Genomic DNA, 72,089 nt, shown 5'->3' with positions numbered 1-72,089 from the left:
TAGTATAATGGACCATTAGCAGCTCTAACAGGCATTAGCTCAACCCAGCTTTGCCTGCTGCCATACCAACAGCCACTCTCTAGCAGCAGCCAAGGAGCAGGGATCACATCATATTTTTTCTGAAGAAAGCTTATAGCTCAGCCTTTCACTGTTACTAAAGCAAAGACATATTGAATTTGGCTCCTGAACACCCCATTAGAGTCAGCAGGATTTCCAACACTGTGTTCACCCAGAGCCCTGAGTCAAAGCATCTTCTGTTAGAAATATGGTGGCAATGTATCTGTTTGGAAAAGAATTATTCAGGAGAAAAAGATTGTGAAGCACACATTTAAAAAAGGAGGTAGACTATCAGGATAAGCTTCCCAAAAATCATACAATTGTAACACTGAAAGAAACTTTAAAAAAACTCCACAGCCAAACTCCACAGTCATGCTTTAGGGCAGAACCAAGTATTTTTGTACGACCACGAGAGATGTTTAATCTCTTCTTAAATGTCCAGTGAAGGTCATCTAGAACCTGTCCTCAAAATTCCAGTGCCTTACTGAAAACTGGGAAATGCTTTGTGGTATAGAACATAATTTTGCATTACTGCAAATCTAGCTGTCCTCTTGTTTTCAATGGACAAGAAATACAGTTAAACACTATCCAATTTTTCTTTGGTATTTCAGGACCATTATTATATTCGCTCTAGCTCCCATTTTCTAATGAAAACAATAATATATTTGAGCCTTTCTTTAGAAGTCAAGGTGTCCAAAATGCATTGCTCTCTTTCTGTGCATCCTCTTTTCTCAAAGGACAGTACTAAAGCTAGACAGTATTTCAGCAACACCAGAAATGGCCACATTTTAACTCCTTTTAAATATTAACTCCTACATCTTATCTGACACTTCTGACAATACATCTCATGACATTTTTCCTTTTGAGCAGCAGATTGCTACTTTTGTCTCTTGTTAAAGTGAATTCCTAGATAATTTTCTGCAGAGTAATCACAGATCCTCTCTGTATATATGCTCAAGCTTGTATTTCTGCATTTCATTTTTTTCCTTTCTGAGCACAGTACTCTGTACTTGTCTTTCTGTTCATCTTATTGATTTCAGGCCATTTCTCCAATTTGTCAAGACCATTTCAAATTCTAAACTTGTCCTCCACAGAGTTTGCAACCCCTCCCAGTTTGGTGTCATCAGCAAATTAGTATAGATGCTGTTCCATCCTCTAAACTGCTAATAAAATTAATGAACACAACTGGCCCAAGATAGCCCCCCACAGGAGCCTGAATAAAATGCTTGTCTGGTTTGACAGAGAGCGTTGATAAGAATGTGAATCATTCTGACTATGTTTTTTCAAGTAAAATATCCATTGTACAGTAATTTCAATGAGGCTGTCTCCCACTGTGCTGTGAAATGTTGGAGAACATTGTACAGAGCAGTGTCAAAAGCCCTACTCAAATCACCACAGTGACCTCCTCCTGCAGGCTTGTAAAGAGAGGAAATCAGGTTTAACATGACTTATTTTTCACTAACTCATGCTGCTTCTTATCACCTTGTTATTCTCTAGGTGCCTATATAATACATGTAATAATGTAATCACATAATAATTTGTTCCAGGATCTTTACAGATACTGAAATTATGCTGACTTCTCCAAAATTTTCAAGGGCTTCTTTTATTCCCTTTCTAAAGGCAGAAACCATGTCTGCCATTTTCTGTCCTCTGAAATTTCTTCTGCACTCCATGTGTTTTCAAAGGTACCCTCTTCAGATTGTTTCTGTTGGCTTCTTCTGGCTCAAATTCACCCTGACCTATGTTCTGTGGCTCTGCAGTGGCTCTCCAAGGCTGGCTGTGGTCTTCCCCACCACATCCCTGTCCTGTGCCACAGCTCTTGCAGATGAGGGAGGCACCCCTGGCTTTCCTCCCCCTGGAATTCCCTCTCTCCCACAGCTTTGGGGCTCCCACAGCAATCCAGCCCTCTGCCACCTGTCAGGGGGTACTGCTGGGGTCACTAGGTCCACTACGAGGAAGAATTTAATATTGAGCAAGTGCATTATTACATGCCTTAAATTCTGAGAGAATTTTAGCCTTTTAGCCTTTCAGTAAGGCTTCTGTATAAAGTCTTACTCCATACCATGGTTCTATATATTCAGCCTAGTATGCTAGACCAGAGAGTGTTTCAACATGACATGAAAGATTGCATTTGACTAATTATTGTTCAAAATGCTTTTTCCTTGGCTCAGTTTTGTATCTTTTTTTTTAAATAAATATTTATTGGTTTCTGGAAAAAATTGTATTTGCAAGAACCACAGCAAAAAAGAGAAAAGACATTAATATATCAGCCTTCAAGGTGTCATTTGTTGTATGCACTCCTTCTGTTAAGTATAGCTCTTCTTTCATCTCCATCTGCCTTCTAATGAATTTGGAAGTAAAAAATAATCAAAACCCTAGAAAAAATACAAAAGAGCACAAAATCCAAACTTTTCTATTACTTACTTTTTCAACGTGCTAAAAAATTGAGCTGATTTTCCTGGAAGAGGTGAGAGAGCTTCTTGGGACAATTATATCTGTACTGTGGAAAACATAGTAGGTGTCCTACAGGAGACTGTCTCTGTTGAAAAGGAAAAATTACAATCTAATGTGAGTTCTCCTTCACCCTCCAATCCATATTATCATTTGATCATAAGAAGGAACATTCTGGTAAAATCAGAATTTGGTTAATTAGGTTCTACTTCAGCTAAGGAACTTTATTTTCAGACATAAACATCTTCTTACAGGGTTACTTCTGTTCTGAAATCCTGCCGTGGTGCTTCTCCTGCAGTCAGGGCTGACAAGCATCTGCCCTTGCAGTGTGCCTGCCTGGCTGCATGGTGCTCTGGAAATGGGGGCTGCCTCAGCAGAGAGAGGAGCACAGGGCTCACTGAGAGATGTCTGCAACACCACCAAAGGAAGAGGGAAACTGAAATGATGTGTACCTTCCTCACAGGTGGAGCTGAATTCAGCCAAATCAACAACTTTCATATTGGCTCCGTAGGAGACATGACATTTTCAAGGTTTATTGCCAAGAGCTTTTCCTCTCCATTTCTGTTTTCACACTGAGAAGTGATCAGCATATTGATGCAAAGCACATAGCTCCACTTTTCCTCCAGCTTTGCACTAAATATTTGAAAGCTGGAGTCATAGGGACAGGGAAACATCTCTTCCAGGAAGAGCCATTGCACTTGACAGCCTCGACTGCAGGTGTTTTTCTTTGGGAACTTTTCATTACCAGATTTTATATACACCTACACATGGATCATCAGGTATTAACCAATTCCCCAGGGAGTCTGCACTTGCTGTAGTACATGAGTGTGATGCCTTCAGTTTTGAACATGGCTCTCATTATTGCAGCTGAGCATGGATAGACCTCCACGAAGTCACAGTTCTTCCTCAACCAAGACCCCCAGCACATCTGACACATAAAACTAAAAATAAACACACTTTTCCATTAGAAATACATGGAATTTTTCAAAGTTTATTTTCATCTTACACTGGGACAGAAAATTGAACACTTTCTTTTTTTTTTTTTTTTGATAGAACAAAATATATTGATTATACTGATATCATAATTTGTGATTTAACATATCCTAAAGGTAAACTTCATTATTTTGTTTTCACATATTTTGGAAAACCTTGGTTCATCACCTCAAAGTACTTCAGTGTGAGTGAGAGACTTTTGCACACTTTCGACTTCCAAATACTTCTGACCTTTTTTACCCATCTCAGATACCTCAAGAGCAGATACCACCAGTATCTGGCTCCCTCACATTTTTTAATGAATTCTCTTTCACAGGTTCCATGTTTATTATGGAATTGGTATTACTGCTGCTATACATACAGGGGAAGTAATAACTCAAGGATAGGGAAAAAGGGTGTCTTTGAGGTCCAGTTAAAATGTTCTTTCTGACACATCCTATATACATTTTGAGCTCCAAACATCAGCCTCAGACAACTGCAGACAACCTGCATCCTGCTCCTTCTCCACCCTTTTTCCCTACTGCAAACTCCCAACCTTATTCCTTAGCAACACTTGTGAGGACAGCATAGCTCTGGCACAGAACTTAATTCTCTCCTCTGTCCTTCTTGAATAGATATGTATCTCATGCTGAAACCAGGGACCAGGAGATGTGCAAGCCTGTGACAGGTGTCAGCAGTCCTCAAAGCTCCCACAGCACCTGCAGGTCGGTAGGTGTGAGCTGGCAGCTCATCTGGCCCAGCTGTGCCTCACTGTCACTGACTGGGCAGTGAGGGGATGCTGCTGTAGAATGCCTCAGCTCAGTTGTGCTCAGCACCTTAGGGGTGAAATACCCTGGCACAAATTGCACAACAGAGGTGTGTCACACAGAGAAATGGCCTGCAATCTTTCATTACATATTGCAAAAATGCCATATCTTGAGTACAATGATCTAGGTGCTGTCCCACATTGCTCATGTAGCTGTGCACTGATTGCTCTTCAAACTAGTGACTAAGTGGCACCATTTATGTAATTTATAGAGATTGTGCAGTGATTTAGCACTCTGTAGTAAATATTAGTTGTTGGTGGTGAACTCCAGGTCTCAAGTGTTTGTTTATCATGAAAATAGGAAAGTTTTCATCACTAAATTGTCAAAATTTATAGGTTGTGACTTGTGTGTGTGAATTTCTTCTTCAACAGCTATAGGAAAAAGATATTCAGAAAAGTTCCCTTGCTCTACATAAGCCTTACTTTTCTCCCTAGGAGAATTAATTTCTATTTAACAGGTGGAAACATTTATAAAATCCTACAGTGAAGTAAAAATAACATCATTTCTGCCATAGACACAGAACCCCCCCACAGCTTTCTCAGGAGCATTTGCCCTGAGAAAATACTGCTGCAGCAAGTATAATTACAGCAGACTAATACATACTGGAGAGCCAAGTTCTGCAGCTTTATCACACACTGCTTTATACCACTAAATCAGTTTTACTACATGTTTTACTAAAGATTTTCCTTAGAAACCGAGGAGGTTGTGACAGGGCTTCTATCAACTGATCTCAATCCTATGGACAATTCAATAGATTGATATTGACTGGGAGACTGATATACTGGGAGATTTAAATGGATTCTTTAGTATCAACCAGGCTTCCCTTCTTTTTCTGCCCAGTTTTTGTAAGATTTGAAACAGCCCTTCCATCTCATTATCTATTTGCTTACTCTCATCATCCTTGCTGACACCATGTTGTCTTGTACAGATGCTGGAAATTGAGGGTGCTATTTTGCTGTGACTTTTGGTATCCTCTTTTAGTCTTATCTTTTCCTAGTTACACCTGGGATACTGCAGGGTTATTCATGACCTCTCCCTGTCCAAGTCCTAGGTAATACCTGGGGCTCAGTTTCTGTGTTTGTCCTCCCAAGTACACAGTGGAGCCTAAAAATGGCAACTTGCACCTGCTCTTCACTAAATGCTCTTCCAGTTCCTGGCATCTTCATTTCAACCATGTCCTGAAAGGATGAGCCACCTCTCCTCACCAGCTTAAAGAAAAATTCTACATACTCCACAACTAAGTGGAGCTGCAGTTTCTATCAAGGCTACTGAATTTTATTTATAATCATTTTGAGCAACAGAATGAAAACTCCCTTCTAGGGGAAGGTGGCCAGAGCCATGCTCCACATGCACATAGGTGTGTGTGTGTGTCTGTGTCTGTGTGTGTGTGTAGCTCTGGCTGTGTTCCTTCCCCACTCCCCTCAGCTTCCTGGCAATTCCAGGGCACCTTCCCTAGAAGCCCTGTCCTTTCTTTGTGCCACGAAGGGGCCCAAGCAGACTTTTGCTAGTAAATTCACATTTTCCTGTCCCCAGTTTCTCTGCATTGTGTGTTTTTTGACTGAGGCCATGTATATGCATAGTAAGAGGTTTAACCAAAAGTTTTCCATGGTTGGAAACTGCATCAGGTGGGTTTCAGATGAGCTGGAAGCTTTTGAGGGTTGTTTTGTTACAGGAAAGAATGAGAGGCTGAAGGCAAGTGCCCTGAGCTCCCAGAGGCCCCTGCTCCACACCTTGCTCCTGCTTGCAGCTATAGGAGAAAGCATTTTTAAATGAGGCACATTTCTGTCTAATTCCAAGCTGATGCAATAAGCAGGATTCATGTTTTCCAATCAAAGTGGGAATAATCACCTGTCTGTCACTTTTGTTAGGCACAGAATGAAACTGCAGGTGACAGTCACCTTCCAGGAGCACCCAGCTGGTCCTTAGCTGAGAGCACCAAAGAATCAAAAATTCCCAAGTTACAGTGCTCTAGGGCAATTAGAGGAGATGGGAAAATGTGCATATTGCTGAAGATTACAAGAGAGAGAGGAGAAGTACTGGTTACTATTGAATAACCCCTTGGGAGCTCCTACTCTTTCCCATATCTAACTTTGGTTGGTGCAGTGAAGGATATTTGTGAAATAAGGCTGATTCAGGTGGCAGCTTGTACTGGGATCCTTTTTTTTTTCTATGAAATTTAACAAGCCACAACAGATTAGGAAAAGAGGCTTCTTGTCTTTACTTTCTTCCTACTAATTATGATGGGCTGTGTAAAATCACTGCCCAGTCAAAGATCAGGGTTCAATTGTGCTAAAGCTTTGCAAAAAGATTTTTAAAATATCTTTTCCTTCCAGTGGAGAGGTTATTTTTAACTCCAAGTGCAATGGTTCATTATGATACAAATGATCAAAGAAGGACTGGCTGTCTCAGAAAAGGAAAACAAGTACCATATCCCAAATAATGTAGTTAATGAGCCAAAATAAATGACCAGATAGAGGGATTTTTTCAAGGAGTCTTCCAATTTGAAATCAGCGAGTTAACCCGCTGCAATGAAAATCAAATGGCTGTTCCTGGTGAGATCAAGAGTTCAGCTTACCCAGTATCCTGTCTCAGTTACAAGTGAATCCCAGAGAACGTGGGGACAGGAGAGGAGAACAATCTCCTGTTGAGTAATCTCCTGTGCCACAACTTTTTTCAGCTTAGAGAGTTTTCTGAGCCTGATGTGTTTTCTGTGCTGAGGGATCCAAAGTGGATCTCTCCTTCTCAAGTGTTTGTTCAGCCTCTCCCTAAACCTACACAAACACTTTGCACTTATAGCTTCCACTGGCAGGAGGTGTCCCAAGCCTACCACCACAACTCTTCCTGGTTTTGTTTTGCACCAAGTTCCTGTTAGCTGTATTTGTAAGCTCCTACTTCTTTTGCTGGAAGAAGCAATTGCTGCTTCTTCACTTTCTTTTTGCCATCATGATTTTACACATCTAGATTATTTCTTTTTACTCCTATTTTATCTTTTCAGGGGTATGATCTTTCCTTGCTTGCTCTTTCAGCCAAAGCTTTGGGAGATTTCCCCAGATCTGGCCCTCCATGATAATGTTTCCTGAACATTCCCTCAAAATAGGGGACCAAGAGACACAATAATACAATAATCATTTTAATATCTTCCCCTGTCCATTGATGATATCTCTTTGCAGACAACTGATCTTGTTGTCATGACCTTAAAATAGACAAAGGATGGCTGGTCAGACTAGGGAACAGCTAGGATGCTTAATTAAAAACAGTAAATCTAAGGTTTTAATCGTAGTTGGAGTAAATGAAGTTTTACCAGCTCTTCTCTCCAAACTTTAACCTCATTTTTCATTTGAATTTACAAGTTGAATTATCATTGGATATAATTCTTGTCTGTAATGTGCTTTATTAAACCATGCAGGAAGGTTTATCCCAATGGGATAATCTGCTTGGTAAGAAAAATTGAGCTGATTAAACGATGCCCACTTTATCCTTATTAAAAAGCTCTTTCAGTATAATAAAGTGCAGCCATGCCACAGCTCCTGGCTATTTGCAGCATTCATTATTATCTTTATTACACCTCTTTAGAATTTGTTTCAAGCATTTACTGACATTTATTAATGTATGTGTTCTGATTGCAAAGTGTCCATCTCAGGTTTTACAGCCAGCACAGGATCAAGCAGGGTGTCTAAATCCATCCACCTGGCATCAGACCTACACCTGTATGTCAGGGAAAAGGCATTTACCACCTGACATTTCCACAGTCCCAGAGCTCAAAGCACCTTTCTGCTCCAGGTGTGCTGCAACACTCACCAGCAAAATGCTCCTGGTGTGGGCTTAGCTTCACACTGGTAAAATACCAGCTTGGATATTTTTGCACAAATGATTTTCTATGGTTCTTCAGGCTGATATAAGCTGGTCTAAAACTGCTTCAAACCACTTTTGCCAATTAAATGAGCAACTGCTGGAGTGAGAGTGGATATCCATGGTATTTTCATGTTATTCAGAGTCTGAAAAGCATACAGCTGTGTCTCAGGGGTCCTGAGTAAGCATTTAGCTGATTAGGTCTCATTTCAGGTACTAAGTTTTTCCCTTTTCAAGGGGTGATATGCTTATAGTTAGATATTTAAAAGTTATTATTTATTTATTTCCAAGTATGACTGAAGCTTTTCTTGCCAAGTCATCTGCCTTGTGACAGTCACTGAGCTGATTAGTGTAATCAGCAGGCTTTGTTCCTAGCTCTAGAAGACCTGCTCCTTTCTCATTTCAAGCCCATCCCTCTCCACTGTAGTATTTCTTTCCTTATGGGTTTATTAATTGGCTTTGTAGTTGGTTCACACAATGTAAATCTGAGGCACATCATCCAAAAGAAAGACTGCAATCTGAGTGTACAAGGGAATGGGGAGTTTTCTGATGTCTCACCGGTTTTAGAAAAAGCTACACCCAAATCCTGGAGGGTTGAGTATTAGAAAATTAACCTAGAAATAGCTGCAAACAATTACTGTGCATGCACACATGAACATATTCAGACAAGAGGGCAAATACAGGAATAGTGGTAAAAATGAAAAATCAGACTTTTCAATAGCTTGTAAGAAAAAGAAAACAAACTATGTATGAATCAATGGCCAGGTAAGGTAAGGACACAGGAGAGTCCTTTTCTAAACATAGTCGGAGTAAAAAGAACAGTGATCTTTGTTCATTACTAAATTAGTATGAAATAAGTTTTGTTTAGTAAGGATGTAGTAGGATTCAGGTCCTGCCCTGTTTGACTTAATTTTCTCATCAGTGATCTAGATATGTCCTTATTGCCAAAAGGAATTCAGGTGACAGAAACATTTAATCTTGATACATGACCAAAAAAACCCCCACAAAAGGCCAGTAGTTAGAGATCTAGATTGCTTACAAAGGAGAACAAAAATACCCTCTATGTAACTTGCTGTGGACAAGTAGAAGTAATGTTTCGGCATAAAAAGAATGTAGGAGTGTGAGATTTATATGGGGAACTCACAGGTTCTGAAAAATGGGTTGTGATTGTTTGCAAGTTCAGCGCAGGCCACGGCTTTAGGTGTGGTACCAATACACATCTTGGATGTGGAAAGGAAGGCATGCCAAGCAGAACTTGAGAAAATATATCTGACAGTAATTCAATTTCTTCTAGGCATCTTTACTTCAATAGAAACACTGAGAAATTGGACATAACTCAGAGAAGAAAGCTCTGATAATGATTAAAGGGTTGAAAGATATGCCTTGTAACAAGGCGTTCAAAATGTCAATATATTTGAATTATCAAAGGGTAGGTTAAGGAAAAGTCTGTTTTCACTTCAGAAGTACCTGCAAAAGGAAGAAAATGTTACTAATGGAGGATCTTTTAAAGTTAGTATAAGAAAACGTGGCTGAAATTTGAGTAGAAGAAATTCACAAGAGAAATAAGTTGGAAAACTTAGCAGGCAAGATAATTCAATCTGGAAAACTACACAGAAGTGCTGGAGCAGCTCTAGGTATGTCTTTCTAAAATGTTTGATCTTTACCAACTGATACCAGATGGAGAGAAGCATGAAATAATAACATGTGTTTGGAAGTCCTCTTTATATTGTAGCAAGCGTGATTAGAGGGTCAAAATAATTTTGATGGCTTTTGAAAATCAGTAGAAGAGTTGTGACTTACTGAAATATACCTATATATAAATTTTACATATTTTTAAGGAAAAGGATACATTTTTAGAATTTCATAACAGCTTTTAAAATTCTCAGAAACAGTGGACATTTTATTTTTTCAATATTTCCATCAGAATACCCCAAATTTCTCATTCACTTATTTTGTCATTAAACCCTACAATCTTGATGATTACTTCCTTATTTTTACCATTTCTCCTTCCCTTCTTATTCTAATATTCAATAAATTATTTCAGGGAGAAGAGAGGTGAATTAATACTGACACCACAAATCATTGTGTAAGAAATAAAGAAATCCCTAATTAAAACATATTTTATCTGTGAGGTGTTCCTTTTTTTTTTTCTTTTTCGTATTGAATGTAAATCATTATCCATTATGTCTAGCAATTGCTCATCTGATGAGCCTTGACCTGGAACTCTGATGAAAGCATTAAGGGATTTAAAGACACCACAAAATTGGTTCCAGGAATTAGCCATTACATGGAGGAAGGAAAATGCAGATAGCAGTGCAAGACTTTGTAGTTCTCCATGTTACACTGCAGGAAAGTAATCTGATTTTAGAATGTCAGCTCAGCCATAGGATAATTGTACTCTTTAATACACAGAAAAGCAGTGCACCTTGCCTAGAAAGACAAGATTTCATAACAGCTTAGTCCCAGCTATGTTCAGTGACTCAGAGAGTGCAATGACATCCGTAAAAACTCCTGCAAACTTGGAATCAGCTGTGGGGCTGCTGAAGAGCTGAGCTATGGAGGCTTGAGGTACAAACCTTGCTACCTGTGCCTTGATGTGCCATGAAAATTGCTCCAGACTGTAAGAACACTGATATTCATACTGGGAGCAGAATGACCCACGTAATTATACGTGGGCTGTGCTTGACATGGATCTGACAGCTGTTTGGGACTTACTGGTTAAAGAACTAAGTGTTGACAGTATAATTAATACTGGTAAAGCATAGGAAATAGGCTCAGTCAAACGCACTTTCCTCTTTGATAAGTTTGCAAATTTAGTTATTAAAGATACCACTTACCTGTAATCCATCCAGACTCCTTAGTAAAAGACACTTTTGCAGTAAAAAATATGGAGTGCAGTGTACTGCAAAATACATCTTAGAATGGATTCAAAGTTGTCTAGCAATCCAATTTTAAGCAACTTTCAGTGGAAAATCACTGGCAAATATTCTGCAAGCTTTTCCTGTAGACTAAATACTACCAAAAGTTGTGCAAAGATCTGAAGACAATCCAGAGATCATTCCTGACAGAAACTTTGGATGATCCCAGTAAAGTGGCAAATATTGAGGAAGGCTAAACAGTCTTTTGAGAATGAATCTGAATAACTCAATATGTAAGTCCATTCATAAAGCAAATATTTTCATGCACCTCATACATCCTGATATACAGGAACAGAAACTTTAGCCCATACCAAGAAAATGGGCAAATCATGGACTCCTTAGGGATTAGGAAGAGTGAAAAAGTGAAATGAGGCCACTGCAAAGAAAAAATGCCAATCTTAGTGTTAAGAGAGGACACTGAGTAGTGGCAAAGAGATACTTTTACACCAGGAACAAGTGAGCCTGGTAAGGGGCAATTCCACATGTGTAGCAACACATTCTGGCACAATGCTGAAATATTAGAGAAGGAGCATAAAAGTTTCCCAGTAATGGGAGCTAATGCTTCTTGGTAAGGAGATTTTCAGTATTTTACAGTCTAGTTACTGTGTTGAGCTTTGTGTCACAGTTCCTGTTGTTTGACCTAATTCTTCGAAAGGTCTCTCTGTGTTGTGTATCAAAAGGGAGCTTGAGAGGCAAATTAACTGCAAAGTCTACATCCCTTATTAGGAAAAAATACTGAGGACAGCATCTTTAGCGATTCTGGGAAAGTCATGCCAGGAACCAAGGCAGACAAATTTAAATGGGGAGCAAGACAGACTCTTAATGATGAGTCTGCTTGGCCATTGCTAAAAATTCTCAGTGGTGGTTTTCCCTCTCTCATTATATTCACATCAGGTTTTGAAGGCATTTAGGAAAATCATGATATTAAAAATGAGCTATTTGGCTTACTGTAAAATGCAGTGGGGAGAAAGCCTTCAGCCTGGTCATACAGAAGGCCACACTCTAACAATGTAATGCTCACTCTGGTACAGTACTGCCACTGATTTGAGCTGTTTGAAAAAGGAGTGATCTGGATGCAGTATCAGAGAAATTGTATTTTCTGTGATGAGCTAATGAGGATATAAAATTCCCGTGATCATTCCCTTGTGTTGTCAGACTGTTATGTCTAGCAGTTATTTTTGAACTCTTGCTAATAGACAAGAAAAAATATAGGGGATTAATCAGAGGAATTTCAGGAGGCTCTTATTATTTCCTCTCTTCTTTATTCCCACAGCAATGACAAAGATGAAGCATCCTGTATAAAAATGCCAGAACTGCTCAATCAGGACTCATGTGAACACATTTTTGCTTAGTGCTGCCCTTGTGATTCTCCTGCTGTTTACGTGGCTTTTATAATTGAAATTATATTGCTGAAATCATGTCTAGCACAAGAGATATGTTTATTCTCTCTCCCCAACACTTTGATCTCAGCCTTCTCTGATAAGTGATATAGAGCAGTACATTCTCTTCCAGCTATGCAAACACTGATTCTTTCACACATGCCCAGACACAGCCATTCACACCATCACCAGGCCCTGGTCTGTCTTCATATTTTTGCATCATTAAAAGAAGAGGCAGAAGCAGCACCCATATCAATGGAAGGAGTGCAAATACAAGTGCATCAAATGACAGAATATTTTACAGCAAACTAGAAAGTGCTAATAGAGACTTTATAACCCCTACCACGCTCTTTCTCTTCCATCTGGACCTCTGGCAATCTCTGACTGGTTAGAGGGAATGTTCTCTGCTCTGTAGGATCTCTGCCACCAAGGTATTAATGTGTTCAGTCTCTTTATTCTAGAGTAGAACTTAATAGGTTACCTAGGTTCAAAATTGAACTTGTGCAACACCTTCCTCAAATTCTGTCTCTATATTTCACACACAATTTCTGCCCTTTCATCCACTTAGTGAAGCAAGTGGGAATGCACAGGTAGCATCACTCATCCTTCCCCTGCACCCAACATTTTTGGCAATTTTTACTTGAAGGAAATCAAAGTCTTACTCACGGTCACACAGAGTGTCCATTTCAGGTTCAGTCAGGAGCTCCTGGCTCCCCAAAATGTCTGGCATGACAGACACACAGTCTGCCATTCACTTTTTTTTCTATTCCTAGTTTCCCGCTCAAGTATTGCACAGAACTCAACTCATGAGAAGTTTTGTTTTGAAATTTAAATGAACTCCAGCATGAGTTGGTCCTGTTGCATTTTTGTGATCTTTTTGTGTTTGATTTTGACTCTGAAAGTTTTACTCTGGTCTGAGGTGGCTGGTTTGCTGGTTTGGTCTGGTGACAGGTTTGCTGGGCAAGTATAAACATAAATATGATAGCAAGTATGGAAGGTTCCTATTGAGTGCAAATGCCCTCAATTTCCACTGAAATCAGGGATTCTCAGCATTTTACAAGACTGGGTTCTATATTTCCACACTGCATTCCATGGTCCACTATACAAAATGACAAATTAATCTTGGTGCAGCAAAGAACAACCACTTAGCTCACAATTTGTATTTGATGCAGTACTTGAGACCTGCTTCAGTTTACTAGATAACACAGAAATATAAACATATAAAACTTCTTGTTTTCTGATGTAAATAGATGTACGTAAAAAGACTATAGGAAGGAGATTTTACTACAGTTTTGTTAATACATAAGGTGTTTTGTTTCATTTGTGTCATGCTTGCTTTTTTGTTTGAATCAAATCTTATTAAAGTGGTGCAGAAATAAGAACTGCAGAGGATATCAGCAGACCTGATAAGTGAAGTTACAGTGTTGGAATTATTAACCAGATTAAAAAAAATGTATAGTGCTTTATCAGGACAAAAAGTTGCATTACCCAGGACCAAACTATTTTCCTTTCCAGAACCCCTCTCAGATGCCAGTGTCATGCTGAGCTGACTTTCCTTGGCACATCAATTTCCCTTTTGGTGAAAAGAAATTTAGTGGTTGCACCTTGGATCCATTAGACCACTGAAAATTGATGCTATTTTGAAAAAATCCACCTGACTAGGTCAGGTCTGTAACACAGCAGGAAAAGAAAAATTAACAATTGCAAAAAATATATTTCCATTAGCCTCAGTAACAGAAATGCAACAGCATCTTGAACACTTCTAGTGTATTAAATAGATAATAAATGTGCACGGAGCAGTGCTTGTCACCAGGAAAGCAAAGTACTTGCAAGGAAACACCAGAAAAAGAGATTTTTCCTGATCTTTCCTCAGAAGCCAACTTCTCATCAGTACTCAGTGATTGTGATGGGGATGTGGTGCTTTTGTAAATGTTGTATTTCAGATGACATATGTGAGTCCTGAGCAGCTGTATACAGGACTTGGCAAAGGACTCAGAGAGGAAATTATTAGCCAGAAAACCAGGAGAGATTCCATCCTGGGTAATTTCTCTGTGTTCAGAAGTACCTTCAGGAAATTGATTTGCTTTTCTTCACTTCCTGTTCTAAAATAACAAGCTGCCTTAAAGATTTGTTGGTGTGGAGCTGGATTGTGTTCCCCCAGAAAAAAAATTACTTTCCAAGAACGGGTCCCTTGTATAAAGATATCCTTAAATTTAATGTATTTCCTATTTACCACTGAGTTTGTTACTCCTCTGGCAGGCAGGCTGTGGTGTGTCCAGGATCAATCAGCAATTGCCTGCCTAGTCCTGGGGTTTTGCTTGGCATAAAGCAGCACTGTGCCTTGTCCCCCTGCATTTACACCCTCACTGAGCAAAGCTGACACTGAATGCAGGAATAAATACAGAAAACACACTCTATGAGGAAGAAAATGTCATATTAAATCCATATTATGCCTGGCTTTTGATAGGAAGGGACCATGAAAAATGGCGCGAGAAATAAGTAAAGAATGACAGTGAAGGAAAGGGAAGTGAGTGGGAACTCAGGAGTGGGAAAAGGGTAAAAAAAAAGCCAGTGAAGCTGAAGTAATTGGAAGATGTGAGCTGGAGGGCTTGCACTCAAGGCTAGGCAAAATTACACCAGGTTTTTTGAATGGCCAGTGATTTCCTTTCTGCTCACTGTGGCGATTTTGCAAGTACTATTACTACCTTGTCCAACTGTAAAAAGCTCAAAATGAAACCCTTAAAAAAATACATTTACAAGGTATTATCTAAGACATTTTGGGAGCTTTTAAATTGAAGAATTCTACATTAAAACTAGGTTATTAGCAATAATTACATGTTAAAATCTTGCAAACCTCTTGTTTCTTCATTCTCATTGCCAAAGCTTTTTATATCACAAGGTCTTTTTTAATTTAATTGTAGCCTTATGCCAAACTTGTTCTGCATTTTATCTAGCTTTGGTTTCTGGAACAATAGCTTATCCTTTTAACTACATAGCTTTCACACTGCATTGTAGTGTGAGGGAAAGATGAAGATGCTGAGATGATCCACAATAATTATATTGTTCCATTGTAAAGAATCACAAAGCACTCTCCTTGAGTTCCTAAACAAAGACCTACATGTAATTAAGCATTAGTAAGACCTATTAAAACAGTCAACCTGAAAGCTGGTATCCCCACAAAAATATCTATCTTTGACCTCCACTTTGTTATATTAGATGCCTTCTATGCAAATTAATAAATTTTCTTTCTAAAATATTTCCCTCCTTTAGCTTTCCATGGTCAGCTGGAATGGTGACTTTCCAGCCAAATTCACTTTACCTTTTCCCTCTGCAGCTTGCTGCAATTCAAAACTGCCTCTTCCATTACCCACTTTCACCAGGCTATGAAGTTTGGTCTATATTCAACATCCCCCCTTGGAGATATTTAATCTCAGGCTTAATTGAGAAAAACCAAAACTCCTCTTCTCTGTCAAATCCCCAAACTCTCATTATCTACACCTGCTGCCACTGCCACTGCTCTTGTATTGCTTTGGACACTGCATGCTCTATTTTCCTCATTTCTCCAAACAGGCAGACCACATTCAAATCCAGCAAGAACTCTTTCTAGAGCAATCACTGTTGGTGCTTTGCACATTGCCATTCAGACCCTCCTCACCTCCCATAGCAGCAAAGCCTACAGTAACACATTTGCTTCTCTTGCCTGTACTATTTTCAAATTATGGCAAAGTAAGACAAAAGCCTTGTGTTTCTGAGGCAGCAGCCCAGCTCTCCCATCCTGCTGAAAGTCTTATCAAGTTCCCCTTTCCTGCTGCTGAGCTTGAGATGTTACACTGAGGCTTTGCACAATTTTACCTTGTCCTACTTTACTGATTTATCTTAGAGCCTGTCTCTCTTACAGCTTTCATTATCATGCTACCAGCACTGAAGGCTTCCTTCGCTGGCTCGCCCACAAATTACTGTAATCTTTGCACATCTCTCCTTGTACATGCTGTGCTCAGCCCATGGTGAGATCCTGCTCCTCAAGACATTGGTCATCCATTGGTAGCCAATACACACTGAAGCTGATATTCTTGGGGGTTTCTAATATCACACTTATAGATTCAGACTTAGTGACCCTGAGAGCACACATATGATTGTGTGCTTTATGTAACCACAGCATTGTGATTATTCAACTCACCGCTGTGCTTATCTTTTGTCTGGTTCTTCACCCTTACAACTTGTTCTGAATTCCATTTTAAAATTTTGGATCACAGACAATGTCTTTACACGTATCCATAGTCTTTCCAATTCTAGGGGATCTTGTTTCCAGTTGATGTAAGACTCTGGATGCCCTCACATTTCAAATTATATTTAGAAACAATAGTAACAGTGATTATGTTCCAGAGTAAGAAAATAAATAAAAGGATAAATAGCCAACAGGACAGAAGTCCAAAGTGTGTTTCTGTATAAACAGAAATAAAGTCAAGTCCTAGTTTTCTTATTAATAGTTAGTAAAAATATTCCAGGATAAGTGATATCCCACAGCTGCTTTCCTAGCAGTGGTCAAAGTACCTAGAACAGAGAGACAGACATATGGCTGTACAGTGGTCATAAGGCTAGGCATACTTTAGTAGTGAATTTCCAAGTGAATTGTTCCAGTTATGATTATCTTTTCATACTCATAAGATACTTCAGATAATGTTATGAAGCTGAACTTTAGAAGACCTAATAATACTGAAACTATGTTATCTTATGCTTAAAGGTACAGCATTTTTATGTGTTTTTGAAAACAAACTGCTCTGACTAGTTTCTGTGTATATTTGTTTATGGGAGAAGACAACTTCCATGCAGAGAAATATGCAGCCCTGTGTGGAGCTTGAGAGGGCACATGCTGGGAGCCAGTGGGACATTCTGTAGCACTGAGGGACAGCCTCAAGCAAAGAGCATCTCTTGCAGCTTTCTTGCTGCATATTTCAGGGACTAAATTTGCACTAAAAATATCAAAACTGGGATCTAAAACTGTCATTTGGGCTGAGGCTGTAGCACAGCTGTAGCAGGTTGGAAGGGTAGCCTACAGTCATGCTACCATAACCAGAGGGGCAGACACGTGGTAATACGGGAAAGCCCACACTGGCACAACAGGCAAATGTCAGTAACTGCTTTAAAGGGCAGCAGATAACAAATGTTTTGCTGAATGTGAGATACAAGTCTGCTTTCTTTCAGGAGAGGCAGTGATGTCTGATGGGTTTAGGTTCTGAAGGCTCTGCTTGCTGCTAGAAGCTGGGGCAGAAGTCACATGCATCTTTACACGCAGTCCCCTGAACTGAGAGTTTGTCTGTCCTTAAGTTGAAGTGTTAGATTTACACCTGAAAACAATATTTAATCCTGCTTTTCAATATATTATAAAAGGAAACAAAAGGTTTCAGATGGACTTTTGCCAAGGGGAACTCCATTCAAGTGGCACCAATATCAGAAATTAGTTTTTCCTTTTTGCAGAGCTGCCGTTGTCATTGGATAAGCATTGTGAGCATTTTCCAGACATGATGCCTTATTAGAATATGCTGAGCTGGAAGGGACCCATCTGGATCATGGAGTCCAACTGGCCTTGCCCAGGAGATGCAGGACAGCCCCAAGAGTCACACCCTGTGCCTGAGAGCACTGTCCAAATGCTTCTTGGACTCTGTCAGGCTTGGAGCTGTGACTCCTTCCCTGGGGAGCCTGTTCAGTGCCCAAACACCCTCTGTGTGAAGAACCCAACCAGAACCTCCCCTGACACAACTTTGGGCCATTCTCTTGGGTCCTGTCACTCTCACCACAGAGCAGAGATCAGTGCCTGCCCCTCCTCTTCCCCTGATAAGGAAGTTGTACATGCAGTGAGGTCTCCCCCAGTCTCCTCCAGGTCAAACAAGCCAGGTATTCTCAGTAGTTCCTCATGTGGCTTTCCCTAAAGGCCCTTCACCATCCTCCCTGCCCTCCTTTGGACTGTCTCCAACAGCTCCATGTCTTCTTCATGTTGTGATGCCCAAAACTGCACACAGGACTCAAGGTGAGGCTTCCCCAGTGCAGAGTATTCTCAGTACTAATCCTCATGCTTTTCTCCCAATGACTTTGCATGTAAATCCCTCTGAACAGGGATTTCCAACCACTGTCTGTGACTAAGCAAAGCACAGTTTACAGGGAAATGTCTCTTTCATTATGGAAACATATAGTTAAGAAAAATTAGCTGGAGAAGCTTGCCAGTAAGCTCTTTTCAGGCGATGAAAGGTTGGAGGATTCAGGGAGACCTGAAAGGAGAACTAGCCTAGCAAACAGCTTTGGAGAGGGTTTAGTCAGGCAGGAAAACTCTGGAGGTGCTATGAAAAGGAGCTTCTGTTTGTTCTTCCTGTCCACACAATGAGCTCCTAAACTTCCCCAATCTCTCTAGAATGCAGATGCTGCTTTGTGAGCTTTCTACTTTAGCTATAGCCCAGTGATAATTTCTGATGGTAGTTGCTCAGCTTGCTAAGGTTTGACCTTTTCTTGCAGATAAAAGTAGTAACCAATGTAATTTTAAAATCCTGTGGTCATTTACTTTAATGATACAACATACATCAGAAAATAACATCCTATCTAACCAAATATCTAGGGAATGCAATTATTTAGGACAACTAAAATTATATCTTGAAGGCAGTCCAGCGTAAGTATTCTTTATTTTTAAAAAAAAATTGTCTTGGTGGGCTTTGTTCTGAAATGTGTAATTGATTTAACCATGTCCTATCACTTGCTATTATAGGCAAAATCATTAGCCTAGGGACAATAACCTTTTTACAAAACTGTGCATACTGGGTGGAAATTTATTGTCCAATAATAACGACAGGTAAGAAGCAACTATTTTATAATGTTACCTTTAATAGCCCCTTACTCAATATTTGCTGACACTGTATTATATCCCAAAAATGTATTGCATATATTTGTAATAAAAGCAAAGTTTAAAGAAGATAGTGAATCGCTGGTGTCCATGTTAAGAAGTAACTTTGGCATCATCAGAAAAAGTAGTAGTCATGCCAGTATCCCCTTTTATACAGATGTGTGGGGTAGAATTCATTTCACTCTGATGGCTCAGCTGGAATGCAGTAGTGGCATCCCTTTGGATGCAGGGAATGAAGAGAAGCACAGAGCCCAGTGAGAGAATTCCGCTCTGACTAAGAGCTCCCCCACCTGGGGCACCTCCTCCCACTGTGCCTTCATGGGCAAAGGCACTTGTTTCCCCACACAGGTCTTGCCTAGCAATTCACATCCTCCTCTGCTGAGGGCCATGCACATGCCTTTTCTTCCCAGAAAGTTCCTACAGGTCTCAACACAGATCATGCTACTTATTCCTGGTTGTGATATGATACATAAAGGAAGAGGCCCCAGGTAAAACCTGTCTCTGTCTTGCAAAAATAGCAAATGTGCTTGCCTTCTCTAGACTGAGAATCTCACAGCCTAACTAGCAATGTAGCACACATTTACATCTCCCCAAAGAAATCCCTTTGCTCCTTGTGTCAGAGGCTATTTCACCGCAGCTGTGAAGGATTACAGGCTCAGCTGATTAAGAAACTCTCCCACAAGTTCAAACTACTTGAAGAGCTCACTGTCCTTGCTGCAGAGCAGGACTAGTGACAAACCTCAAGAAGATTGCAGAAGCTGCTCACAGCTCCTCTTGAATATTTCCCAGGAGTTGTACAAAAGTACAGGTTTTACTGCCGTGCAGGTGTAGATATAATTCAGATTGGAAGATTTCTCTCCAGAGATACCCTGGTTCCAGCATAGATTATTTATCTGCATGTTGACTAATCCTGCTGCTCTTGTCTCAGTGAAAGCCCAGTAAAACCTAGAAGAAAGATGATGCTTTCTCATTTCTGTTTCTGGTGGACAATACCAAATTACCCTGTCCAGTATTTAGTTCTGCTGTTTGTTCAGTTGGTTTTAGGATTCTGTAGCTGAAGTGTGCAGATTAACCCTGCAAAATGCATGAGATTTCTCTGAGATCCATAAAGAGGGTGTCTGGCTTGGTTGAGATGTTTTGCTTACCCCACATCTTCCCCATAGAGAAAGCAGCAGAAGCTAATGAAGAGATGTGTGGGTTTGGATCTCTTTGTGTGACTCATGTATAATGGGAAGAAAAAGGGGAAAGAACAAGCCTGTGGAAGCTGCCAATGTTGCTAAATTGTGCAGTGGCCAAGGCAAGGTGAGGCTGCTGAGCTGCAGAGCTGGTGCATGCACCCTGCCCAAATCTGTGCTGGGTGGAGGTAACAGGCATGTTGTCCCATTATTTCTATTATTTCTTTGGATCTGGCAATGTTTCTGGCCCTACCTTTGTGCAGTGCCTCTCTTTGTATGGGGCTCTCTCTTTTTAGCTGTCCCTGGACATATAATATTTTTAATACCTATTAAGGTATTACAACCTATTAAGAACAGAAATGGGGGTGGGGGAAGGGTTTTTACACATAATAGGGGAAAAAAAACCAGCAGACAGTAAATACTCAAAGTAAAGCAGAAAACTGCCTATCATTCTTTCTGTGTACTTTATTTTAGACTAGGAATTGTAATTTATAATAAAGCACTAAATTTTTATGAATTCTGGTGGTTTTGTTTCACTACCTATTCAAACTTTTGAAATGGGTTTAGTAAAAAGAGAAACAGAGAGGACAATAATCTGTACAAGTGCTAGAAATAGGAGCACAGGGGAGCAGTTTGAAGCTCTACTTCCAGCTGTGCAAAAATGTGGTTTCTGCTACCACTTTAAATGGGTTGTGGCTGCAGGGCTCAATTCACAGACTGGACCTGGATGCCAGTCCTCAATCCTGGTTTTTTAAACAATTTTAGTTTAACTCTCTGTTTCCTCTACTCTTTTAACCTTTCTACCACCATAAGTAAGCCTTGCTGTCTCCTGTTGTGGTCTCCTCCTACCCATCTATGATCATCTTTCCTTCTGCCCAAAACTGTTTTGTCAGTGCTTTCAGGTCTTCCAAATTTCTTTGGAAAATCCCTTTCCCTATTTTGCCAAACACTTGTCTCAGCAACAGCTCTCATCCCTTGTGTCTCCTCCACTCTTATCTCATAATCAACATTACTCACTGGATTGTGCCAAATATGGATTTGAACTCTTGGCAGGATCCTCCTTACATGTTTGTTTGAGGAGTGTAGTATTTACTTGACAGCTTAAAAAATAAAGCAGGTGAACCATATTGATCTATTAAGGCATGGTTTTTAGAGAACAGAGGGTTGAAATGTCTCCAAAGCTCTGTGGATTTTACAGGCCACTCTCAACCATAAATCTCTTACAAATCTCACTAGGATCTCACTCTGTGTCTGGGGCAGGGCTGAGGGAATAGCCCACAGGATACCTGCAGTCAGGACAGGAGAACTATGGCTCTGGGTGACAGAAGGCAGCCTGTCCCATTTTAGGGAATTTGTTTCAAAAGAAGAAAATCTTGGAAACTGCTTTTTGGACAGCCAAGGGCGTGGAGTTGCCTCAGGGTGGTGACCCAGCAAGGCAGGGTGCCTCCAGCAACAGGTCTCATTGCTGACAGTCATCCCCAGGTATAATCAAAAAGTTTTAGCAAATCTGGAGTAGAATCCATGCTGCTGACAGATCTACTCTGGCAGAAAAAAAGCACTGGCCTTGTAGAAGAAGTCTTGTTTTTACCATGAGTATGAAGATGGACCTCTGCTGAACACAGGAGCAAAGGAAAGGATGACATGCTGGATGGCAGCAGGGGATGCACCCATGCTGATAAAGTAGCTAAAAAATGTTTTAAACCTTGGCAGCAAAGAGGTGAAGAGTTTCATTAACAAACCCAAACCTATTCTCTTGAGGCAATGGTGAATTTGATATTAAATAGGGAAAAGCTCTCCAGCTTCTGCTGCACTTTCTTGCCATACCAGAGGGTGCTTTGCTATTTCAATTCCCTGTTTTGGCTAGAAGGCCCAAAACCTCAGTGTATGTTCAAGAAAGCTGCAAGAATAAAAGATCAGTTAGAACATCAACATTTTGTCCAAAACCTAATCTTTACCCTGTTTCTCTGCAACATCTCTGTGTCAAGAGCAGAGATATTTACTTATCTCCGCTAACCTTGCTCAAACATTTCAGATTTAATTAAGATCTGGGTTTTAATTTCTGCCAATTTTTGGATAAACTCTGATAAATCCAAACTGATTTCAAATTACAAAGATGATCTAAACTTTGAAAGTACTCTAAAATACACTGCAATAAATAATTCCATTTCCTCTACTGATGCCCCAATCCCCCAGGGTCTGTGCAATAACCACTCCCTTATTCAATGCTTCATCCTTCAAGGAAGCAGATTATTAAATAATCTTAATATAGGGAATTTTATTTCCCTACAAGTTGGAGTTCTCAATACACAGACCCTAGACAGTGACAAATTGAACATTCATTCAAAAGCAAAGCAATGGAATGACCAAGGGAAATCACGACACTCATCAGTTCCTGTGGCAGCTCTACTGCTCCCTGCACTCAGCAAAGCTGACAGGGGGTCAGATCTGAAGGCATCATTCTCTGAGACAGACTGAAATGTGCAGGGAAGCTGAAGACATTGAAGCACTGTGAACTCATCCCTTGGACATCACACTGTAAAGGGAAAATAATTGAATTCATCGGAGGCTTGGCTGATGTTGACATTTTCAGGGAGAGGAGTCAACTTAAAAGTGTCTGCAACCTTCAGTCCTTGCTGACATAAAGTAATAGTTTGTCCCTTGCAGTATTTTAGTCACTTAACATTCCAGATACACTGTTGAAGTACCTTGGGATCAAACCCACTCCCTAGACAAGCACAGGCTCCTAACATAGGCAGACACTACTTACTAGTGATGCCCTTTCTTCCAGTCTCACTTTAAAGTGAGATGTCTGTTGGAAAAAATCCACCAGACAGACAGCTTTATAGACTGCAGCTCTTACCCACATGACAAGAATGCTCCCAGCCATCCTCCTCACCATCCAAACTAGTGCTTACCAGGAAGGAGCTGCCTCACAGGAGAAAAGTTCACTCCTTGCAACACTCATTCCATTTATAATTTTTTTAAAGGTGTTAATTAGAATTCTAAAGTAAGCAGCAAGTTACCTTGAGACTGAAACTGGAGCACAAAAATGCTGAAGAGAGCACCAGTATAGTATTTAAGTATTTATCTCACTTGAAATATCTTCACCATAGAGATGAGTTTCTTGTCCAGAAGCCCCACATAGTGTAGGGACTAAGCAGAACTCTCTAGAAGGATTTGTGTCAGGCAAATTGAGTCTCATATGCCTCGTTTACATGCAGTTACCTACATTGCAAGATCCTGAATTTGAACTGATAAGTCCCATTCCATATGATATTTAGCTAGACAATTTTTTTTTTCTTTTTTTTAGGTTTTCTGGTTTACATCAAATTCAAAGTTATGATTACAAAGGAAGAAAAAGCTAGTATGCTGCAATTAAACTGCTTTTGAGAGATGCTGTTAGTCCACTTGAAGTATTAAGTCCACTTGAAGTATTTAGCCACTTCAAAATGGATAATAATAAAAAGCAAAAAGGAATATATTTTGCAGATAGAGTGCCTAGTGTTCAGAATCTTAAACTGGTATTAATACTACTTATTATTCTAATTTTACCTGCAGAGCACAAGTGATGTTCACGTAACTTCATAGACAAATAAGGGTGACAGGCCTTGACTTCAGACCTTAAAATATTAATGAGACTAAATATAGAAAGTGATGACAACAAATGAAGGATAAAGTGTGGCATGGAAGAAATAGGTCACAACAGTGTAACAACACAAGAGGAGCACTTTGACTTTCCTTCCCATCACTGTTTTCACACATATAAAGGAGCTGGAGGAGCTAAAGCAGAAGTAAAGAGGTGTAGCCAGCCCAAAGACCTTGTTCAGGAAGAAAGAATGTCAGAACTGTGACCATCAGTTTCAGGAGTTCACCAGTCTCACTTCAAGCCACCGTACCAAATTACTTTCTGAAGAGCTCACAAGAGTGGAACAAGTAAAACTCTGAAAGCATATTAAAGTAAACAGTTCACTATTCCTCTTCTTATTGGAAGAGGTTAAAGCAACTTAAACAAAATTTCAATCAATCATTCCCATCCTGATGGACAAATTTCAGTCCAATGTAATTGGAAATGGCAGTTGAAAAATCTTGATAAAAGGGATTTAGATGAGAATGCTAACACAGAGCAGTAAAAACTGGAATGTCTAATGCAAGATTGTTTTTCCTTTTATCCCCACAGTAATTTTCTAACTCAACTATTGAATTTCTCGTAATATCCTGAGGGATGCTGTGAAACCTGCTATTCAGCAGCTCTAAAGGAATCCTTTATGTATGAAACAAGGAGACACTTCAGTTCATGAACCCAAACCAAGTTTCTTTTTTTTTTTTTGCTTTCAAGATTTTTTTGACAATATTTTCCTCATATAATTTCAAATTATAGATCCATTTCACCTCAGGCTTACAACTATGGTTTCAGGATGTTCTGGGAGAAGATGATTGATTAGGTGTCTGACAGAACACATGCTGAATTAAACAGGACCATCTAACCCCTCCCCAGTTAATTAAGAGGTCTTCTGGGATGATTTGTTGATGAGTCACCTCACACAGCATGACAATCCTCTCCTCAAGTCTTTAGGATCACCAGCATTTGTGGATCTTCTCTACTGATAGCCCTTGAAATGACCTAAGATCTTTGTGAAGGAATCATACATATGACCTTCAGTGAGGGGTGGTGACACAGGGTTACAGATGCAGCTTCAATCAAAGGATGCACAGCAGCCTGTGGGATAATAAGCCAGAGTATTTTTCTACAGCTTTATCAGCCAGACAGCCACAGGGAGCAGCAAAGAGGGCAGTAACTGTGTGTGAACTGACCATGTGCTGATCAGCAGCAGCTGAACACAAGCCAGGGTGTGCCCAGGTGCCAAGCAGGCCAATGGCATCCTGGCCTGTATCAGCAGTGTTGTGGCCAGCAGGGCCAGGGCAGGGATTGTACCCCTGTACTCAGCACTGGTGAGGCCACACCTCAAATCCTGTGACCAGTTCTGGGCCCCTCACTGCAGGAAGGACTTTGAGGGGCTGGAGTGTATCCAGATAAGAGCAATGGAGCTGGTGAAGGGTCTGGAGCACCAGTCCTGTGAGGAGCAGCTGAGGGAGCTGGGGGTGTTTATGCTGGAGAAAAGGAGGCCCAGGGGAGCCCTTATCACTCTCTACAACAGCCTGGCTGTAGCCAGGTGGGATCACTCTTTTCTCTCAGGCAGCCTGGAGCAGGACAAGAGGTCATGGCCTCAAGCTGCACCAGGGAAGGTTTAGTTTGGAAACCAGGAACAATTTATTAATGGAAAGAGCTATTAAGCATTGCAGTGAACTTCCCAGGGAGGTGGTAGAGTCACCATCCCTGGAGGTGTCCAAGAAATATCTGGATGTTGCACTCAGTGCCATGATCTCTTTGGCATGGTGTTGTTTGGTCACAGGTTGAACTCAAGGATCTTTGAGGTCTTTTCTGACCTAAATGATCTTGTGATTCTGTGATATGTGCAAACTGGAGATATGATGTCATGAGGAGGTAGGTGGCAGGAGAGATGGAATTGATATGATTAAAGTATAAATCATGTGTATATATTATGTTTCCATATACAACATGGAAAACTAAAAAAAACCTGATTATTTCTATGAAGTAACAGAAACAACATCTACATTTTTAAAAAGCGAGAGAAAAACAACAATACGTTGCTCTATAGAATGAAACTCTACAGCATAAAATAGAAAGATGGTACAGTAATGAATTCTATTTCTTTATATTGTACATATTAAAATAACTAATCAGTGAAATTTGAAACCAAAGCAGCCCACGTTGCACTGTATTTCTTGTTGCTAGGCATCATTTCTTCATACTGTGATGCTAGGTGTTTTGCTTCTGTGTCACAAAAGGTGTTAAGATTCTCCCACCTTGTAAACATTTAATCAGAACAGATAAACAAGTGCTGAAAAGAAGACTGACTGAATTCATCCTCCTTTTAAATTCCAGAAGAATACTGTAATCCAACCCTGTGAAATGGACCGTTCCCTGTGATCCTGTTCATGCCTTTATGCTACTGTCTTTTTTCTCAAGCTAGCAGGCTGGCTCCTATCCACTTAACCTTGTTTTGAGCACAGTAGTTTGGATTTCACTGTAGTTGGTTGTTGTGGTTTAATCCCAGCCAGCAAGAGCTGCTCGTTCATTCCCCCTTGGTGGGATGGGGAGAAAATGGGAAGGGTGAAAGTGAGAAAACTCATGGGTTGAGATAAAGACAGTTTAAAGGTAAAACTAAAGCCATGAATGCAAGCAAAACAAATCAAGGAATTCATTCACCAATCATTTACTTCCAACCTGAATGTGCCAAGAAAAGAAGAACCCTTTCTCTGAAAGCTACTCCCAAATTATTTATTCAAACTGCTTACAAAACTGAAGGTGACTCACTCTAGGTTCCAACTACCTGTTTCTTCTGCCTTCTCTTTCTTCTCAGTAGATCTTTCAACATCCAATCTATTCCCTTATATAATTACACTATAATCCTCTTATTTTGAGTGTCTCCTGGACAAACAAAATTCATCAAGCTCAATATCACAAAAGGCTTTTCCAATAGACGCAAAATAATTTTTGTATGATCTCCAGCATGTCAACCGCCTTTAGGAAATGTGGACATTGCAAATAGAATTCAAAGAATCTAAATTTAATTGTCTAAAACACAAGTGTTTTGTCTAACATAATAGTTCTGGGTCTCTATCCAGTCAACAAAGTGAAACAGACAGTGCCAGGAGACAATTACTCCCACCTCTCTCAGGCATCTGGGAAGGCTGGATGCCCTCTGAAGGTGTCTCATTGAATGCACAGGATGTCTGAACAGCTAGTTTCTATTATGTTCCTTTCTGTTTAATCATGAGTGCTATTTGAGATGTGTAGCAACACAGAACTGTACAAATTCTCATATCAAGCAGAGAAGATATCCCTGCCCACTCATTCTACTACTAATACACCTATCAACAGGAGTAGATTTTTGCACTTGGAATTTGTACTCAATTTGTTCTTTGCTACAAGCACAAAATCTGTTTTTAGAGTCAAGTTTACAGCATACGTTCACACATTCTGTAAATAAACCTATGTATTCCCAGCTTCTGGAAGTGGGTGTCTGTTTTTGAATTCAGTTGCTACAAAATTCATGCTGTGTGAAGAAGATCAGTTTCTCAGACAGCTCCACCAAGACTCCCTTACCACTGCGTCCTTCTTATTGTGATACATGTTTGCCATCTCCTCATGCTGAAATGCAATAAACATAAGGACGCAGGGTGCTGCCAGTAACATTCACACTGATGTCCCTGCTTTGGAAAGATCACAAAATAAAACAGTTCTTCTGTTCATCATTCATTGAAAATAGTGTAATATCCCACACAGCTTCAGTTCTGAGAAGTTCAGAAAGAAGGAAAAAAATCACCTCACCAGTGAGTTTGAAGCTTGTGTTTCACGCATTCAGGTCTTTGAAAGGGATCATTATTCCAAATCTATAAGAGAGGATTTAAATGAGAAGAGGATGCAGTAGTCTCAGATCAGTTGGGATGATGACCATGGATGGCTTTTCTTAATCCAAAGTTTAATACAGCAAGATCACAGTTGTTATGGTCTTGCCCAGACAAAACATCTGCTGAGATAACTCCAGCTTCTTTCACATAATCCCAGTAGTTTAAGCAGAAAATACCAGAAGCTGCTGCTGTTGAAAATTTTCTCTGTACAAATAAAGCGACTTGCAGAAGTGTGGTTCCTTTTAAATAATACAGAAGACTAATATTAATGTGACTGCAGCTCCTCACAGATAAGCCTGGAAAAGCTTCTACATTACCACACCAAACTGAAGCTCATTTTGATATGGAAAAAATGTAACAAATGTGTGCAGAAATGCCACTTCTTAAGTCAGCATTCTCAGATATCTGTGCTGAACATCACCACACTCAACGGTGACATTGTCAAAGCCCAAAAGAACAGTACTGAAGCACTTCACATGGTTTTTTAAAAGCAGTCTCCTCCTCTCTGAAAGGATTAAAATTATTTAGATGAACCATCTCTACCAGAGCAAGAGAAAGAGTGCTATGTATTTTATTTTTATTTACTAGACAGAGGAAAGTTTTGTAATATAACTTCTTGATGGCAGCTTTTTTTCACACGTTACCAAATCACCTTTAAGAAAACAGCTTGTCTTTCAAAATCAAATTTGCCACTGGGGGAATGTTTTGCTGTTGATTAGAAATCTATTTCTCTAGAATAGAACTGAAACTGAATGTAAGAGAAAAAAATTCAGTTCCTCTGTCCAGAAATACTGTTGTTTACATAAACTGCCAAATTGAGAACAAGAATGCCTAGATGTCTAAGTTTAAAGGTTTAATCCATATTGGGTTCAGTTTTACTGTTGTACTCAGGAGCAGAACTGACATTGCACTTCATGAAAATATCTAATGTGACAGGCACAAAGTGACTCTGGAAGCATGCAACATTATTTCAGGCCCTAGTACCACAAGCCTCTGCTCCCTGCAGCCACTGCCATGGCAGAGATTGCTGAAAGGATGTGTGCAGCCCCCACCCATTCCCCTGCAATTTCTACACTTTTAATTACACAGCAGATCAATTTGGTTTGGAATAAACTGGTGGATTTTGGTTTAAAGTGAATTTGGCTGAAAAGGAGCAATATTTTTCTATAGAAATTATAGAATTTCTTACAGGTTCTAAATGGCTCTGCGTGTCCTGGGAAAAGTAAAATGGACAAATTAATTAATCACAGGTTTTGTTGTGGTATGTAAGTAAAATTTCCTCCAACTGCCAAATCTTTGAGTGCCATAAGTGGAAACAACCCTACTGGCTACCATTTAATCTACCCTGTGATTCTGCATCCCTGTCTGTGCATGGCAGTAGTTGTTCTACTTAGATGTTGGTCTTCATGACCAGGTCAGAACTAACAAATAATATGGGCAAAGGGCTCTTTAAAAGTGGTCTTTTGTCCCAAAGCAGGGTGACCTTACCCAGTGTGTTGGGTTGGCCCTAGATGGGCACCAGATGCTCACCAGGTGCTCTATCACTTCTCTCCCGAGGTGGACAGGAGACAGAAAATATAACAAAAGATTCATGGTCATGGTATGGGCAGGGAGAGATCACTCACCAGTTCCTACCACGGGCAACATAAACGTAGGGAAATTAATTTAACTTATTGTAAGTCAAATCAGAGTAGGGTAATGAGAAATAAAACAAAATCTTAAAAAACATCTTCCATTCCCTGCTGTCCCCCTCTTCTTCCCAGGCTCAACTTTGTTCCTGATTTCTCTACCTCCTCTTTTCCAGTGGTGCAGGGGGACAGGGAATGGGGGCTCTGGTCAGTTCATCACTCCTCAGGGGGAAGACTCCTCACATTTCTTCCCCTGCTCCAACATGGGGTCTCTCCCTTGGGAGACAACCCTCCATGAATTTTCCAGCGGGGGTGCTCCCTACAGGCGGCAGTCCTTCATGAATTGCTTCAGCATGGGTCCCCTTGCGGCCACAAGTCCTGCAGCAAACCTGCTCCAGCATGGGCTCTTCCTTCTGTGGGGCCACAGATCCTGCCAGGAGCCTCTTCCTGGAAAGGGCTTCCCATGGATCACAGCCTCTTTTGTGCGTCCACCTGCTCCACTGTGGGTCCCCTCCATGGGCTGCAGGGGCACAGCTGCCTCACCATGGGCTGCACCAGGGGCTGCAGGGGAGCCTCGGCTCTGGCCCCTGGAGCACCTCCTCCTCCTCCTCCTCCTCCTCCTCCTCCTCCTCCTCCTCCTCCTCCTTCACTGACCTAGGGGTCTGCAGGGTTATTGCCCTCACGTATTCTCACTCCTATCTCTGGCTGCAATTCTGCAGAAGTTTTTTGCCCCTTATCAAATACCTTATTCAAGAGGTGCTACCACTGCCACTGATGGGCTTGGCCTTGGCCAGCAGTGGGTCCATCTCAGAGCTGGCTGTTGTTGGCTCTCTTGGACAGGGGGAAAGTTTCTAGCATCTTCTCACAGCAGCCACCCCTGCATCAGTCCCACTAGCAAAACCTTCCTGTGCAAACCAGATACACCCAGCGTGCCCACTGGGAGCCTTATCTGGGAATGTGCAGCTTGAATGAGCTGGAGCTGTTCCATGAAGCCTGCTTAATAACAAACCAGAGAGATGGCCCTCCAGAGGGTGCTCAGCTCCCTTGTGTCTGGCTGTGGCTGGCACTCCAAGTGTAGCCTGGAGGACCTAAAACCAAAATTTCTCCCTGCTGAGCAAAGCTGGATGAAAGAACAAGTGCATAACCTGTAGCATGGCTTGCCACCTGCTCCCTTAGAAAATCTGGGTTCTAATTTTACTTCCATTAGAATTTGCTCAGACTTACAGAGGACATGTTTTTCATTAAGCCATTTATTAATGCTATTGATTTTGAAGCTTTTAGTTGTTTGAAAGTACTGTCCTAGTTGGTTCACAAATAACAGAGACATACAGTGTGAGCATTAACTTTTATTTTGAACCCTTATATTATATACAGAGACCTTCAGATTATATGGGTGTGTACCTATGGGGATTCTGAATAATGTTATCAGACCATATCCTATCCCTCATGTTCTGTGCTCTAGCTGTGGAGCACAGTAATTGCATTTAATATTGATAACATGGTATTAAAAAGACTGGTTTTACTGGCTTCAGCATGTATTTCTTAAAAATTAAATTATGTTTTCATTTTAAAGAGACAAAAGAGAAATAGCATTTTAGCTAAGGTAGAGTTAATTTTCTTCAGAGTAGCTGGAATGGGGCTGTGTTTTGGATTTGTACTGGAAATATTGCTAATAACAGGGATGTTTTAGCATCAGGGATGCTGAGCAGTGCTTGGACAGAGTCAAGGCCTTTCCTGCTCCCCATGCACCCCACCAGTGAGGAGGCAGGGGTGCACAAGGACTCAGGAGGAGACACAGCCAGGACAGGTGATGCCAGCTCTCACAGAGACATCCCATCCCATATGGCATCATGCCCAGCATGTAAAGCTGGGGGAAGAAGAAGGAAGGGAAGGGGCCTTTGGAGTGATGGCATTGTTTTTGCAAGTTACCGTTACCCATGATGGGGCCCTGCTCTCCTGGGGATGCTGAATACCTGCCTGCCCACAGGAACTGAGGGATGAATTATTTGGTTTGCTTTGCCTGGATGTGAGGTTTTTGCTTTACCTGTTAAACTGGCTCTATCTCAACCCACAAGTTTTCTCACTTTTAGACTTCCAATTCTCTTCCCCATCCCACTGGGGAAAAGTGAGTGAGTGAGTGGATGCGGGACTTTGTTGCCAGCTGGAGTTAAACCACCACACAGTGGCAAAGAAAATATCCCTAGGGAAACATGTGCATGAAGTTCCAGATGGAATTGAGAAAGGTAAAATGCAGCTGTCACAGTCTCACACAAAGGGGCTTGATACAGTGATATATTTCTCATCTTGGTAGCTATTGCCAGACTTCACTTTGTTCCTTTACACAATTTGTTTCTTCAAGAAAGCCCAGGCATGCAGCAGAGCAGCTATTGTGCCAACACAGAACAGAAAGACAGTGTTCATCCCAAGAGGCTGAAGATGAGATCTAAAATATATGCATCTATTTGTTTAGGCAGGATGTAAAGAGGCAAAACACAAATGCCTGCTTTTCCTTGAAACACTTCCTTAGAAACCCAAAGCTGGCTGAGGCACACCTCTGACCTGTATTACAGGTTTTTACAAACAGACTGATAAGTATCAGCCAGAGACACTTCAGCTCTTCTTGCTAGAGCTCCACACCAAGACCTTGTTTTTCATGCTTTCAACAGCTAATACATGCCCTTCCTGCCCCCAAATTGTCTTTACTCAGTTAATTACTTTCCTTATGAAAAGCTAAGCATGGTATTTTTTTCATGTTAAATCTATGCAGTCACTTGTCAGTGGGGTCAACAACAAAAGAAGGTCATGCATGTACAATAAGTGGTTTTTGCAGGTGAGCCATGCCCTTGATTTTCTTCTGAATGTAGATTTTACTTCAAATATTTTGCTCAGGTTCCTTTGTGCTTTTTTCCACTACCTGCTGTAAGAGTTAAAAACTCAAATTTTCTTTGATTTAAGCTGTAAACAGACAGGTTAGAATAAAGGAAAGCATTGGGAGACACCAAATGTGCCAGCTTTCTGTCACTCTTTTCAGGCTGATTACAAGTCTCACACTGTGCTATGCGCCCTTGGAGTATTTTACAAAAGATTTAAAATCCATTGAAAAGGTAAATGAAATTCATCCTGAAAAAAAGAAAAAAAAAGAAAGGAACATTTTTTTGACAGTCTTTGTTCTACCCAGATAAGATACTGCTTTGGTATCATTTACTGCCTCCATGCACAGTGAAGCATGCTGGCATTCTGAGTGGCTTTAATACAGGATCACTGAATTGGGAGACATCCTAGCCTGCACCAGGCTCCAGGCTTTGCTATGCTGGAGTCACACTCCCCTCCAAATGGTTGTTGCTGCTTAGTGATTAAAAAAAAAAAAAAAAAAAAAAGCCATTTTTTCAGCCTTCTCACAAAGCTTGTATATTATTGTATGAAAAGTCTCATTAAAAATGAGGACTCTAACCATCTTTCATTTGCCAGAGTTTAAGACTAAAAAATAACGGGAGTGCTACAAAATGTGTTAATACAATTTTAATCTCTGGTTTCTTTTTATCTTCGGCATATCTGAGGTAGAATTGCTTCTCTGGAAGAATAAAGAATTCAAGTACATATTTTGTGTTTTCCCTGCTGTGTTAATGAAACTGGGCAGGTTCTAAGGAAATTGAATTAGTCTCATCTTTAAATATTCACTAATTTAAACAGGAGGACTGGAAAATTGGTCACTAGCTATTCAGTAAATAGCACTCTCAAATTGGCTGTCCCTCTAATTGCTATGATTTTTTTTTAATAACATTGATTTCTTTGTGCAGTGAAATAACATATTGATACAAGCACATTCTGCACCATTAGCATGATTATTGTTCAGCCGTCTTCTGTAGGGCTCCTGCTTAAAAAAAGGATAGATTGAAATGACCTTGTACATATTTTGAAAAGATATTAAATAATATTTCTCTATCAAACTAGTAGCAAACCTCAGGGAGCCCACAGCCATAAACAGTGTAAAGTTTAAAACACAAACGATGTAAGCACTTTGGGAAAACATACACTAAATCCTATTCTGCTGAAACAAACTCCTGAATGTCTGATTTTTGACTATGCACCTTATGCTGTTATTTAGTTGCTTTTTAAAAATGTGACTTATATTGGGTGTACCTATATCATAGACCAGACATATTTCTGTCCCAGAGTTCCTGGACAGAAGTTTATGAACATGCCCACAGAGTGTGCAGTGGCCAGGGTGTACCCAGGCTGCACAGCTACTGCTCAAGTGACAAGCATTTGCAGTCTGAGGTCTCTTCCCTGTGCTGGGCAGACTGAGGAAGCACTGACCATCTGTCCATAAAATGAGCTGTATTCTTTGGCCCCTCATCTTTCAAACACCAAAGAGTCGAGCTGTGTATGTGTAAGGTACACCTATGAGAAATTTGGGGAGGATTGCAGAGGTGCCTGTCCAATTTTTTACTTAGCTGGCTCTTTGTTGGTCCCTGGCTGCTTTCATACAATGATGAATGATACTGTCCAGTATGTTAAAGGGAAATTTCAGAAGACAAATGAGAAAGACAAATATAAGTTACAAAAATAATCCTATTTTCTAACCTTTACAGGAACACACTACTAGTGAAAAGAAAGGAAACAGGAATGTATACATTATTATGTTTTCTATATATTGTACATATTATTGTCAGCTGCATCTACCCATAACAGCTTCTTCAAGTTCCTGCATAGGAATGTGAACCTTCCTTAACAGCAACTTTGAACGAGTTGGGAATGGAGGAGTGCAGTTGAAGCTGAGAAGAAGGTGGGGATTTTTGGATGGTTTAGGTTTTGTCTCTGCTTATCATCATCCAACTCTATTATGGCTGGCAATAACTTAAATGAATCTTCCCCATGGTCGGTATGTTTTGCCCATGATGGTAAATGGTGAGCAATTTTCCTGTCCTTATCTTAGCCCATGAGCATTATTCTCCCTCCTATCTTGTTGAGGACTGGGGAGTGAGAGAGTGTCTGGTTTGGTATCTAGCACCTGGCCAAGGTCAACCCATCAGACAGGGGTGTGGAGAAAATACAGGATCTTCACTCAGCTAGATATTTACTACAGGGGATAAAAACATACCCTAACAACTCCACCTCTTTTTAACTAACTCTCCTAATCCCTTCCCTCACTTACCTACGTTTGTTTATGTTTATGGAGGCAGTGGTTCCATGAATATTCATTTCCTTCTTGTGCTGAGGGTTCTGTTGATGAAGACATGTAGCCTGGTAATGCTTTGAGATGCCACCATCTGCCTCAGCTAAAGAATACTGCTGCAAAGGAACGTGGAACCTGAAGGTAAAACAAAGCTTCCCAGGTATCTGTGAAAACAGGCAAACCAAGGGGACAATACATTTCCACAAGCAAAAGGCAATTATGCAGGTCTGGAACTCAGGTAAATGTAGCAGGTTATGGCACTATATTCAGTGGGTGAAAACACTTAATAAAAACTCCTTCCTTCTACTAGAGGCTTTTCATGTGTTAGGCTGCCCACATGGCAATAGATAAAAGGCCAATGCTTTAGGGGTCAGTGAAGATTTAGAATGCTGCATTTTTGCAATATCTAGCACAAATATAGATTAGGTGATTTCTTTCTTCTTTGGAACCCTCCAAGTATAGTTTGAAGTATTTGCAGACTCCTACAATAGCTTTTCATTCAATTTGTCTTCTTTCGGCTAACAGTGTGAGTCTGTTTAATATTTCTTTGCAAGTTATATTTTTAGCCGTCTCAGCACTCTTGTTGCTCCACATCATCCTCAAAGCTGAGTACAAAACCTTGGCTTGAGATCTCTAGGCTATCCTTTCAGTATTATTCAGTGTTATTAAGGTTCAGTTACTGTAGCTCTAAAAATCTGTTCATACGACCTATCACTAAATTACCTGTGCTCACACTTTCCTTCATGCTTCTATGAAGGTAGATTTGCTTATTTTTGCTTGTCCTCATATCATAGTTTCATGGAATAATTCCATTTAGAAGGGACCTTGGGGCTGTTCAGCCTCTGCAAAAAGCCTGTCCATCTCTTGTTCACTCGTCCTGACAGTGTGCAGCTGCTCACCTCCTCTGCAACTCCTGTGGCTGCCAAAGCTCCCGCTGCATGTCCTGCCACAAGGACACCATCACTGTCCCCAGCCTGAGCCCCAGGGCAGCAGCCAGGCACTGCCTGGTGCTGTGCCTGAGGCTTAGCAACCTTGGTTCTGTGGCATCCTCCCACAGAACCCCACCTGGAATGAGGTCTCCAGTTGCTGAAGGCCAGGCCGCCTCCCAGGTAGGAAATCACGTCCTATGGTGCCTCACCACTGTCTTGGGATTATGTACATAAAACCTTTTTGGTTTTGGCCATATATACACACATCAATATGTTTCGGTTCTTCCAGTGGTCCAAAGAAGGCTTTTTCTACTTCTTCCTGCTCGGGTGTTCTGTAGCAGGCACCCATCACAATGTCATCCATGAGGATCTACCTTCTAACTCTGACCCGTAAGCTTTTCACCCAGCTCGCTGCCCTCCCCAAGGCAGAGACAGCTGCACCCTCCTCGCTCTCTCATTTAAGGCAACTCCCAGTTATTCTGATTTCCCAGAAAATGAATGAGGTCTTGCCCCACCATGCTGCATGTACACTGACCTTATCTGTGTGCATAGCATTAGGAGGGCCCCATTTCTTCTCCTTTCTTCCTTATGTTGGATCTAAGATCTCTCATCTGTATTACCCCACATCCCTTCCTTGCCAATCACTTCCTCACTTTATTGTAAGTCATCATCACCTCTCTCCTCCATCATTTCTAGTGTAAAACTTCTCTTCCCCAGGTTGGCCAGCATAGATATTTACTACAGGGGATAAGGCAAAGACATTTTTCCCCCATTTGGTCAGAGGAATCAAATCTCTTCCCAGAAGTTCTTGATCACCAGAAAGGCTTCCAAGGTGTTGAAGACAAATCTTTGTTGTTGCCAGCAGCTGTGCAGTCCCTTCTGGACGTATAGGATTCCTCCACTCTACTTCAAGGCCCTCCCCTCAGTGATGGCACCAAAATGCACCGCTCTGGCCTCTGCACCCTTGGCTACGCCCTTGTATCCGTGTAGTCATGCTTGATCTGCTCCATGCCTCCCCTGACCTCACTGCTGCCCCCATGGAGGAGCTGCTGTAGGAGAAAGCCCCAAAGCTGACAAGACCTGTGAGCCTCTCCACAACACCCTAGATCCAAAACTCCCCAGCAAACCTCCTCTAATTAACTTGCAGCTTTATCTCCAGGGAGCTCCCAGGAGTGTCCCTAAGATCCTGGGATTTCACAGGTCCTGAAGCTGGAGGCAGCACCTGCAGTTGGCTGTGTGAGCTGCCTGTGCTGTCAGGTGTCCCTGGCAGTGCCATGCAAAGGATGAAGGCAGGAGATTTGCACCTCTGAGGTCTGTGGGGCAGTAAGAGCACACTGGGTGGCAGGGTCCATGTCCTCACACTGTGGCTCAGCCTTGGCTCTGCATCAGGGCTGCCCCATCTTTACCCCAGAGCAGAGGAAGAGCCAGGCCCCATATGAAAGGAGAAGAGTTGGGGTTTTTTTGCGAGCCTGTTCTTTCATTTTTCATGATCTTTTTTGAATAAAAAGTTATGGGTTTTTTTTTTTTCCCAGTGCCATTTTGTTTTGAATGGTTGGCAATCTTTGTTGGTACTTGCCTAAAGGAAAAGGATACCCTGATGGGGAGGGGAAGTGTTTCAACAATAAGCTCATGTGCCATCATGTCTAATATGCTTTTCTTTTTGTACAAATGTAGGTGAAAAACTCCTGCCTTTGAGACCTGACTGAAATGAGAAAGGAAAACCAAAAATCTGTGAAGACTGTAACCTCTTTCCATGATAGAATTGGAAGAACAGATGAAGAACAAATTATAACATAGTTCAAAGTTTTGAAAAGAGGTAAACAAGCTGGAAAAGTGTGGAGGAGATCGTTCTGGAACTACTGCATTTAAGTACAGGCTCTACTGGGGATGTGTTGGTACACCACTGATCTCAGAAGGACTGTTTAGTGAAATGAAATAGAGCCAGCCAAGTGCTTGGCTTAGCCTCTGTACTTTTCAAAACACCAGGAGGTATCTCAAGCAAACAAAAATTCAATCAGTGGCTTTCCTACAGCCCAAAAAGAGTTTTTAAAACTTGAAATGCAGAAAGCCCTGGGCTGGCTGTTGTTCTGTGAAGTAGTTGTGATAGTATTGCCTGATTTAGACATAAACAATTGAAGAGATAACCTTATTTTTACATTGAAAAAATGATATCAGATGTGGCTAATTGGAGACTAGAGGCAGGGAAGTGCTTAGAGGCACAGTAATTGTTCTTGTCTGATCAGAAGGATCAAAAAATAATCCCTTAGAGAGATAAATTTTAAAATAAGATTCTTGTGGCATATTGATCATAAGACTGATTTTCCCTGGACATGCCTGGACAATATGCTGAATGTGTTTAAACACAATCTTGTTACCAACGATCTGAAGGATTTGCTCTCTTAACTACACATCTTGTTCTATGTAATGGGCACATTTCCATTTGTCTGCTCAACAGCAGCCCCTGAAAAGAAAAGATACAACTCTTTTATTCTTTCAGGAATAGTGGACTTGCTATCTGCCAGTGGAATATCTGTGTTTATAGGAATTTCAATGTTATGGATCTGAGTGAATGATTGCTAATTATTCAATTATTTTGAATTGAATAATTTTGCTTCAAGATCACATTGACCCTCTGTTTAATGGCTGAGGACACATAAAGACCACTCATGCAGACACGGAGTCTCCTGTGAATCAAGCCCAGACTATAGAGGTGAAGGAGTGGGAGACCTTTGGGAAGCCCAGCACAGCTGGCTGGGCTAGCACAGCCTGCCCTCTTCATCCTCTGAAACCTATCACGAGTCAGGACTTGTGCCTGGGAATGTCTGAGCTGCTGCTGGAAGCTGGGGCTCTGGGTGAGCTCATCTGATCAGGAAGAAGAGAAGATGCTGCTGTCCACTCTATCTTTCCCTCTGTCTGCACATGCCAGCATTTCTGGAACAGGATCACTTTTTCCCTCCTGCCACAAAACACAACACAAAGTGAATAAACTTAGAGTTTTGTGATGGAGCATTGTTCAAAATACTCTTGGGAAATTCATCAGAAAGGAACGTCTCTAGTATTATACAGCCTCATTCAGGAAAAGCCTCTGGGAGGGACAGATCCCGGTGTACACACACGAGGCATTCAGAGCAGGAGGTGTCCTGTGCCCAGGAAGAACAGCTGGGATTCCCTTCTTTAATGTGTGCCTTGAGATTTGCTATTTTTTCAGCTACAATGAGATTTCACCAGAGGGACATAAAAACTGGTAAAATGGATGAAGTCAATTTCAGGCTGAAAAATTCCCAGTCCTTCCTCTCGAAGTGCAAGAGTGATATCACTCAGAAGGGGAAGAGATTTGAAAACGCTTTGTATCTACAAGCACTCCTGCACTGTCAGGGCTGTTCTATCACCTTGAGAAAGGGATGCTCAATACACACCCACACAAAGCACCCATTTCAACAGAGCATTTCTCTCCCACAATGGTTTTCAAATCTTCTATTGTGCAGGCAGCTGCTTTGAGTGGCTGAACCCGTCTGAACCTTGCTCAGGATCTGCTCTTCCCCGTTTGCCTCAGCTGCACAGATGCTTTTCAGAGACAAGCCCTGATCCTGGAGAGTGGGACAGGGCACTCCTGAGTGGGACCATCCCAGGCACAGGCTGGTTTTGCTCTAGGCCTGTTTGGAGAAGAGTGAAGGTTTCACATAGGCTGAGCCTTCTGGCCCTCTTGCTGTTCCTCTAGCGGAACTGTCCCTTTTTAATGGATGCACAGCCAGCTCACCCCATGCTGAGAGAGCTGACAGAAACAGCTGAGTTTCCTTCTTTGCTTCTTGATTTAACTCCACTGTGGTGCCTGAGTTAGAAACACAAACTTGTCCTCTTAACATACTAGTTACTGAGCAGTCTCAATGGTGAAGATATTTCTATCCCCGTTGCAGGCTTTTCTAGAGGGTATCTTGTTAATAACACCTGGCCAGTGCCAGATCTTTTAATTTCTCTCTGCTGTTGCTTTTATTACCTATTTCTGCTAACTAAGGACAGCAAAGCCAGTGCCACTCTCTGTCCTTCTGCTTTTGAGGCATTGCAGTCAGCCCAAGCAGGACATAAGATGTATTTTTTCTGCTAGGTACTCCATCTTCTCTGGCCTTCATGTGTCACTGCACTATTCCTCAGCCTAACAGGGTTTGTAAATTGTACTACACATATTAGTGAATCCCAGGAAGGAAGGAAGGAAGTGTCGGAAGGAAGTGTCGGAAGGAAGTGTCGGAAGGAAGGAAGGAAGGAAGTGTCGGAAGGAAGGAAGGAAGGAAGTGTCGGAAGGAAGGAAGTGTCGGAAGGAAGTGTCGGAAGGAAGTGTCGGAAGGAAGTGTCGGAAGGAAGTGTCGGAAGGAAGGAAGGAAGGAAGGAAGGAAGGAAGGAAGGAAGGAAGGAAGGAAGGAAGGAAGGAAGGAAGGAAGGAAGTGTCGGAAGGAAGGAAGGAAGGAAGTGTCGGAAGGAAGTGTCGGAAGGAAGTGTCGGAAGGAAGTGTCGGAAGGAAGTGTCGGAAGGAAGTGTCGGAAGGAAGTGTCGGAAGGAAGGAAGGAAGGAAGGAAGGAAGGAAGGAAGGAAGGAAGGAAGGAAGGAAGGAAGGAAGGAAGGAAGGAAGGAAGGAAGGAAGGAAGGAAGGAAGGAAGGAAGGAAGGAAGGAAGTGTCGGAAGGAAGGAAGGAAGGAAGTGTCGGAAGGAAGTGTCGGAAGGAAGTGTCGGAAGGAAGTGTCGGAAGGAAGGAAGGAAGTGTCGGAAGTGTCGGAAGTGTCGGAAGTGTCGGAAGTGTCGGAAGTGTCGGAAGGAAGGAAGGAAGGAAGGAAGGAAGGAAGGAAGGAAGGAAGGAAGGAAGGAAGGAAGGAAGGAAGTTAGTTTTAAGCTATACTAATGCCCCTCTAGAAGCAAAAACATTTGAAAATAAAAGCAAGACTGGTTGAACTTTCATATAAGTACCAGATTGTGGTAGCAGAAGAAGAATAATTTATCCTTTGGCTGACCTGAAGAAAGGAAAAAAAACCATGTTATCCTATTTCACAGATGAAGAACAGAAACATAAAAGCCCAAACTCTTCCTGTCCCAGATAGAGCTTCCAAGAGGGACAGCTGTGCTAGGAGCAGCAGTGCTTCCTTTGGCATTCATGGAGTAAAACAGGCACCTCAGAGAACAGTTTCCTACAGCAGCAATCATGCTACTTACACAAATATGCTTAACACTGACAACCCACAGTTTTCACAATCACACATAAGAATGCCAAAACCACAAACTGTCTCAAATCAGAAGACTTTAAAAAAATGCACTCAAGGGTTCTTCCATTTTCTGCAGCTGTTAGGTAGAGGTGGGTCACAGATTTTCTTAACCATAAGACTCAAAAAGATTTTTTCAATTGTAAGATTCTGGAGTAATCTGAAATTTACTGATGTTAATGTTTTCAGGAAAAAATGATGCACCTCTCACAAGCTTCACACAGGACTAAAGACGGAGAGCTGGCAACTTTACATCTCCCCTCTCCAAATGATAGATTATGGATGCCAGTTTTCCAGCAGGGCTTCCCTTGCCTGACTGACAGTGTTTCTGTTGTTGTTTCATGCAGCCAGCCTGACCAATGAAGTGGCACTGCCTGGCTGGCCAGCTGGTGTCAGATGCTCCCCCTGCCATGAGCTCCTGCCAAGGCTCCACACACAATCCCCTCTTTTGAAAAGCTAGCTCATTTCCATTTGCAGCCAGCTCTATTCACATTCCTCTCAGAGTTAGTGACAATAAATATTATAAAATCACATAGATCCAGATGGTGTGGGTTGGAGTTGCCAGCTGTTCTACCACTTGTGAATTGCCTCTCTTGTCCTGCAGCTTGGCTTCCAGAGAAAGCATCTCATCAGTTTCCTATGGCCTCATTGCATTTCTTTACAAGCCATCCCCATCCTGAGATATTTTCAACTTTCACTGTAGATATATATAAAGGAGAGAGAGGCAAAGCAAATTGGAGACAGAAAAATCAAAGAATCCTTTACCTCAGAAATTGAGGATTATTTTTCAAATAATGACCTTAACCTCCCAACAGCTTTCCAGTTTTCAGCCATGAAAAGAGACAACTTCAAGGGTTCAGCTCATTTTCACTAATTCTCTCTCACAGGAGACTTACATCTGAAAGAGAAGCAAAGGTTCTCTTATCTTGCCCATAGTTATCCTTGCAAAATGACCACAGAAATTGAAATGCTGACATGGCCTGTGTGAACAGCACTGTGTAAATCCTAAACATTGTGACAGCAACCTTGTTTTTCTGCTCTGAGTTTTCCCAGGAGTTTTGACCCTTTGAGCCTGGGGTGGTGTCTGTAGGCCTGATGCAGTCTGCAGCTGAGTGGAGCCAGCATCCAAATGATTCCCAGGGCTGGGGGAAAGGCTGGAACACAGCAATGGTTAACAGGACTGGCACTAACATAGATGTGAACATACTCAACTGCCACTGCTTTCATCCTCATATTGAGACTTTTTGTTGAAAAGGAATGCAGGCAAGAGTGAGTAGAAGGCAAGTGAGGTGGGGGCAAGGCCAAAGTCAAGCAGCAAGGACAAGAAAAACTCAAATTTTCCCAGTAAGAATAGGGTAAGAGAAAGCCTGAGGCCAGAAATGTGAGTAAGTCCAGTAGCCATGGGCCATGATGTAAGTCAGCAGGCTCTTGGGCTGTGGTGCCAGAAGGGAGCAGGCACCAGTAGTGATGCAAATGCTCACAGCCACTGCTCGGGCTGGTGCCATGGTCTGGGGCTGTGATGGTGGGACAAGGGTGTTTGAGGAGGAAAAAATGTTCTCAGGGGCTCTCCAGGCTGGTGTCTGAGGCATCAGAGTGTTTTACAAGCAGTCTATCTCATTACATTTGCAGCAAACATGATTCAATTGCTTTGTTTAATTTCCTCTTTCCCTTGCCTAGTCTCCAAATAACAAAAAAGAAAACCAATAATGAAGAGGCAGGTCCAGACCAGCCATGAGCCAAGCCATCCTGTTAGGCTCAGTGAGGAGCATGGCTGGGCACAAGTCAAGCCCAGGAATCTGTGCCTGAGCTTGGTCCCAGCTCCAGTGGAGGTGCCCACCGAGGGGTCTCATGGTTTTCTTACTCAGCTCTTTTTGCAGAGGTGTGATCCCACGTTACAGTGCTGCAAGGGGTCAGGGCTGCATTGAACACAGACAACCAAACCGCTCCTGGAATACTGCAGAGACTGTTGGTGCACTCAGGACCAAAAGAATGAAGAATCATAAGGATGCTTGATCCATTGGGGTTCACAAGTTTCCACCCTTGCAGAAGTCCTGCTCAAGGTAGGCTCAGGCTTTTGAATAAAGCCTTTTAGTTCAAGTTACAGGAAGGTAAAATTGTATTTGTAGATCCATAAATGCATCAGATATTGAATGCAGCATAAGCCTCTTGAAATACTCATAATTTCTCCTTATCTCCATGCCAATGACAGCCAATCAGTTCTGGATGAGGAGGAGAGTAGGAGAGAAGGGGAGTGCCCACCTCTCGTCTATACACACGCCCCATCTCACAATGGCATGAAATCTCCTTCTCAACCCATTACTTAAAAAATATCCTTGGGTCAGAAACTCTCCAATTCAATCCACTCCTTTCTGTGTCTCCTCTCTCAGCATCCCTCTGTGCAGAACCTTGAAATTTTTTATTAATTCCCAGCTGCCTCCTGGTGCTGGAATTTTACCATCAGAGACTGCCCACAAGTGGGTTATCAAGGATGCTGGAAACATTTCACTCAGTTGATAAGACAATTTAGGGCTAGGCTACCACCAAAATGGAGTTATCTGGTCACAAACTTCACATCTGATATGATATTTTTAAAATTCTATATTTTAATTTTATACCAAAGGATTCAGTCAGCAAAATCCTATTTTTACCTTTGCTCTCAGTCTGCTTATACCAAAACACTGGGATTTGTATAATTTCCCAAATTATTTCTGAAAAAAGTGTATGATGCTCCCTGGGATTTACTCAGGTGCCAATGGGAGAGTCGTCTCTGGCACAGCTTTTTTCCTACATCTAATTTCAATAAACATGTCCCAGAGGAGACAGATTCTCTCCAGTAAAGATCCTTAAACTACAGTGTGACTTTTACCATATAAATTTATCATTCTTCTGAGTTTATATTGAAAGCTCCTTGCAAAGTTCTTTCCAAACTCTGCCTTGAATTTACCTGGTAGGAGCCCTATTATCTCAGTAGCAGTGCAGCAAATGAGTCAGCAGAGAATGTGCCACTGGGTATGTTCCTCAATCATCCACATCTGCCTGTTTGGGGACACATCTGAAACAGGCAGCAGCGTTCCCAGCCCTGCCCCAGGGAGGCTCTTATGCTGAGAGGGTGTGACTCAGCAACATTTCTTAATTATCTGACGGTTGCAGGAGACTTCAAGATTGAAATGTTGTCAGCAGCATTTTATCCAAAGTGGTGAAAAGCTTCTAAAAAGGCACTTTTGAGACACATTCCTGCTAGCTTTATGGCACTGGGCCTCTATTAGCATAAACAAACTCTGATACCTGAGTGTGGCCTTCTGGGAAATTTCATGTAAAGCCACAGGAAGGCTCATTTTTGCAACCTCCTACACCTCAGTCCTTAGAAGCAGTGGTGCTCCCAGTGTAGGCTGGGCCTGGGGTTTCTGTTTCCCAAGGGATTGTGGCCTTCTCTTGCTGCTCCTCAGTGTTGGCAAGGCAAGGGTCACGGGTTTGTCACCATCTCTCTGGGTGAACAGAGCTTGGCACCGGGTGTCTGCATGGTCTGAAGGTGGGATGACAGCCAGGGCCTTGGACATATGGACAATGATTGAGTAAAGAGGCCCCAAAACATGCAGCAATGCACAGATGGGCTGCTCTATTGTTTAGACTGGGCAGTGTGGAAAGCTGGGAGAAGCTGCTTCTGCCTTGGAAAATGGAGCTGAGCAGGGAACGAGCAGTAAGCAACAGGCACCTGCTGCAGCCTGGAATGTAGAGGCCCCTCCAGGAGCAGGCCGGGTGTAGCCCTGGGAGGAGGTCAAGTGCTGGGAGTTGCCTCAAACTTCAACCTTACAAAAGGGTCAGATTTGCGGAGGAAGAGGAAAAACCAGATGCTCACTGTAGATACAGCTTTCCTCATTGAAGAGCTGGGTGTGATCACCTACACAGCAGTGCCTGGGTCCAGGCAGGACATGGCCACCAGTGCCATGTGCACAGGTCACCTCCATGGTGCTGGGCACTCACAGATCCAGCAGGATCACTGAGAAATGCAGAAATGCCAGCTTTGGGCACTTTGGGTGTGCTGGTGACTGAGGAGGAGTAAGAAGCAACCACCAGAGGGAGAGGGGGGTGTTGTTAATGTGTGCCAGCATAACAAAGGAGTTATTTTGACATTTTAAACTGTAAAAAAAAAAAGGCTCCATTATCACAGTGTCTCTACCACAAAAGAGAAAAGGAGAAAAATAGAAACAAACTTATTTTAAGGAAAGAGTTAAAATACAGGGGTCCATAATAATATTTTCAAATCTGACTGAAGAACTAAACTGCTTCTGAGCTTCCTCTTGATGCAGATAAAAACCTTCACAGACTTCCTAAGAGCACCTGTTATTACATATCAGCATTAGGGGCTGATACTTTTGAACAATGCTGCTAAATTTCTGCATTTTCAGTTAACTAAGTACTACAGATCTGCCTACAACTGACTGAGGGTTCCATATAGGACCAAAGATTCAAGTCCTAGTTCTCAGAAGTAATTCAAGGCTCTAATTTCAGCTGCCAGTTTGGATGCTGAGAATTCAAAGCTTCCTTGTGTAAGTTTTCAGAGGAAATTGGAAAAATGAAAATGTGAGATTTCTTTTTTTTTCTTCCTATTCTGAAATTTGAAACAGCTGTCACAAAATGTTTATAACCAGACATAGTGCTCAATAAATGTCTAAACCTGGAAGGAGCTATGCATGAATTATGTCTGATTTATACATTAAATAAAAATAGAAAGAGCCAGTTGAATTTTAAACATTCTCCCCACATTCAGTAAAACTAGAAATTACAATGTCTATAGAATATTTCCTGCAAAAATGTCTAATGCATTGCATATGCAATATAAAAAATATTTTAAAAGCATTCTGTGTGTTTATCAAGATATTTAATATTTTTTCTTCCAGTTTATTACCCATCCCTGGGAAACAAAGCAAAATAAATCAATTAAAATGTAATTTTAAGAAGAGTATTCCCAGGTTTGGTTAGCTAAATCACATTTTTGCAATTAATGTGGCCTTTATAGATGTTTTAGACCTTTCTCAAGATCATCAAAATAAAACATTCTCATCCCAGTTTTACGACACAGCTCTGTTAGAAAATTATTTCAGTGGAACAATTTCAAAACAAAACTTTGTGGTTTAGCTCCCTAAACCACAGAGTAGTTGCAATATATTCTGGCTGTCTCCACCACCACTCTGTGCATAACAAAAGTGCTTCCCAGCTCACCTTGCACAGACACAAGCGCTGCCACTTCGGTCCCTCCTTGTGTGCTCTCCCTCCAGTGCAGGACTGAGCTCTGTGTCAGCACCACCCCAGCAGCTGGAAATTCCCTAGATTTTACTCCCCAGAATAAAGCAAAGGAGGTGAGTGGGTGCCCTGAGGGATGGAGGTGGGAGGCACAGAGCAGGCAGCTCGGCAGGCTGTGTGCCCCATGCGGGTGCCTGCCCCCGGGCTGGGGGAGGCAGGGGGCAAGGCACAGGGGCTGGCTCATCAGCCCCTGCTGCACCTCCTCCAGAAGCTGCTCAGGCTCTATTTAACCAAGGGCCAGCTAAATTTGGGATATCAGTTTAGGCTCTTACTCTTGGAATGAGCACCAACAAAACTTCACAAGTGGCTCTGGCAGACAGAGCTCTGGCTCTGTCTGTGCCCACACAAGGGCAGAATTTTTACTGCAGACATGCTCAAAGTCTGGAGTTGCAGGAGCTTCAGCCAGCAACACCAATAGGTGTTTCCATAGAGGCCCTGGCCCTATTTGGTGCAGTTCTCGCTCCCAGGGCAGAGGAGGGTGGCAGCCTGACAGCCAGTCTTTGCCAAGGGGCAGATGAGCCACAGCAGCTGCCTCAGGGAGCTGTACCTGAGCTTTCTGGGGAGACCAACACACTGGCAACCAATGATATTGGCTATGAGCTCAGTGCCAACCCTGGGGTGCCCTGACAGCACAGAAGTAGGTTTATAGAGCCATCTAAACACCAAGCTTGATTTGAGACAGACCACGTGGGAAGTCCTCCTTCAGTATGAGGAGAACCCGTTTCTCCTCTTTAAGAAGAAACATGTGAGATTAGGAAACCCTTTCCAAATCTGCTGGGCTCTTTATAGAGCTTTATACATCTACAGTCACACCATGTGACTAACAGCTTACTGCAAAACCAGAGCTGAAGCCATCCAACCCTGCAGCTTCAGCACAGGATAAATAAAACCAGCAGGTTCAATATTTCCCTGCTACATTTAAGCAGCAGTAGCCTGGTTTTAACACTGCTCCAGACAGTTTATGCCTGCATGATCGTAGTGGATATTTTACTCTTTTACTCTTCAATGTGAACAGTGTTTTGATAGTATATATTTTTCTTAATTAAAAAACTAAACATTTTAGAAAAGCTGACTCTGGGCCTTCCCTCATTCCTCTACTATCTATGGTCATTTTGCCACAGACAACAAAAAAAGGAGAGCCAGAGCCTTTAATTCCCTGCTTTTAAGTGTTAATATATTTACAGAAGACTTTACGAACAAGTGCCAAACAGCAATTGCACATTATTAGAGCTACACAATATTTGTACATGTTGCTAAAATAATGCTGCTAAATGAAGAAGCTTTATTAATTCAGTGGTTTTGGCTGCTGTTTTTAAAAATATATTTACCTGAAAGGAAATCTAGGTATTTAATTTTACAAATGATTTAAAATATAGCAGTAAGCAACATAAACTATTGCTTTTTATGTTTATACAATTTTTTTGGCATAACACTGCCATACAGATACAGAATTATAAAATATCTCTTTATAGTGCATTACAAATCCAGAAACTGGTTACCACTCCTACCACATACACATGGTATTGGTACTACCAAACATGCATGGCATTCTGTAATTAAACACTGCAAAGGAATACAGAGAAGAGAGCAGGACCATTCATAAAAATTGACATAGACCTGTTCCATTTTGCAAGTAAAAATTGTTGGGCTTTGGGGTTTTTCTTTTTACTGCACTTTTTTCTTAGAATACATTTCAACAATGAAGTCTATGATATTTTCAAATTTTATCAGTGCAAAACTACACTTAATCATCTGTTGCCAAAATCAAACTGCATAAAGGGCAAACAACTGTAGAATATCTTAAAACACAGAAAAAAAGAAGCAACAAATGATTAGCAAACATGCTTCAGTGGACCCAAAAATATAAGTGCCATAACCTTTTTCGCTGCAAAACAATAATTTTCACATGGTTAGCCACAGTAGTAAGTACATTCAGTATATCTCACAATAAACTTTAGTTGATGAATACACCACTGAACTTGTAAGTGTGGTAGAATTAGAGAGTCACATTTCCAAGAAGAAATGAGGTCTCTATTGAACTGATCTCTATAGCTTTTCAACTACATTTTAGTAGTCCATTACATACAGCATGTAATAAACCTATTCTTTAAATTCTTGCTTTCACCAAAGGTCTTAACTAAGTGTACTTAAGAACAAGGGCTGAAAAGGGAACACAGCTTTCAAGAAAAGAAACAGTTCATAGCCAACACTGAGCACAAAGATACTACAGAGACACAATGTGCACTCCCCTTGGAGAACTGCATCTAAATATCCGTAAATAGTGGAACTGTGGTGTTGACCATAATGTGAGTTGAGGGGAGTTGTATATGCCTAGGCCTTTTTTGACCCATTTTCAGGCTCTGACAGCCATAAAAAATACCTTTTGACCAGTTACTCCAATTACAATTGGAACTGTGAACACGTATCAAAACAAATTACCAAAATGTGGAATGATGTCCATCTTCTACATGATAATGCCAGATTCATTGATGCTGGTTGCTCCAAATCCAGAGGTAGCTAACTTCTATGTGGGCTAGGAATAGGTTTTCCATTTGACTGATTTTGCTTTTACACAGGTAAGAAAAAAATAAATCAACCCTGTTCTGCAGTTGGAATCTGACTTTTAACACTTAATTTACACTTTCAGCACTAGTCTACAAAAGGATTTATGTGCAAATATGTATTCAGAAGGAATTAGTAAGTTAGCATTGTCATCAACTTAAGCTTCTGCCTAAGCAGACATCTTCTGCCTAAAAACAGAGGAAACATGGGACATTTCCTGCCTAAACAGGTATTTCGTCATTAGAATCTCCCATGGCATTTAAAAACTGATTTGAAGTGGATTACTCTTCATCTTACAGTCCTTTTAGTACTGAGTTCAAATGCAGTAGAAATTCTTTAACAAACAGATCTGAAACAAATAAAAGACCACCTTCTCCACACAAAACATTATTAAAACATGGAAAACACAGCCAAGGGATTGAAGAGACAGAAAGAAACCACGAGTTCAAAACCAAAAAATTCCCGCAGAAAAATGGGATCACTGTATAATTTCTTTGTTTCACAGCATCTTTTGGTGGCCAGCACTGGAGGCAGGACACAAGGCTAGAAATGTCTTTGGTTCTGATCCCCACTGGCAATTCTGAGGACAACATACATAACCAGCATGATATTGTCACACTTTTATTAATGGCAAAACTTGCTTCACATAGTTGCATCTTATTCATAAATACAGCTTTTGTCAAGGAAATTCAATATGATATGTTTCCTGCAAAAGCGTGGTGTAAAAAATTACATTTTCACCTAAACATATATAACTATAAATTGTGATCAGTACCATCACAACAGTCAGAAGAAGAAGGGGGTAAAATAACCTCTCAATTAAACAGATAGACATAAATTTTATTTAAAAACAAACAAGAGCTGTTTTCTATTTAAATCCAGTAAATGTCACTTGTCTTACCTCATTGGATCATCCATCAATATTGTACAAAGCTTTTAAGGTCTGTAAACCTTCTTTAAATATAGTACAGATATATGCAACTGCAGATTATTAGAATTAACCTGGAACAGTTCAGAGAGGCTTACACTAGGTTACATGAAATATTAACAATGGTTATACAAATACCTAGTACATTAGAGTGCTGCAATTTTAGAGCAGGAAACTGAGGAGCTGACCCAAGCCAGGGAACAGCTCTCAAAGGATTATTGCACTTATTTTTAGCATCCTTCAAGATTTTATTTGAGCAACGTGAACACAAAGACCTCAGACCTGCTCCTAGATACGTGGACACATGTAACTACTCCTCTGCTCTGAATGGTCTGTGCTGCACACCTCATGCACCTACGCCTTCAGTCTCTACACCAACACAGTATCAGGTACTGAGGCACACTTGTGTCTGGCACAGTAGGGCACAGAGCTGTAACTAACCTTAAAGTGCTGCATTTTTGCATGATTTGTATGATTGCCTTGTGTGTACTCATCTGTGTACTCAGTAACATTGTTCCAAGTTGCACATTCATATCCCCTCGCCATAAGATCCTTAAAATCAAATTCACAGCTATGTGCACATACACACTACTCCCACTTAACAGTACCAGAGGCTACTCAGATGTACTTCCTTGGAAAGAACCTTCATATGGAAGGTTCTGTTCAATTAACATATGAACAGCTCAGATTCTAGTCTAACACTGGGCCAAAATACACTACTGTAATAAGTACACGGAAATCCCTGAATATTTAAGCATACAGCAAGACAAAAAGAAATTTAACAGTAAGCAAACGACTTGACTTTTTTGCATACCGTCAGTTACTGAAGTAATGGTTAACCACCTATGCACTGGCATCTATGAGAATACAATCATTTCAACACACATATACTGTATATATACTGTAAACCTGAAAACCAATACTTAGAAACTTCAAGCACGGGGTGCTTCTGGTTGCTAAGGCCATGATTCTGTAACAAAAATGCATACAGTGCACCCACTTGATCCTCACAAATCTCAATGGGATGCTATGCTGTATGATTGCCCTGCAATAAATCCTTCTTTTAAGAACTTGCAAAATCAGAAGAAACAATTCCTCTATTAAAAGAATGAGAAACTGTCACATTTTACATAGAGCAGAACTTGTTAGTTAAAGCTGAAGTGTCCCATGGGAGTAATTCTGCTGATAAAGCTGTAAAACAAGGATTAGAGAGTGCAGGAGCCCACCTGACACAAAAACCCTCACTTACATAGTCCCCATAGGTCTTTGTAAGCAACTGATGTGCCACTACTCCTCTATGAAAACTGAGAGAAATATATTGAGTTGCAGACTAAAAAAAACCCCAAACATTACAGAGTTAATACAGGTGTAAGTACCAAAGTTCTTGACAATATTTTCAGATACCTTGGCCCCTTAATGCAGACAGCTCTGTCAGATTAAAAGTATTTCAAATACTTATGAACATTGAACCAGTAAGCATGTTGAAGTGAGAGATGTGTCATGATAATGGAATACTGCAGAGTAATCTTCTGGATGCACATCCCAAGAACTTTGTTTAAAATCAGGGCAAGATTTCTCCTTTTTTAATTCAGTAGACAAAAGATCTCCTGAGGTCATTGATGTTCAGTCAAATTACACTGTAAATATAATAACATTTCTGTCATCCCTTATTTCACATCCATACTCTGCATTTTCTGTGAAGTGTCTAACATTAATACTACAGTTCATAAATTGAAGGCTCTGTATAGCTTCTTATGCTATAGTTATGCTCCTTATACACAAGGTACCAATTTTCCCTGTGATACTCAAAAAATAACTATGTAAGAACAACTCCATGAAGTTAGCATAGTTAGGCACTCAAGACTGAAGAAGTCATAGGCAGAAAATGAAGTGTCCTCCCTTTGCATATGTGGAGGGGCAGAGTCCTTAACTACACAGACCAGTTCTATCACAGCATCTCCTTCCCCTTCTGTTCTGAAGGTCAGAGTCAAACACGAACAAGGGGATCCCAGTTCATGTCCAGGGAATTGGGAAAGGCTTCTCAGGATCTTTCTGGCCTTAAAAAGGTGGCGGCTGGAATTCTTTGGGCATTTCTGCTCAGACAAACTTAATGCTAACTTGAATGATCTGGATTACCCTAAAAAACAATTCATGTATATAAGTTCCTTTCCTCACAAGTCAGCACAGAAGAAGAAATACATCTTCCTTCTTCTCTGCTTCTTTAGGATGGAAAGAGTCTAATTTTTTTCCATAGGTACCAAGACCCCTAACTGCCTCTATTTGATCCCAAGAACTAGCGCTACTGGAGAAAAAAATGGATGATGGATTGCCATGATGGGCATTAGCAAAACAGAACACAAGACATTTTGTCTATGCTCCTAAACCCCTGAAAACTTCATAATTTAGAGTTATAAGACTTGAAAAAAGTCCTGTAGCATTCTGACTCTCAAACTGTGGTCAGCCTCTTGCCTTGTAACATTTAATCAGCAATACATTAAAGGCAGTGGATAATATGTACACTTTTAAACAGAAAATACATACAGAAGTTTTAGAGAATTTTAGAACTGTAGGAAGTCTGACTTGCACCTGCATTATTTTTAAATTCATATTCTGCACAACTAACTTGCTGGGTACTACCATTTGACTTGAGCAGCAGAAAATCAGAAGCAGCTACTCAGGGAGAGCAGACAGTTCTTTGGTAGAAGCTGGGAAAGATCTTAACAGTGAAAATCTTACTTGATGGGCTCCAGCCCAGCCAACAGACTGACCTGCCTTAAGTTTACATTGCTTGCCAAAGTAACATAAAACTGTGAGAGACTTCTGATAGAGAGCAAAGAAAGGGAACAGACAGCTGGAAAGAAGTACCAGGACTGCATTTGTCTCTGAGACCAGCAACAGGTGATTGCATTGTGCAGATTCTACCCAAAACTGGCCAGGAAACATTGAAGCTCAAGTGAGACCCAACTTGCCATGCCTGGTGACCTTTTCTCTGATGGCTTTGCTGATAAGGCAGTGCTCTGTGATAAAGACACTGCTCTTCAGCTCTTCAGAGGCTTTCCAGGTGCTGAACTCAGCTGGGGGAGTCATCTTGTTACAGCTGAGTAACAGAGAGCTTTCAAACTGAGACCAAATTTGAGAGATCAAAGAGATCCCCCCTCCCAGATTAGTTGTAACAAATGAGTCAAGAGAAGGGAGAATTTAACAGGGACTAAAAGAAATCTAAAGTGCAGCTTCCCTTGTATCCAAAAACTATGGATACAGTTTCTCTTAAGTTAAAACTTTTCAATATACAGTGATTCCCAGCTGTACAGGACATGATATATGCTATCAATTGTTAAGTGCCTCCAACAAAGATGCTAATCTAAGCTAAAAGATACTGTGCAAATACTGCTATTAATCACGACCATGGTTCCTAAGAAAGTGACCACTAGGGTAAAACACTGTGGTTTTGAAATAATTTCTAGTAATTTCCTAAATGGAAAACAAAACTTAAAGCAAGTTTAAAGGAAACTTAAAATTTTGATGTTCCAAGGCTTTTTAGTTGTTACACTTTATTTTTTTTTCAATATTGGATGAATTTTAAAAAGTAGATAAGCTTTTCTGTGCAATCTGTCTGGAAAACATAATGAATTTCTTAGCTTTCAATATGCATAATTGTTTTAAAGAGATACACCTGGCTGACTGCTGATAAACAGAGATTGAAAAAACCAAAATTCATTAACCTACCAGAAGCCTAATCTGATGCATTTACAACAAGCATAGTCTTGTAAACTAACACTAGATGGAAATTTCAACCAAAATTAACAAGCAATGAATAATTTTGCTTCATTTAAAGTGAAACAAGGATTTTTAAAATCTCAGACTCATGGTTTGAGCTCATCCTTAGTTTCTGTGGTGGTCCCCCCTGAAAGTGTATCCTTATCAAGGTTATCTTGTAGATCTGTTGATGGGTCATTTGAAGAATTCTCAGTGTTACATAAATCTTCCTCTCTAACATCTGGGTGATTTCCACAGTCATTGTTCAGATTTTCATAATCTTTTTTGGAATAAGAAGCGTCCTCCTTTCTGTCTGAATTATTAATTTCTTCTGATTTTGAAAGTTGACTGGTATCAGTGTCACTGTTCTTTTCACTGTTGTTCTGCCTAACAGCATCACAGTTCACTTCTTGTTCATCCTGATCATTTTCTTCCCCATTTTTTGTGAATTCTACCTTTCTTTCTTCAGTTATTTTACCAGCTGAGCTTCCACTTGCTGATGTATTCTTAGGCTCTTTTGGTTTCTTATGCTTAGAAATATGACTATTGGGAATGGAAACTGGAGATGCTGGCTTTTTACTTGCTTTGCTTCCCTCTGACTTCTGTCTTCTTGGAGGTCCCCAGATAAAATGCTCTGAGGGTGTATAATGTTGCTGGGCAAATCTCAGCAGTTTCCTCCTTTCTCTTCTGTCTCTAATAGTATACACAAAATATTCTAGAGCACTTTGCTTAATGTTGGGAATGGTATCTTCCACAAGAGCTTCATGCAGAATAAATTTTACCAGGGGAGATTTGAAACTCTCATATCCAAGTTCACCAAGGCTTTTCAGAATTCGAGTGATTCTCAAGTAGTTATGTTGAGACCTTTGAAAGAAATGGGTAAAAAAAATTCTATTGAATCAGGAAAAAAAAACCACTTCCAAATACAGAACTGTAACTGCAATTCCTCAGTCCTTTTTATCACTTCAGACTTCCTATATTTTCTCAAAGCTGCTGAAGCTTACTAGCACCTCCTCTGCTAGGATGTTGTGAGTGAAAATTAGTGTTTGTAAAAAGCACTGGGGGAGAGAGCTGAGAGCAAATAAAATCAAATGTACTGATTTTGATTCCTTCTGCTGTATGAGAAGGGCAACAAAGCTGGTGAAGGGTCTGGAAGCTGTAAGTCCTATGAGGAGCAGCTAAAGGTAGTGGGGTTCTTTATTTTGGAGCCACAAAGGCTCAGGGGAGACCTTATTGCTCTCTACAACTGCCTGAAAGGAGGCCCTGGCAAGGGGGGGTTGGCTTCTTGTCCAAGGCAACAACTGACAGGACAAGGGGAAACAGCCTCAGGTTGCACCAAGCTGAGGTTCAGGTTGGGCAGGAGGAAAATTTTTTCCCTGAAAGAGTGGTTAAGCATTGGAACAGGCTGCCCAGGGAAGTGGTGGAAACATCATCCCTGGAAGTGTTCAAAAGATGAGCAGATGTGGCACTTAGTGCTATGGTTTATTTGATATGGTGGTGTTTGGTCAAAGATTGGACTCAATGACCCCAGAGGTTTTTTAATGATTCTATGCCGTTCTCCTTCTGGAGAGAAAACCCAGTCTCTTTGTAAACAAAAGGGTTTGTAGTGTATTCATGGTGCAGCTATGGAACAGGGCTCACTGCACTTCACTCAGGGTATTTAAAAGCTGGGTCTCCAGTCTAGACTAGCACCTGCACTACTGATACAGTCAGGGCTGGGGGAAAAACAGGCACCTCTGGAGAGTAAGTCCCACTGTTGTAGGAAATATCAAAGAGAAAAGGAACTAATTGTCTTCTGCAAGTGCTTGTGAAAAGGCCTTTCCCTTGTGAAGCACACCTTAGTATGGAGTAGAACTTTTATGTTTGAATTTTAGATTAGATGGATAAAATTAGGCACAGAGTCCCAAATCCTGACTTAAAACTGAAGCTACTCACTGGAAAGAACAGGAGTGAAAGCATGCAGTAACATCTGGACTTCCTGAAAACCTGCTTTATCTGTGGCCTGAGTCTGAGCCCACATCCATATTGGTTTATACAATGTTAATGTAAAATTATTAACAAATTATTCTCACTATTTACCTGGAATCCATCAGAACTGTACCTACAAGTTTTTATCATGACAGGAGAACAAAATGCTGCAAGAAAACATCCTGCAGCTCTAAGCTCAGAGTTATTAGGAAGTGAGCAGAGAATCTGAAAAGAGGTTTTGGTACAATTAATCTGTATGAGACAAAATTCAGTACAAACTTATGATCCACACAATACCAATGTAAAGCAACTGATATAATTTACTGAACATTGGGCCAAGGCTTGACATAACATGTTTAAACCTTTCCAGATCAGCATTTCAATTAAAAAAATTTAAATACAAAGTATTTCATGTTTTGAGGAGGGAGGGAAATCTTTTTACTTAACTTTCATAAAGGTGTGGAGAATTTAATCTTTCTCAAAAAGAAATGTAAATACAAAGACAAGTCACTTGTTTTTTCCTAAGTGAGAAGCAGCACTTTGGGATTGGGTGAAAACAAATTCAGTACCATGACAAATTAGTTTGAAGCTGGGATCTTCTTCAGCACCATCTAAAATTGTATTTTCAAGGAATTCACTGATGTCAGTCCAACTGGCAATGAGTGAGAAGAACAATCAAAAAAAAGGGGAAAGAGGAACATACAGAAAGAAGCACAAACCAGGCATCAACTATTTCCTTTTTTTTTTCCTGGCAGTCTTTGGAAAAAATATCTTTGCTTTCTCTAAAAAAGAAAAGGATAAAGAGATTCTATAGCAATTCTAGCAAGTGAAGTGAATGTCATTACTTACTCATTCAAATGCTGAAATCTTTCTTGCCAGTTAGCAGCTCGTGCTACATTTCCAGTTTTATCAATTAGTTTTATTCCAAAAAACTCCAACATCATTTTATAAGCCAAAAGGAATCTTCTAATTGCTTCTTTTGTTTTCTTGAATTCCTAATGGACAAAGAATATGTAAGAATATGTCTGAAATTCTTAATGGCACTAAAGCAAGTACTTCTGCATTGTATAAGACAACTCTACATTACAAAAAGCAGTTATGTATTAAAATTACAGTGATGGTTTGTATGGAGCTCAATATTTGAATTACCTCAATTTCATATGTAGTTAATTCTTTAGCATAGAAGTTCAGACCTTGTTCCCTTAGTGGAAAAAGCCTGTTAAAAGAAGAAGTGCATTATGGCTCAGTATAAGAATGCTTAATCAAATTAATGCTTTGAAACAGAAATAGGTAATAATTAACCAACCATTGTATGTAAGTGTGGTTATGTTCCAGTTTTTCATAGTCTCCTTTCCATTTATTTAGGACTTCTTCAATATAAACCCCTGCATAAAAATAATTTGAAAAACTGTTAGGTAGCCATCAAAACCAGCATGTTAAAATAATGACAGAACACATACTTTGTCTTTCATATACTATGTGAAATAAGGTCTATTGCAGCCATAAATTAATTTTAATTCAAAAATAATTTAGTTACTAAAACCTAATTAAAAAATAAGGTACTTATAAAATGTCAATATAAACAAAACAAATTGACTTATACTGAGTTAACAAAAAGTGAAGGAATGTGACAGCAACCTATGTAAAATATATACAAGAATTCTCATGTCATAGATCCCTTTATCACACTGACTGGGAATTAACAAACTGCTCCCATAAGACACTGCACTGTGAATCACCCGTCATTGATTTTACAAGATAAAACTCTGCAGCTATCCATCCATCTATGTATCTATCTATCTATCTATCTAATCTTCATAGAAGAAAGCCTCAACTCTTTAGGAAATCTCCCATACCAGGGATATCTAATACCTTGGAAGCTGCAAATACTATTATGATTGGGAAATCTTTCTCAGTTAATAGTGGCCAAGCACAGCACTGCTCATGGAATCAGTCACGGGCCAGGGCACTTTTCCAGGTACTACACAGATATACAAAATACATAAAAGGATGGCCCTTGTTCCCAAAGCTGTACAATATCTTTCCATGAATGAGCACTGTGTTTGTCTGTTTCTACTCTGAAACCAGTAAGTTTCAGTACTGCTGCACAAAGCCAAATAGCATAGGAGCAACCTAAAAATCCCAAAGCCCCATGTAGATAGTCTCCTACTATACATTTAAGATGCCTCTTCACCCAGTGAAATTTTCCATTTGGGTCTAAATGGCAAAGGAGGACACATTTGATACTTTTATCTAAGAAGTGAAAAAAGCAGCTAGTCTAAGGGGCTGGTAAGTACATGGGGTTTCTAGTGTAGGAAAAGCTGGAAAAGGACCTTGGAAAGAGGACCTTCATTATCTCTGCATCATATCCAACCTATATTTCAAGTATTGGAAAACTTGCTGCTCAGACCCAGGGCAGAGAGAAAAACAAGCCAGCTCTGATCCAGAACCACAAACTAAATCTGTAGGTCATGGGACTAAACTTCACATCTAGTATTGCACTAGAAATGTTTTGGGATTTTTAAACAACATTCTCCATTAATTCAGTCCTTAACCTGGTAGCTAAGACTCCCTCCAAACACTCTCACAGATCCACAGACTTGGGTCAAGGTGGTGATTACTCCTTTCCATTCTGAATGGAAACAAACTTATGCATAGCTAGAGTTCACAGCCAACAACATGTCAGCCTCCATGGCTTATCAGCTACCTTTGACATTACTAACTGTGGTTTTCTCCTACAATACTAAGAGAAATGTTACTCTTTACAAATTTTGGGAGGGAAACCCTCCTACAACTTTCATGACTATCTCTTTTCATAGCTAATCCTCTTGAACTGCTCCTTCATTTTGGACCTTTAAAGGAGCTCTTCCCCATAACCATTTCTGTCTTTTAGTTTCAGAGCCATATGGTCCCCAGGTTCACACAGACCTCACTGCCCTTAGCTTTCTTTCTATATCTGTTCTCTGTGTAATGTCTCCCAAATCTGCTACTTCTTTACTGGCAATTCCCAGACCCACCTGTTCTTCCAGTCAAGCTAAAACTGACTAAAAGCATCTGTCTATGGGTATCTAGATAAAGCACAAGTCAGCTAAAGCGAAAGTCTTATCTTTCTTTCACAACCTGAGTTATCTTCTCACTTGCTAAGGGTATTACTGCTATCTTGTCTATAAACAGTTCTCATCTTCAACTTTTCAGTGTGTACATTTTTACAACCTTCTGTGTAACATTCCTTTCCAACCAGTTTCCTATCTGAACTCTCACACTTTGCATCTCAACTTTTTTTTCCTGACCTTGAAAAGTGCTTTCTTGTCATGCTTACACCTACCCTGAATGCTGCTGAATGCAGCTACCCTGAATGCTGGGAAGATCATCTTTCTAGACTGTTACTTTTTTATACAGACCTGCTTTTTTTGCTTTGCATTCTTCCATTGTGAAACCTTGCTCTGTAACTTCAAACAAAAACTATACACCTTCCCTTCCAAAGCCTTTGTGACCTGTCCCTCACTCCCTTATCAGAACCCATTTGTTGCTATGAGACTGATCCTGCTTCCAACAGGATCCTGCCTCAGAGGCAGCCTACACATCTCACTCCTTCTGCACTCCAACATGCACTTCACTATTTCCTACCAAATCAGTCTCATGCTGAGAGCATCCTTTGGCAAATACCTTCAAAATAACCTTGTCACCATTCTTTTAAAATTCAGAAAATCTTATTTTTGGCTTCAGTTTGTCTTTTTTGCTAATGGCTAAGCTCTCATGTGCTGAGACTCCTGTCTATCACCCTAACCAAGACTGCTTTATTGCCTCCTCCTGCTTCTCCATCTGTCTGCTATCCTGTTGTCTCTCATATGTCAACTGCAAACCCTCTAGAGTAGGGCTTGTCATCTTTCAGCTTCTCCTGTGTTTGTGCAGAATGCTGCATATGAGGTTCTTGCTCCACTACCAGAACCACTAGGGACACTGAGAAATGGCTTTATTATTGGTATTACAATAATAACACAAAAGATTAAAGCACATTTTTTCCCTTTACACAGTTCCAGGGTTATCCCCATAGATCACTGCCACTCCTATTCAAACAGCAAGTTGGTGCAATATAGTGGAAGAACTTTATCTTTGTTTACTAAAAGGTACTGCCACAAACAGTGGTACTAACAACGCCTTGTACTACTTCATGCTGATAATGTCTAAGAAAAGCACCACCTTCCTAGAGTGAAAGCTAACTGTTCTAAGCACAAACTGCTCTCGTGTTATCAATGTGCTACTCCAACATGGGAGGTTCATGTTCAATATATTACTATATACCTTTCATTTGTCTTAATTATCACCACTGTTTGAATTTGCTACTGTCATTAGTGATCATTCTTTTGGTATCACTGTTATTGTGGCAGATTACTCACCATCAGGTTTAAATGGGATTTTGTTTTTGTAAAACCGGAGATTGCACAAGTCATTTTGATACCGAAGATCTTTAAAGTTCTGCTAAAAGAAAGGAAACAGGACATTACCAGCCCACAAAAACCTACCAAGACTATCCAGAAAGGTATATTGGGCTCTTTGAATAATTTAAGGACAAAAAAATTCAGAGTTTTAGGAACCACAGAGTTCTAGTTATGCACTTAAAGACTCAGTTTAAGGATCTGAAAATTCTTTCTGGCTGGTACCTTCTCCTACTGAGGCAACAGCAAGCATAGCAGCACCCTCCCCCTTCAGTCTCAAGGAACTTGAGAGACAAATAATCAGTCAGGCAAATTCTATGATCTATCCTCTTTGATATCCAAGGCATAAGCCTTTTCCTGGGCACCAACCACACTTCCCAGGCTTACACATATCATGTGCTTGCCTGTTTGCCTGGGATGAAAAGACATTATTTCCCTCCCACTCGCATATGTTGTGTCTCAGCTTTTTGGTTTGTGTATCACTTTTAGGTTCTCATTTCTTGTACTTTGTGTTGTTCAACACAAAGGTTTTAGAATGTTTTTTTACTGAAAAGACAATTTTAAATCATAAAATGTTCTTACTGGATACTGGTGTCGGTACTTGTATAAATCTCTTGCTGCATAGAAGCTTCTCTTTGGCTTGGCTGTCAGCTCAGCTCCATCACCACTCTGAAACAGAAAGCAGATAATAATCATACACAAACCCCCTAAAGAGCATACTTGTATAATATTCAAATAATTACTTTTCATTATGGGTTTCAGCAATGTAAACAAACATAAGTGCATGTATTTGTCTGCTGTTTCGTCAAACACTGAAAATTTCCCTGCTCAATACTTACACAACACACTTTAAACATAAGTTAAAATAATTAGTCTAAAATACAAAAGCAAGACTTGTCCTTCCAAAGAGGCTGAATTTGAGCTAAAACAAGTCTGATTGTCATTTCTAAATGCAAGACTTCAAAGTAATCTGGCAAGTGCTAATACAAGATGAAATAAGTAACTGATCTTGAAAATGCAGAGACACGGAGTCACCATCACTATTTAAAAAAAATCCACCAAACAAAAAAAAAAAAAAAGTCGTGTACATAGACTTAATTGCTACTATTGCACCCTGTGGAAAATAGCTACTAAAAATATTTCATTCTACTCCTTGCAATACACGTAATAGGTTAAAGTCAAGCTTAAAAGAGGAAGTTCTCTGGGACTGCACTGGGCATTTGCCATTCTTACTGCCCATCCTACGGCTTATCAACTGTACACTAATGTCAAACAAGCAACTATGTTCCTTCCTCCTTTCACAAAACCAGCTTTGACCATACCTGCAGTCAAAACACACTTGCTTGAACAAGACACACCCCTTGACACTTGGTTATCCGGCACTAGCATCACCATGTAACAAGCAGAAACGGGAAAGGCACTTAGGCTTACTTAATTTTGTTTGGTCTCTCAAACAAAACAAGATATATCTAGCAACCTAAAAAAAGACCCAGCTGCTCCACCCTACATAAAATTATTGTCAAAAGAACATCTTATTTCTTTAAGCTCGGCATTTACCAAGCTTCCTGAAGAAGAGAAACTCGCTCTGAAAATTCGTCACACCCACCGAGGAGTCACAATTCCATTGCCACATAGGGTCGAATATTCAGACTTTTACCCTGTTTAATGAAGAGGCCACATTAATTTAAAACACAGCCTTCCCTGGAAACAGCAGCAGCGGGAATGTCAACGACACCAAGGCCTCGATTTTCTCCCAATAATGACAGGGGAGGGGTGGGGAGAGATAAAACCGGGCTCGTCCTTAGCGGAGATGCAGCGCTGGGTTATCCCCAGCCGCTCCGGGCGCTGGCAGGTGCCGCCGGCAGCAGCGCGGGCCCGCGAGTGCCGCAGAGCAGCGGGAGCGGGGCCGCCCGGACCGCGGCTCGGCTCGGCTCGGTTCGGTCCGCCCGTTCCCGCCCGCCGGGCCCGCGGGCAGGACAGGGTAGGGCGAGGCGGGGCCGCGTCCGGCGCTTGCCGGTACCTGCTCGGGGCTGGCGGCGTCCGCCTCTGCCCGCTCCGCGTCCTCCTGCGCCGGCGGCGGCTCCCCGGGCCGGCAGTCGGCGGCGGGCGGCTCGGGCGGCTCTTCCCCGCCTCCCGCGGCGGCGCACACCCCCTCCTGCCGCCGCGGCTCCGCCGTCTCGGGCTCCGAGTCGGTCTCCCAGGTGGAGTCGCAGTCCTCCACCGTGGTGGGCTCCTTGAAGCTGACCCCGCTCAGCAGGCTGCCCATCGGCCCGGAGGCCGCGGAGGCCGAGGGCTGCGAGCGGCCGCCGGCTGCCTACGGCTGCGGCATGGCGGGGCGGGGCGGCGGCGGCCGGGGCTGCTCCCCGCCCGGCCCCAGCCCACGGACACGCGCGGGGCGGAGCTGCAGGCGCCGGGATTTCCACAAGAAACGCGCCCAGCCCTGGCGGCGGGCACCGGGCAGCGGCGAGCACCGGGCAGCGCCCGGCCGCCGGCACCGCGGGTCGGGCGGGGCGGCTCAGGGCCCGCCCGCCACCGGGCAGACCGTGCCAGAGGGGAGAGGGAGAGGGAGTTCACCCTCCGAGCAGGTGCGCCCCGCGGGGATTTCACGGCCCGGAGGCGACCGCGCTGTCCCCTGAAGGCTTCTGAGACAAGCAAGCAGGTGCGGGTGCTCATGGAGAAGAGCAGGGATGGCGGCTGTCCCAGAGCAGCGGTGTGGGGAGGAGAGGCTTTGAGTGACAGAAAGTGGTCCTGACACCTGCAGTGAGCAAGCTCCGGCTGTCCACTAGACATGGGAACTGTTGACCCCAAAGAGTGTACAGGGACTAGAGAAGACAGGAATGGAGGAGGTAATACTGCGGTAACCAGCCAGTTTTGGCTGCTCCTAAAATTCTTGCAAGTTTGGGGATGAAACTGACATGGTGTTCAAGGACCATTTTGAAGGGGCAGTGACAGTGTGTTTTGTATTTGGCCAGTACATGTCTTTTGGACAGAAACACTGCCAGGACTGAAGAGCTGATGAGTTGACAGCTTAGCACATTGTTCCAGTGCCTACTCTCACGCTCATGTCTAAAAACATGTCCTAATTTCTAACCAGGGTTGGTAGGCTTCCCACTCAGGGATTTCTGTCTTCTCCTTAAAGAGAATTCTGGGATGTCTGGTGACCACTCCTAAAGATGTGGAATATCATCAAGTCATCTCACTCCTCTTCTTGGTAAACCAAACATGTTGAGTTTCTTCAGCCTCTTGCCATAAATTCCCTTTCACATTCCCTCATTCCAAGTTGTACCTTTTTTGTCTGCTGTGTGTTTCATGTTTTAGCATCTGTTTCAAGTGCAGGTCCCAACATTTTAACTGGGTGTCCGGATCATCAGTATAGAAGCGATTTCATCTATATATTCTTGTTTCCCTATCCACTCTCTATAAAGTGAAGGATCATTTTAAGCCGAGTTGCTACAGTGTCATGCTTAGATGTGCACTCATGTCACTCTCATCCCTAACCCTCCTTCAGGTCCATTTGAAGCATGTTAGCTGCACCCACTGACACCAAACACAAGAAATTTCTGAGATTGCCCTGGTTTGTCAGACCTTGTTTCAGGCAAGTGTATTTGCAGCAGTAGCTCACCTAGATACTGTCACAGGCTGACCCGTGAGCCTGCCATACAGCTCAGTCTATCCCTGCTGCCCATGCCCCTGCTGCCTCCCACCATCACCCACCTTGGCCAAGACATTTCTCCTCCTCCTGTGCTCTTCATGCAGAGCAATGAAGCCCACTCAGCCTTTCCAATACCCCTTAGTCACTAGCATGCCAGCTGCTCCTCTCCTCAGGACCCAGCTATTCCCACTGCCAAGATCAAAGCTAGTGGCCCAAACCAAGACTTCCTCTCCACCCCCAGCCCTGTAGGTTTTCAAGGTCTACTGGAACTTTTTTGATATGTGATATTAAGGAATGCATGTAGCATACAGGAAAGTTCAGTCTCATTTTTGCCAGTAGACATCATTTTAATAAAGAATGAAAAATCCCCATCAAGCAGGAAGAAGAAAGGTTATAAGAGGGCAAACAGTAAGACTAGATACCAGGGCTGCAGTTGAGGGAGCAGAGTATTTTATAACACTCATGCTTATGTATCACATTTTTGGAGAGTTCCCTCTTCTTTGACCTCATTTGAGGGAATGAGATCATTCTTTCCTGCTTCCACAGTATCTCCTCCCATGTTGTAGGCAGTTTGAAGGAACTGACTTAAGAAATTCTGACGTCTGGAACACATTTTTCTTGTCTACCTGCAGACCAGGTACTTCCATTGGCCAACATCTAAAGGCTCAGTATAGACCAGTCCTGCTTCCTCTACCCTGCTACAGCTTTTGTCAAGGTTCCCTCACTGGAATTGTGTTTATACTATGGACAGTGGAGCTTCAAAAGCATGCCTTGCATGAGCATCAAAAATCAGAGGAAGGTTTTGATGACATTTCAGTTTGCATGGCAGTTAATCCCACAAACACACACACACGTCTCAAAGTGTCGACCAAATCTCATAATAGAATTTTAGGTGGATTTTAAAAAGATCTGGATCTCGGAGCACTGATAAGAACTAGGAGTCAAATGAGCTGGTGGGAGAACTCACCAAGCCACTCCCCATGATTTACCATCAGTTCTGGTTAACCAGGGAGGTCCCAGATGACTGGAGGTTAATCAGTATGATGCCCACCTAAAAGATGGGTGTCTTGGGGTGATTTTACAATGAGTAGTCTATTCCCTTATCATCTGTTGTATGCCCAGAAATGGTTGTTGTAGCTTTAAGGTGGGTTGGCAGGAGGGAGGAGCCTTGAGACTCTTCCATGGGCATTTTCAAAGCTTCATTCCCCAGGCATCCCTGGTGCCATGCAGACTGTGTCCTTTTTTTTGCTTAGCTAGCTTGGTTTTTGTTAGCTTAGGCAAGAAGGGTTATTTTACTCTCTCTGGCCTTGGAGAGGCTGCTGCAGCAATCCTTGGGTGGCTTTTTTTCCAAAATGAACTGGTTTGGTTTTGGTGTGAGACCCCAGAGAATGACCAGCGGGAGAAGAATTGGCTGGGGACTGCTCCACCTCGGCCCCAGAGCTAGTGAGAAAAAGGAGACCAAATCCACCTCCTTCACCTGCTCTGAAGAGAGGACCAACACCAGAGACTCACCAGATTCCCATCTGTTTTGCTGGAGCTGCTGTGTGAACCTTCTATTTTGCCATTTCCTTTTTTTTCCTTGAGACAGGAGGAGCCAGTTTTTTCTCCCCACCAGGTTGCCAGCCATTGTGGTTTTATTTTTTTTTTCCCTTGGCATTTTGAGTTTTTTGTTCTGGTGGTAGTGGGGGATTTGCCCTTTGCCAGGTGTATGTATTTTTCCTTTGAACAATGTGTTCTTTCAGGTTTGCAGCTTATTGCTGGTTCTAGTTGTGAACTAGAGGCAATTGGGATTCATGAAGAGGCTCTAGCACCCTAAATAGCTTTGTTGGGTGGTATTTCAGAGCTTGAACAGATTCCCCCAAGACACATCTTATTTAGAAAAAAATAAATTCCATTACCTCACAGTCAGGACTGGTAGTCATTTTTGGTAGTGAGGTAGTGAATTTATGGCACTTGAGTTCACTAAGTATTCCTGTACAATGGAAGATGAATAAGTGCTAAAGACCTGTTTCAATCAAGTAGTTTGTCACATAACACAGGTGAAAAACAACAGAAGACCTAGGGGACTGCAAATCACTGTTCATCAAATACAGACTTTCATAATGCTTATAGAAATAAGCACTTCTGATTATATATATTTATATACATCTTAAACAGCACAGGTTATTCTAAGCTGTGGTTTTTTTTCTTTGATGAGGACATGGTTTTATGAGCACTTCAAAGTGGAAACCACATTGCTTTCTCAAAGCTAATGCTGCATGTGATAACTGTTTAAAAATTATTAAAAATGCAGTAATTGTAATACTTTATCATTATCTTGGGAGGATGCTTGGAACAGGATACCAGAGAGGTCAATTAACAACTGGAGAGACTTACCAACCTAATATTAAGGTGATATAAAGCTGGGAGGGATTATGCTTCCGTAGAGGATATAGTAGACTACAAAACTGCTTTGATAAATGACAGAGGAGGGTAAAATAAATAACATTGGTAAAATGAAATTTAGTTGAGCTAATGTAAAATGATTCACAGTGGATATTTAAACATACAAAGGTAGATTTAGGAAATGCAGAAAGGCATTGATGTGACAGAAATGCTGCCATGATCTAGCTGAACAGTTAGAACATCGGCTGGACTAGATGATCTTATAGGTCTCTTCCAGTCTTGAAAATTCTGTGATTCTGTGATTCTGTGAAATGTCTGAGAGCTACAGTATTATTTGCATACATGTAGACAAGGGTCCAAATGTATTTGGACATGAACACTGGGAAAGTGTTCAAAGTCATACAGGCATGACAATTTTTTGTATGAAGTGGCTGTAGCTAACTGGTATTTTAATAGAGTTTGTTACCTCATTTGCTTATTTTTTGACTATGGTGAATGTTAATTCTCTTCTCTAGTCCAGTAATGCCCCAGACTGCTAAATGCCAAGCTTGATGTAGTAGCTATAGAAGGTGAATCTAATTTATAAAGTTCTCCACAATTTCCCTCTAGTGAGTGTCATTGGAATTGATTAACTAACTGTAAACTCAGAAGTCAGGTTGCATATTTCCCTAAATTTGTTTCTATTGGAATCTGAAATTAATTTACAGTGAAGAAAAGACTTCACATAAATCATGCCAGACGTGACAGATCAGTGTATTAAGCTCAGCAAAGCCAGTGGAAGTTCTCTCATTTTTGCTGGTTATGACTACGAAATTGAAGACCTTAACTGAAGCCCTGTTTATTGGAGTGTCTTGCACTACAAGTCTGTAAAAGTCACTTCAGAACAAATTAATAGAAGAGTGTTTTACTTTAAGATGATCTGTCTAGGTGTCAGAGAGGCAGTCTCAGTGTAGCCCTTAAGCCTCTAAGACTCTTCTTGCTGTCTTTCAGATGGAGTTTGAGCAGCCACTTTCTTGAGAGGAAACTGATCCAGTCCTGGCATGCAGCATGGTCTAAATGAATTGCTGTGCAGAAACCCTTGATTTATAGCTGGAATCCTACATCACCCTTGTGATGGACTGGAACCAGGTACCCAGATTGGCACTACCAGCTCTTCTGTAGTGGGCTTGCCTACGGTGCATCAGCAGGGTCAGCTGCCTGACATCAGTGATAAGAAAGGACATTGACTTGCCAGAAGTTCACTCAGGATTAGGTGATGCCATTAAGTTTTGCTGAAGGGCTCCTGGAGTGCACCATGCAAGCTAGTAGTTTTGGCAGTGGAACCCAGTGAGAAATTCTTCTCCCTGAAAGACAAACTGAGAGTGTGATGCAGAGGCCCAAATGCAGGTGTCCAAGTGCCTTTGGAGATCCCTTGGTGTATCCATCTTCTGCTGCAGAAGGGCACTGGTGCTCCATAAGCTCAGGAGGTCCCGTGGTGTAACTGCCAGCCCCATGAAGACATTTTGGCTACTCTAGGTTGTCTCCAATGATGCACCTACTATGTGCATGCTTACCATATATAGTCATAGGCCAGCTACATCTGTATGTGACTGGTTGGTTGGCTGGATCCCTTTGAAAGCTGCTGGTCTGTATTGACCAGAGCCATCTATCTATTGGACTATAACACCCCTTGTTAGCTTCTGGCATATAACAAGGGGTGTTATCTTCTGGCATATCTCTGTGTAAACACATAAATTTAGGTGTTTCCTTACAAACTTGATCCTTCCTCTAATGTGCCTGAGCATCCACATGTCTGGCGGTGTGCTACAGCACTCCCTCTGATGTGTAAGTGGACATTTCTGACCTGACAGCACACAGTATCTCCAGTCTTGAACTTCCAGAATTGCTACATGAGGCACCTGTGCCAGATGGAGGATGTGACTTAGTATACTCAGAGTAGGCACAATGCCCCCAGCGCTGTGTGGTTTTCTCCTCTGGGTCATTAAACAGAGACTGACATTCTTCTGAAGCCTGAGAAGGCTTCTCATTTGGGGAATTTATGTCCTGAAGTGTCTAACCTGTAGATGCTGAGCCTGAGCTAATTACAGAATGCTCCTTCTGTACTCCTATAGGGAAAAATGAGAACCTCCAGAGGATAATCCCTGTCATCCTGAAACAGGCATTTTAAATATGTAGGCTAAATCACAATATTGTTTGTTTCTACTGATTATAAAGAAAGCCAAGATCTAGCCAAACTCAGGTTTAGACATCAGACTTTCAAGCTGTAAATATTGCATGACATGATCCAGTCCCACATGCTTGAGGTTTTCTGAAAACACTGAATTTTGAGTACCCAGCTCCCATAGGAAAAGAGAGAGTATCCAACTGAGCTGGTGATGAGCATCCCTTTCCTGGCATGAAGAGTATCTGTAATCAGGTCATATCAAGTAATACACTTTCAGTCAGAGACTGAGAGGACTCTTGTTTCAGACTGTCTGTTGCCAGGTACGCAGAACTCAAGAGTGCAAATCTCTTTAGAAAGAGACAGAGCTTTAACCTTCCTGTCACATCCTATTGAATTTCTTATGCATAAGATCAAAACGATAAGGAGATGAACAAGAAAAGTGCCTCCTCCTTGGTCTCTGAATGAACAGCCAGCCTTTGGCTCTCTGTTGAACAGACAAGTATGAAAGGCTCTAAGGAGATCAGAGCATCACACTACCCTGGTATGTCATTTGCTGTGCTTTATTTCCTCACCTAAACACAGCAGAAGTTGTGCAGAGCCCCTTCTCCATCCATAATGAATAGTAAATAATGAATCCCATTCTGCTCTGCTTGGGTTAAAGGGCCTCACTTAAGGTGACATAAAGTCAGAGCATCCCCTGGGAGTGCAGCCAGGCAGTACCAACACAGGCCATCACCAGTTTGACCCACCTCTGTCAGCTGAAAGTGGAGCATGCACAAGCAGTAACACTTCAGGTGGACTGGACTAGGAGCTCCTGCTGTCCCTGGTAGAAATATTGCCAATAAACCCCTATTTCAAGACCACAGACTCTGCTTGTTCTTTCTTAGCTGAGTTTTTATATGACTGTGTGAATTTATGTAGTTGTGATGGTGCAGCATAGCTATTTCAAAGATCTAACTGACGTCAAGATTGATGTGATTCATGGGAGTCATAGGATCCCTGCCACTGAAAAAATGTCCAGATTAAATGACATGCATTTGTGCAGTTCTATAGTTTACTTCTCAGCAGATGATTGTGGATTTCATACATTTCATCAAGGATAATTTGAAAGTGCCCAAAGTCATTGATCTTCAACAAACTCCTCAGCAGTTAGTTCCAGCCAGAAGCTGGCCTGACTCTGCCACCACCTGCTTTTCATCCTTTTTCATATCAGGCTTTTTACATCATCTGTAGAAAATCTATATAAATATATAAACTAGGGAAGAAATTCATCAGGGAGGCCATTTTTTATTAGATCACTGATGCTCCACTGATGCTATGTTTTTAGCTTGTGATTAAGGCAAAGAGACATAGACTGAGACACAAAAGCAAGCAAACAGACACAACCAGAAACTGAAACCACCAACAATGCTGGCTTTCATGTGATTTTTACAACCATTGGGGTTAGTTCACTTAGTTAGAATATTCTGCACAGCTTTAAAGCACAGGTCCACATCAGTCCTGCCTGTTAGTCTTTGATGGCACTTTAAAGCAAGCCTTCCCCATGCCTGCCAGTCTCTGTGTGACTTCAGGTGGCCAGGCTGGAGGGAGATGATGGCAGAGTTGAGGAATTCAACTGCTTTGGAGTGATGAAGAGCAAGACATTGCTCACAGTCTGTGATGTGAGATGGGACTGAAGCATGTTATACTTTACACAATGTGATCCTCCCAGGAAACCCTGGCAGCAGTTTATATGAATGTGCACAGAATATGCACACGTATTCTGGAATGAAAGGAGTGATTTTTTTCCCGCTACCTATCTTGTTGCCCCTTTAATATTCCCTATGTCAGATTTCCTTAGATCACCAGAATAGCATCATAATGCTATTGTGTTCCTCTATTCTGAAGAAAACATGATAGCAGAGCCTGTAAAAGCCTTTCCCTGTTTATCTCTGTGGTGCCATCAGTACATTAAGCGTACTTGCCATCCCAACAAAGCATGCAAGGTGGTAAGTTTAAAGAGATTAAATTCTGCTTCTAGTGACACAGGAGAACTAAGAATGGACAGGGATGATCTTTTCCTGATATGACAAATCTGAGTTATGTGTCAACAAATAACATAACAAATGTCCACTTTAGGAATCTGATGCAGTGAAGAAAATTATCAGAGTGCAGTGAGCACGTGCACTCTTGCAGAATTAGCCTGTTTCATTCTGTAACATGTGCTGTTGCAGCGGGAAGCCACCTGGCAGCTGGAATACAAGCAGCCTTTGACAGGCTCAGGAAAGCCATTGCCAGGCTTCCACACTGCTGTTTAACCAGGCTGAAAGAACCACCCAAACAGGCTCACTTCTGGCCTGAATGAAGAGATGAGTAAATAAGCACAACAACTTCCTTTTGCATGTGGCAAAGTGGGTCAGCAAAATATTGCTGGTAATGTGCTAAAATGCAGTGAATGCTTTGTACTTGATTTACTGCTCTGTGTGAACTCTGTATGCTTCCTTATATCATAATTAGGGGGTTGCTTGCAGCTGTGTTTGGGATGAGTCAATTTTTTAAAAGAAAAAACCCACCTAGGTGAGCTGGCAATTTGGGGAGGAACAAAGGAGTATAAATTACATGTTGATCGATAGCATTGTTAAAAAATACTAAAAGCAAAACTAAAAAAGCCAATATTCTCACTATAATTACAGATGAAATCAGAACAGTGGATAAAACTGTTAAGATACTTTGTCAAATATTACATTTGTTACATTAGAGGTCATTACAAAGCAAAACACAAACCAGGACATGGGCAAAAGAGCACAGCCAAATTCAGACTCAGCAGGCAGAGCTGAGGACAGGCAAAAAAAAGAAAAGGACTGATCCAGGCTAGGGACTGGAAGCAAGGAACAGTTTCCTTGCAGGGTAAATGCAGCTTGGTCAGGGGGCAGCAGGATGCTTACCAAGAGGCTAAGAATGACTAAACAATTTATATTCGTGTCACTATTGTCATAACAACAACAACAACAACAAAAAAATCCCCACACTACAACAAATGTATGGCTAACAAGAAAAGGGACAATTTTTCTTCTTGGTGTCGACATCAAAAAGGACAAAGCCCCATTGTTATTTCTTAACACCATTAAAGCAATGGCATTTGCTGGCTTGTGATGTTTGTGGCAGTATTTCCTTGTGGCAGGAAGCTACAAGTTAAGAACAGGAGGTACTGTTAACATTGTATGGAACACAGGAGAGAGAAATATATGATGTATGTTTGTGTTCATTAAATGAATTCTTCAAAGGAAACAGGATAAAAAATAAAGATTGCCAGCCTTGCATGAGTAACAATATTGAGTCCTGTGGATGGGTTTTTTGGTTCAAACTCTGACACAAGCAATTCACTCTCCTGCAGATGCTTGCTGTTTCTAGAATGCAATGATCATCTCCTGGTTCTGCTTCAGATGAAAACAATGATTCATTTCTGTATTACATTTCTGTGAAATTTGTCACCCTCTAACACCACTCATAGCTATCCTTAAGCAGGGAAATACTTGACAGGTCTGAGTGTGTGCCAGAGTGAAAAAATAAAGCACCTACACTAATGTAAACATCATGTTAGGCCTAAAAAGATAGAATAGGAACAGCCCTTTCCAGCACCATGTGTTTGAGCAGACACAGCGGTGGGATGTGTATCTAACTGTTTTGCTGTGTTCTTTCATTTACATTACAAAGGGATGTTTTTGGCAGAAAATCAGAGTAAGCAGCATTCATTATTCCTTTAAGGGGCTTGATAATTCAGTATGGTAATATGCTGCAGGCTGTCAATGCTGTCAACCATCCACTAAGAGATAAATTAAACTTTGTTCCAGCATCAGTATTTCTGTATGCAGTCCTGAGATTAAATGAGATTGGAGATCTGACCATAGGGGTGAGAACTAGTGACATTTGATATGCTTGTGAAACAATTTTGGGTGAGGTAAAAACCACCAGGA

The 72,089-nt window shown here is 41.4% G+C and overlaps 1 protein-coding gene across 2 annotated transcripts; it reads right to left on the bottom strand.

Annotated features, from left to right (window-relative positions):
• Window positions 1-47,523: 47,523 nt before the first annotated feature.
• On the bottom strand, window positions 47,524-62,243 carry OGFRL1 (opioid growth factor receptor like 1). Of its 2 annotated transcripts, none has more exons than XM_058801021.1 (7): window positions 61,956-62,243; window positions 60,518-60,604; window positions 59,897-59,978; window positions 56,806-56,884; window positions 56,649-56,715; window positions 56,349-56,494; window positions 47,524-54,395 (listed from the first exon to the last, which is right to left on the bottom strand). In XM_058801021.1, exons 1-7 carry the CDS (start codon window positions 62,199-62,201, stop codon window positions 53,639-53,641), a joined length of 1,464 nt encoding a protein of 487 aa, XP_058657004.1. In that variant the 5' UTR covers window positions 62,202-62,243; the 3' UTR covers window positions 47,524-53,638. The 2 variants fall into 2 exon arrangements, with proteins under 2 accessions (XP_058657004.1, XP_058657005.1); XM_058801022.1 differs by having other exon boundaries at window positions 59,897-59,975.
• Window positions 62,244-72,089: the final 9,846 nt, after the last annotated feature.

This window comes from Ammospiza caudacuta, chromosome 3, assembly GCF_027887145.1.
Source record: "Ammospiza caudacuta isolate bAmmCau1 chromosome 3, bAmmCau1.pri, whole genome shotgun sequence".
NCBI classification, from domain to species: Eukaryota; Metazoa; Chordata; class Aves; order Passeriformes; family Passerellidae; genus Ammospiza; species Ammospiza caudacuta.
Note: the sequence above shows the minus strand (reverse complement) of the source record. Positions and strands in the feature narration are given on the sequence as shown.

What these genes read in the sequence shown, in the direction of transcription:
- OGFRL1 (XM_058801021.1), bottom strand. Translation starts at nt 62,201, where the DNA reads ATGGGCAGCCTGCTGAGCGGGGTCAGCTTCAAGGAGCCCACCACGGTG. An exon ending in ACGCCGCCAGCCCCGAGCAG is followed by an intron (nt 60,605 to 61,955) that starts GTACCGGCAAGC and finishes TTTCTGTTTCAG; the next exon opens with AGTGGTGATGGAGCTGAGCT. An exon ending in TAACTACATATGAAATTGAG is followed by an intron (nt 56,495 to 56,648) that starts GTAATTCAAATA and finishes TTTGTCCATTAG; the next exon opens with GAATTCAAGAAAACAAAAGA.